General features: G+C 27.1%; 1 protein-coding gene across 1 annotated transcript; it reads right to left on the reverse strand.

The window, feature by feature from the left end:
* Positions 1 to 6,583: 6,583 nt before the first annotated feature.
* LOC113548323 lies at positions 6,584 to 49,740 on the reverse strand. Its single transcript, XM_026949141.1, has 6 exons — positions 49,320 to 49,740; positions 18,437 to 18,648; positions 16,722 to 16,857; positions 15,936 to 16,069; positions 8,551 to 8,794; positions 6,584 to 7,194 (listed from the first exon to the last, which is right to left on the reverse strand). The coding sequence occupies exons 1-6, from the start codon at positions 49,408 to 49,410 to the stop codon at positions 7,094 to 7,096; spliced, it is 918 nt and encodes a 305-aa protein (XP_026804942.1). The 5' UTR covers positions 49,411 to 49,740; the 3' UTR covers positions 6,584 to 7,093.
* Positions 49,741 to 72,089: the final 22,349 nt, after the last annotated feature.

Below are 72,089 nucleotides of genomic sequence, written 5' to 3' on the forward strand. Positions count from 1 at the left end.
TATTTACTGCATTTAAACCTATTTCTTAGTTTTTATTAGATAGATTGTAATTTACATTTTTATTGTAAACTCCGTATCTTTATCGAGAGGATACATTACCTATCGAATAAATAATAAAAAACAAATAAGCACTAATAATAATACAAATAAAAATTATTTACCAAATATTCTATAGTACCATCTTTGAAACTAGTTTGAGACCATAGCACACCAAAATATTAATCAAATTTTATTTTTTGATCATATTGTACGTAAAGCTTAAAGTATTCACCGTGTTTTTTTTATCCATTTTTCTTTGGCATTTAATATTTTTGATTGTGTAATGAATAAATATTTTACATGATAAAAACGATAGTTTTTAATAATTTTTCGATTTCATTACTGTTTGGTATATAATATTACAATATCGAGTGTAGAAACCGAAATTTTTCTTCGTTATCGATTTTGATATTTTATGAGTATAATTTATTATGTGATGACATAATATTATGGTAGTGGTTTATACATGTTGGCTACTACATGATTTATGGCAGCAGTTCTCAACCTTTATTGGGTCACGGACCCTTTTAAGATATAAAACTAACGGACTATCTAAGAAAAACAACCTTTGTTTTTGATTATTATTTAATATTAATAAAAAAGAAATCCAGTGAATTTACTCTGGTGCATAATGGGTTTGAAATGTATCTCTTCACTTAGTAATTGAATAGATAACAATTATATCATTGAGAAATTAATATATACAATTTTGAGAAAAAACGATAAGTTGAACTAAACTTATATTTTTTTTTTTTTACAAAACCATCGAGTAATATACATTTTATTTTTTAGTTGCGTGGGTAACGAAACAAGACGATAATAATTAAATCGAAAAACTTAAATTTTTCTTACATTTTTAATTATTGGAATACATTTCTGTGTGTTTTTACATTTTTGGAAGTCATTTAAAAACAATTAACACAATAATTTGTGTATTAAAAATAATAATAATAATAATAACGGTTATTAAATTTTTCACTAAGTAAATAATATAATTCCTATGCAAATAAATAAACGGGGTTTATACAACCTAAACATTAAACCAAACTACTCTATTTTACATGCATTACAATTTATAATTATTATATAAAAAACCGTTTAATTATTGTTCATTTAATCATGCACCATTACTGTTTGAACAATATTACATTTTTTTTTAATTCAATTGAAAATTATAATTTCTTTGTTTCTATTATTTTATTTTTTCCCGTTAAACTATTGATGAAACAAATATTACATTTTTTTTTGTACCAGACGTATTTATTATAATAATAAATAAATATTTTTACTGAATTTATAATTATAATTAACTATCGAGCATCATAATTAGATTTTTGTTTTTTAGAATTCTACTATTCTCTCGAATTGAAATACATAATATTGTATTAGAATGTGACGAATGCTAAACGGCCTGCGGTGTACGAGTATTATGTTAAAAAATATTATAATGGTTGACATATTATACGTAAGTATAATAATATATTTATACCAAAACATAAAAACGCTTTTTAAAAAGATGGATTATTAAATTGTATTATATTAAACAGCCCTTAAAAACTTCATCATTTAGGTTAACTCTTCTAACACGCTCACCTCACTTTATCATTGATCGTGCAATCATTAAAATTCTGAATTGAAGCATACTTAAAACCAAAATTTTTTAACTTTTATATTTTTTTATGAAATGTAATGAGTGTACCACTATGTAAATTTTTTTTTAATCGAACAAAAAATTCCTTCCATAATTACTGTTTATAATCCACCAGATGATTATGATGTATCTAAATCAACATTTTAATTTCTTAGTTGATTCTAATGATAATAGCTTATGCTAAAAAAACTATAAAAGCTATGATGAATTTTAAAATTAAACTGATAAATAATCTACCTGATAGATTCAACCTGCATTTTATAATTTATATACAAATTATCCATTAGGATGAAGTACTCGATAAATATATTTGAAAATGATTTGATATCTTTTCTAAACCTTTTATCGAGGAAATTACATACGTACTTTTTTAATTTATATTACTAAAGCCACAACAATTTTAACATTGACTGGCACATATCTGTCGGTGACCAAAATTAGTTTAGGGTATTTAGGCTATACTACTTTTGATTGTATATGTTTACATTTATGAAAATATTAATATTTGTTTGATTTTGATAAAATTAATATGTTTAATGTTAAAATTTAGAACCATTGCAGTTGTTTTTAAACAATATTAAATAAGGAATAATTCTTTGGTCGCGTGTGACTATTTCGTACAAAATTTAACAAATATAATATTTTATTTTTACTGGTTTGTACAAGTTTTTCCATACTACTCGTTTTTGTCAAAATTCATAAAATTACATTAACATTTTTACATTCAATATTTATTAATCTTTTAGTTTTTATTTTTTTTTTTATCAACTTGTATTTATTATTTAAATCAAGTTTTTAACTGTATTATTTTTTGAGATATATCATTGTGGTAAAACAATTATTATTTATTTAAAAATATACATAAGCCTGGATAAATTATTACAGCAAATTAGGTGATCAATAATACAGGTAACATGATAGAAATACAATCTTGGTAGCATCACACAAAACACATAAGTATTATGAACAATTTTTCAAAGTATGTGGATATAATGGATATACCATACATATATAAATTTATTATATAACATGATGAAGGAAAACAATCTAAACACGGAGAAGCGTTGAATGAAACAATAGTAACTTATTTGTGTGAAAATGATATGAATGAAGGATGTACAATCGTGCTTCCTGAATGATAATTTGTATACGTCTGTGCCACTAACAGAACAACTTTTGTATCAAAACACCCTTTTGGACGGAACTTTAAGAAAAAATTGACGATTTTTACTAAACATAGCTATAGAAAAAAATATTTGAATAAAGTGAATTTTTGATCTTGAAAATAGTTTTTTGTATACTCGTAATAGTCTCTAGGTTAAAATTTTAAAATTACATTCACCTTACTCTTGAAAGGGTGTCACACTGTGATGTATTCGTGTTACAAGTTTACAGCATAGCAAATCGATCAAATATGATAATATTATGATAGCTATGGTGATTTTAAAACCAAAGTTATTTATAATGTATCATTATTCATTATATGTATTATAAAAATTGTATGACTTATCAGAATTTTCTGAGTATAAAATAAATACTACACTTAAAATAATATTATACTTACACATTTTACACTTATTACGCACAATTTTATAACTCAAAAACTGTTTGTTAAAATTTGTATTTATTTACATCAACGTTTTCAAAAAGAAATGATTTGCTTAATAATTTATCAAAAGAAAAATTAAAAAACAATGGTTTTCATTGAAACAAAAATAATAATTGACCATCGGTGGGTACAACATATTCCTAGCCTAGCCTAACTTGGGCTTAAATTATAAAAATGTATATACAGTGAAACTTCCAATTAACAGTCACCGAAGGGACCATAAATAATGACCGCTATTTAGAGGTAGCGTTCCTATAGAGGTGATAATACATGATACAGTAAAACTTCCGTTAACGGTCACCTCTATGTAACAGTTAGGTTTTTTGGTCCCATCAAGTGTTATATCATGTATTGTCACCTCTATAGGACGGCCACCTCTAAATAGCGGTCATTATTTATTGTCCCTTCGGTGACCGTTAATTGGAAGTTTCACTGTATAACACTTGATGAGACCAAAAACCTAACCGTTACATAGAGATGATCGTCCTATAGATGTGACCGTTTTAAAGTAGGTATACTTTAAAATTTCAAAACTTAGATTTTTAAGAAATGAAATCTTAGAGAAAAATAAGGTGGCGGTATGTTTGGTCAATCACTCACAGCAATATTTTTATACCTTTGAACGTGAGACGTGTAGTATAGGTACTCACCGAAATTCACGTACCTAATGCACTTAGTACTTCACGACGAAATGCGTTTGTTGTAGTGTTAGAGATCAAAAAAGGTGTCATCGTTGGACTATACGTTATATTATACCTACTTACTGGTGGTAATGGGTACGTATAAAATATTTCAGTATTATTGTTAGCGATTTAATCATAATAATAATTGAAAAATGGATGATAACGCAGTAACAAATATTTCATTACGTGTCACACAAAGTTTCAAAATATACTCAACAATATACCTTATAATAAAAAACTTAATATCAAGTAGTGTATTGATAAGGTTATGATAGATTTTTTTATAAAAAAAATAATAAATGGTTTCTGTGGGAAACTTTTGCTTATTTTTAAAACCATGATTTTAATGAAACGTTCTTTTATTTTAACTGTGCAACTTTGTTATCATGGTTCTTAGATTTTTTCGTTAACCAAAGGTTATTCATGTATGTTTGACTATAATAAAAAAAAAATTATTTTTAGCTCTCGTGAGGAGCTGAAATAGCTAAAAAAATGATATGTATATTTGTTAGTTTTTCTACAACAATTAGAAAATAATTATAGTTTTCAATCACAATATTTATAAGGAAATATGCATACTTGAGAAAAAATTACTCTATTTTTTAAGTTAATGAACCGTAAATATTTTTTTATCGTATTAGTCGTAATAAACTCCTAATATTTTATTTTGACAATTGTATGATAAGTATAGAATATTTTAAACTTGTGACTTATAACATTATAATATATGTACCATAATATATTGAGATATTAAGCACAGACAAAAAACGTCTCGTTGAGTTTTAAATCGTACGAAATATATTTAATATACAAAATACGATATTGATTGTCAGAATGGTGTTATTCGTGTCGATATTAGGAATCCATGTCACGGAACAACAAAGAAAAAATCTCAATCATCGGAATAGAAAAAAATGATACTCCCTAATTCGATAACAGACGAATCAAAGACGATCGACAATCAGATATATGGCCACGGCACTCTGCTGCACAGTCCAACATTTGTTCGGCTTTTCAGTGTCACTCGACTGTATGGTGATGTATTGATACTGTATTATGATTTATAAAGCGTTACAATGTCTACTTGAAATATGAATTTTTAAATTGTTCGCATACATATACAAATACGTATTATATAATCAAACACTTTTTATAATATCCATATTAAATCAACACGTAAAGATATGAAAACTATATATGCAATGTGTGTATTTACATGTTAAGATATCCAAAGTGTCCATTGTTATACAAAATATGAGTTCATTTTATGAAAACGTATACACTTGATTTTTTTTCTTTAGCCTTTGTAAAGAACTCGATTTCACTAAGTGGCTACATGCTGTATAAGATAGGTATATAAATAAATTGAATATAACGTACAACGTATAATATAGTATTTTATTATTTTCACCGTTGAACGTAATTGGCAGTGTTTAATAGAATATTTCGCAGAAGATTATTTTATCGTTAACCCGGTGGTATTGCAAGTAGTGTTGAACTTTGAGTTTTAGGAAACTATAATTCTGTGGTTATAAACTTTTATAATATGATTTAAAATTGTCTTGTATTTCCTTATAAATTGCTCGGTTAATCTGGGTCACCTTTTATACTATTATATTATTTATTTAATTTTTTATATAACCCCAACACTTACTTTCCAATAGTTTTTCGCTTGCCGCAACTCGTAAAATTTTCTTGAGCTATTAACACTTATATTAAAGTATTTTTGTAGGGTACGAAAATCTATTCATATTATTTAACTAAAATGTACTAAACACGTCCAGGTTTTGTAACATTTGAGTATTTGACACTTATTGAATATTTTATTCAACTTATTGTGCACATTTCTGATGATTTAAATGCATATTATAATTTAATAAAATCCATAACAAGCGCTACTTTAAATTTATTGTTTTTAGTGATTTATATAAAAATACATTGTAAATAAGTACTTCAGAATGATTATGAATTTAATTATTTTTTTATTGCAAATAAATACATAATTTATATTCTATATTTTTTTTTATCACTGTGGTTATATTTTAAGGTAAGTTTTTTCTTAAAATTATAATGTAAAAGTCAAATATTAATCTAATGTGTAAAATTAACTACTTTTTAGGTATTTTAAGTCAAGTTAATTGTTTTACTATGTAGTGTCAGCCGATAAAGAGTCCTTCAGTATGGTGATGACTAAAGTATTTAATAATATTTAAAATAATTATTATATACCTACAAGAAATTAATTGGTCGATGTTCGATATTAATATGGTACATAGAGTGGATTACTATTCTAAGAAATAGTAAAAAAAACATAAATATTTAAACGCTCTTTATTTGTAATGCCACCATTCTACGTGTTTTCTTCAGTCGAGTTTTACAGTTTATGTACATAACTTACACTACTACTCGTTCATACATGATACATAGGTAACATATAACGATATATAATTCAAAATCATTTAAAAACATCAATTTATTGGTTTTTATTTCAGAAAAAAACTTGAATAAAACACAAACATTAAATAATGTATATAACCGTATATATATTATACTGTTACACAATTAAATGGTTTTTTTGGAAAATACAATATCGCGGTTAAATCCTATATTAAATGTATAAATCTTAATATAGTATAATGTTTTTGCAATCGCGTATTATTATGTTTATATCGTATTATTTTTGGTATAAAGAAATGTAATATGTCGTTTTCGTATTTATTTTTATTGCCGATAATGTATGGGGGTGGGTGGTTGAGGGGTAGCGAAAGCTCGCTATCGCTTCAGCGCTTGGCCTTGCTTTAGTTCAATCGCGCTGTGAAAGAGAAGAAAACATTTTATACAAATAATTAATATGCTTTTGATTGGTACGATTGAATAGAATAAAGTCCAATTCACGAGACCATCAAGGCGTCCACTCCGATACAAACATAATAACATCGCAAACGATCAACCGTGTTCATATATATTACAATCATAATATATAAAATCGTTATTCTTGTAAAATACTTATTAAATACGACGACAATGACAACAGAATATATTTTCCGTTATAACATGATGTAATAATAATAATGTCGGGGTGTTTGGCTATTGTGTGTAAGAATCGCAAAGCTATCTTAATAGAGATGGTGCTATTCGATTGACTACATAGGCGACCAATACAAACACACTTCTGGTAGCGAAACGATCAGCTGAACTGGCCTGTGGTCCACCTAAAAACGTTACACAAGGTGTAAGTACACAAAATAAATAAATATATATTTATATAAATCGATATATGGGCGAAAATGTTAATTAAGTTTTTAATATCGTCAATATTATAGATTAGGTTAGGTAGAAATTGATTTATTATATATTTTATTTAATCAATTTTGATATTATTTTGAATTGAATGTATTATAATATGATTGCATATGCCTATAAAACTTAAATAGTTATTAATAAATAAGAAAAAAGAAAACTAAAGGTTTTTGCGTTTGTTGCTATATTGAAGAATGTTTTAAAACCAAAAGTTTGGGATTGTATGAAAGTCATGAGGTAAAAAAATAGTAGGACATTTATTATGCCATGATGCTTAACGAATGGCATCATAGAAGACTGTACCGGAAGAGGAAGTCTGAAAATGGAATAGATGGAAACAATCATGATAAACACGAATAAAAACAGTTAGATAGATTTTAATTAATTAAGAAACAAAATTGAAACTTGGAAAACTAGTGAATCAATAAAGTTATTGAAGACACATAGAACAAATATGAGACATATTATGAAAGTGGTCTACATAATATGTGAAGACCCACAAATGTATGGCAACACTTTTTTGTCAATTCAAACTTTACCGAATCTAAATTCGCCGACAGTCTACTTCACTGACAAATAAACTGGTTTTATATTATTTTTAAAACATTTCTATTCTAATTTCGAACTTTTATCATCGGTTATCTTTCAGATTGTTTAAAAAAAGTATTATTATTGTTATTACAATATTAAAATATGTAAACAAAATGACAATATCCAAAAAAGAAAAAACAATTAAGTACTCATGTTTAAAAATAAATTACACGAAGAAAGTAATAAGGTAAAGTACATTTTAATGAGGTAACTGTTTATTTTGGATCCAATGATTGCATCAAAATTTAGTGAATTTAGATAAAATACAAAATAACAATTTAGTTTATAGTTAGTAATTATTAAAAATTAAAGGCAAATAAAAACCAGAGTCATCTCAAAAAACTCACGAGGACTCATTTTTGGTACCCTTAGTTGACCCAATGGACCATCGATTATGAACCTCAGTCTCATGGTGATTTAATCCAATAAATACATTTTAAAAATGTATTTGTGCATATCGAGTATTGTTTATGCCATGTATTGAAACTTAAGTATTTAATATCATCCAAATACATTGATAATACAATAATAAAAGTAATGTATTATATTAAATAATGATTTAATTTAGTGTAGCGTATGGAATCGATTTAAAAACTGCACTATGATTTTCCCAACCAATACAGCATACTTTATCGTACCTGTAGTCGGGCGGAGGAAGTAGAACGTATACCACTTACCCGATCTCAGCACTGTAGTGGGACTGATCATTTGGGCCAGTCTGGGCGAGTCATCCATCAGCTCAATAACCGAGTACTTTTTGTACAACAGAAATTGATTGGACTCGCAGCGGACCGTCATCCGACCACCCGGAAAGTATGCGGCGTGGGTCGACAGCTCCAACCGTGATCTGCTGGTTTGTAGCCCGTCGTCTTCGGCTGTAACCCAAGCCGTCGTCTTGGCGTATTTCGTCAAATTCGTCACCTGCGATAAAACCACGATTTAAAATGAAATGTTCTATATATTATTATTTTAATTTAATTTTTCTTTATAATATTATCTCTCGTCGACGTTTGTACTACATTTCACCGCCGTTTAAATATCATGATAATGTATTATGTGGTATAATGTTATATTTTAAAAGCAAAAACGTTAAAATTTTCAACCACTCGTTGTCGTTAAAAAAAAGGCGTTAATCGTTTTATGGCTCTTGAGATGAACTTCATAACAAAACAAAAAATGTCTGTGCACTTATATAACAATATTATACAAAGCGTATAATCAAAATCGGCTACCCTATATACAAGCACAAGCACGGAGGGGAAGAGTTAGTACGAGACAACCATAATTCAAACAGAATAAAAACTAACTCAAACGAAATATTTCGAGTAAAGCATAACTTTGGTAGTTTTGGTTTATGAAATTTCAAAAATTATTGCGCATAACGAAAACCAACGCCAATATTGATTAAAACTAACTCGTAGAAAATAAAATAAAAAATTATTTTAAGAGAAGAAAACAAAAATTACGTAGAGGTAAAAGATACGTAGCATGAGCCATGGTATAAATAAATCAGTTTTTATATAGTGATCCGTATTAGGAAATGGTAGTGGTAAAAGTTTAAAAGTTTAAACGTTATTCATAAAATGTGATGACGGTGCAATATTCCGTTATGGAAGTTTCGAATAAAATTTGTTTACAATATTATAATCACGGGGTTTTTCTTGATATGCACATACATTTCTGTAAATCAAATATTTCGATTATATTAAAAAAAAAAATTATTTTTCTAAATTTTCAGCAGAAGAGAGTGAAAATATGAAATCTTGATTATTTGGAACCCATGCGATTAAAATGAGTGATTTAAGTATCTGGACGTGTACATTCGATAAAAATTGATTGTTTTTATATTTTTTATATGCACAAATTCTTCGTATTTTTAAGTCTTTTTTAAGTTTTTTTTAATGATATTCGTTTTTATTATATTATAAGATACAAATAAATAGTGAACATACGATTAATGAATGAAAATGTGAATTAATTTTGTTGATGTGAGTTTCGAGTAACTAACTCAACTTGCTAGCATTAAGATATAAATTTCTTAAATTTGTGTAATGTCTAACCGTTAGATATAAAATCTAAATTATACTTTGATCCTACCTGTTATATTATCATGTGTATAGATTTACTATATCAATGTAGGTAGTCAGCATTTCTACAAACACAAATTAAATAATTTTGTTGGATATCATTAAATGTTGACTGATATTATATTTTTAAATGTATTTTACATTGGTGTTACACGATTCGATACAGCGATCATTTGAGCGTTTTTAACTTTGATATATTTATTGATTTATAACCTTAATATTTGTTTCAAATGATTCTACAAATTAAATTCATCTATACAAAATGTTTGTAATTATTGGTGATAACACAATTTTAAATATTAAGTAATAGTTAATTAAAAAAAATACATTCATTTTATGGAATGATCTTGTGGCAGTGTTAATAAATTCATGACTAACAATAGTTATACTTCAAATTCCTTATCAAATTATTCTTGTACTTAAAGTAGTTTGCTATCATTATTGCAATAGTTGTTAGAATACATAATTAATTATAAAATATGTATTTTATAAATGATAATTTTAATAAATAAAAATTTAAAATATTGTATTACAGGTCTCAAGTTAGGATTGAACAATTTCAAGAAATGACGAGATGTTTAAAAAAATTCACAGTAATCCATAATTATTTGTTAAGCATTATATTTTTAAAGGTTATATTTGAATTGTATATTTCAATACAAATAGATAAAATAAAATACTTACAATAATAAAATATAATTTGATATACATAATAATATACCTAATATAGGTATAACCTTATAAGTGACAACAAAGAAGATAAGTTGTATTTTTTTTTTTAATAGTTTAATTTTTAAATTATTATAAATGTATATGTAGTAGAAATAAAAATAATGGCTAGATCAATAATAAAACAACAACTGTAACCTCTAGTAAGTTAGTTAAGAAAATAAGATAAGATTTATAACGAACAGACGAAAACAAAATATGTATGATAATATATCATACTCATGTAGATACAATAATAATTCATGTTAATAAAATTTTGTTAGAGCTGTTAAAATAACATAAAAATATACAGCCATGCACTTAAATGACGTTACGGAAATAAACAATGGAATATGTATCATGCGTGTAAACTTGTAAATTTAAGATGGTAATATAAAATATTAAGTTTTAAAACAATAAGACGAGAGACGAAACAAACATTTGTTGTTAATTATTGAAAACTGTTAAATTCTAACAGTCTCATGGTGCTTATCTTTACAGCGTTTTTATTAAAGAATAACAGTTACTATGTGGTTACGCATTGATACTTGATAGAGTATTGTAGTTTGTTATAACAAACAAAAACTCAGTTTAACAATAATAGTTAAATTTTATGAGATTTAAAGATTTAGTGATATATTTATTTTGACATTAAAAACGCTTCTCTATTATTAGAATTTGTAATTAGTTAAAATTATAAACTACCAATAGTAAACAAAAATTAAATAAATAGGTACTTATAAAAATATACATAAATTATATTTTCTATTCCGGAAACGATCCTATTTCCTCGGCCCTCCAGGAACTCCGAGAAAATGTCATCCCTTTAACTGTGTGCAATGATATAATGCGATATACGAATTTCTAGGTTTTTTAATTATAAGTCGTATCTAGTAGTATCAATTATATTTATTTCACAAATTGAATTTGTATTCAAACTTGAATTCATTACTACCCACCTACAAGTATTTATAATTATATATTGTTCTACATAATTATTTCAAAACACCTTTTAATATTCATTTTATGAACTCCAACAATTTTAAACGGAATGTTTAAAACAAAACGTTTCGCTAAAATCCACCCTGATAATGCATTTACACTGCGAGCGCCAAAAGCGGATTGAGACAGATGAGTTCTTTTTATAGTGTATAGTGTATGATGAATATCGAGTTCACGATGTTTGTCGTGCGCGCGTGTATAATGTACATCCCACGGTCAGTTTCAGGATAATTATTACTGTAATATGTGTTGTTCGCGCCAGCATTAGAATAACAATTAGTTCGCGGGTCTAAAAAAAAAAAAAAACCCCGACTCGCGTTATACTATAATATACGCGCGTGGTGTACACGATAATAATAATAAAAAAAAAATATGAATGCGTTTTTCGCACAAAAACGTTTCGTATAATATTTAAGCCCCCATTATTATTATATTATTCGAGAATATTTTTTATGATTCACGATAGGAAGAAAAAAAAAACATAAAAATACTATTATTATGTCCCCATAACCGTGGTATACACGCGTATTATGGGTAATTTATTCCGAAATGTTTTACAATGGTTTGTCCGGGTACCCCGAGCGTTACCCGAGCTTTTTCTCTTTTTAGTGTAATGACTTCCTTCAATTGCGACCACCGTGATATTATATATACATTATACATGTACATATAGTTACCTATAATATTATACATACCTATATAATATATTATGTAAACCGTGCAAAGGTCTTGCGGGCAGTTTTAATCAAAAGTCTATGATTTTTTCATAAGAAAAACACTCGTTTATATTAATGAAGTGCGTAATAAAGTCGCGAGGTGTATAAAAGTACGTGTGTTACGACCGGGCGGTCGAATTTCGAGTCTTTTAAACTGTGCTATAATTGTATGTATTAGATACCTACACAGAATCATAATACATTATTATTGCTAATTAAACGGCACGGAAACGAAAATGAGAAACGACAATAAATGATTTTGACGCAGTCTCACACCGTATAATAACAGTATAACATTACAGCGATAATGGTTTACAGATAATCTATTTTCTAGAAGGTTTATGAATAATAAACAAAATGTCTATTGTACATATTGTATATAATAATTATAATACGCGATCCGTTGAACTGGCTACACTGATTTTTTAGTAAAATTTTGAGAAAACATTTTTAGCAAGTTTAAATACACAGTGTCTAGTACGTATTTATGAAAAAAAAAACATCTTAAATTAACTTCCTTTTTTTATCATAGAGATTTTTATCAGTATTTTTTTTCACTACCTTATTTATATTTTTAATATTCTGTCAGAAACAGAAAATTACTTATCTCAAGACTTAAATAGTTTGATGTATGAATTATTATAGCTAGTTATTGAGTAAATAGTGTTTTATTAATAAGCACATCTTAAAGTTTAGATGAGTAGATCCACAACTTTTGCACGGAATCCATTTACAGGGTCTCCATTTTACTACGCTTGTGTAAACTTTGAATCCTCGAATATTAATAAAACACTGTTTACTTGGTATCCTACATGAGGATACATCAACATGCTTCTAGTTATGAAATTAAAAATATTTAACGTGCCTCACTAAATAAAAGTTGAAATTCCCTGACTAGTGACAATTCACTAGGAAAAAAAAAAATACTTTAAAAACAAAAACAAAACTAAAAACACAGACGTTTAAATAAAAAAAACTATACATAGAGCGTAGCCCGTAGAACGGACTATACTATGACGGTGCGTACAATAAAAAAAGAAACAATATAATATAACATTAATAACATTATCACCTATATTATAATAAACCTGTTTTTATCACGTCATAAATAAACATATAATATTTGTAGGCGTGGGTTGATTTCACGTAATAATAATAATAATAATGTGTAGCGGATACGGATGAGTTGCACCGTTGTTCCGGCGACGGATCGGCGTGTTAAATATTTACTCGCAGGAGCCAGTAAAGTGCAACCAAACGAGAAACGATTTATTAAACGCAACGGGACACCGGAAGCGAACGTTGCGCGTGCATTTTCGCGTGTAAAACGTGTTAAACGGCGATGACGTTAAATATTAAGTATCCCCTTCTACCTATATACCGAGATATCGCAGAGTGGAGCTATTTTGACGAAAAAAAACACAACATTTTTGTTAACGTTTTTTTACCCATACACTCACACACTATACGCGACTTGAAAAGGTAGAAATTCGATGAAAACTCATAAATGCAAATGCATTCAAAATACTTGTAATATTTTATCTAAGCGCAACAGATTGATCGATTAAAACCATTTAACGGTGGTTTTTATATTTATATAAATTATTAAAGCAACAACGAAATCGTTTAGATGTTTTTGTTTTTATAATTTAATTATTTTGTGATATTACGATTTAACATTTCTATCATAAACTCTTCTTCCCCCCAAAAAAAAGAAAAATAATAAAATTTAAGTTTTAATTTAAAATTTTTTTATTTTTATTATCATTATTTTTTAAAGAGGTACTTTACAATTTATAGTAAAAGCACCATAATTAAATTTTATTATTTTATGAGAGAAAATGAATAATATTATACATTTAATTATTTAATTTAAACTAAATAAGTTATTAGGGTTTTCCCACACGTACCCCGTCGCTAATAGTTATAGCACCAACTACACTTATATATTGGTGGGTACAAAAATTTAATGTTGACTACATTTTTATTTAACTGCATAGAATATTATCTCGAATTTCAGTTTTATAATATTTTTCAGAGTTGTTTTTTTCACTTTAAACTGCGATTCTTAAAAAATCAATGATAAACAACAGGTTACGAAAAACTTTTTTTTGTGTGACAAAAAGGGTACAGAATTAATACATAATACTAATTATTTACAGTAATCGTTTTGTTTGTGTTATTTTGGGTTCCAAGAAGGGAACCCAAGTTGTAAATTACTTTCTAGACATATATACGTAAATGTAATCGAGTTGTTGCGCTTTCGTTTCAATAAAAAAAAAAAAAAAAATGTTAATACTGTCTATTTATTAAAAACCGACAGGCGTAGGTACTGAGAGTAGTAACGTTGAATTTGATTAATCGTTTTAATGTTTAACCGTCACATTTGACACGGTCGACTATTACTGGGCAACATGCGTATAGACCTTTAAATTAATATAATTATAATTACAATATCATAATTAATATGCCAAGTTTTTTTTTTTTTTTAATAAAGTTACAAAAGTGTTGGACTGGTTAACGGTCATCTCCAAATTAAGACACTTGTGAATTGGTATCATGATATTCTTTTTTGTTTAGTTTAGTCCGTGAATTTATGATAATTCAATTTATTTTGTAGTATAGGATGGTTTAGGGTTATATTCGCATTTAATATAACGTATTTTTATTCAACGAGCATTACAAATAAAAACAATAAACTAATTTAAATTTAAAGCAACAAAAATAAATGTTTAAAAATTGCCTTTATTCAATATTAAAGTGGATATCGACTGCTAAACAAAATGCATCGAGTGGGTCAACTATTAAATGTGTTAAATTTTAACTAAATGATATTATAATATAATATCTATCTTGTATACGAAAACGATTCTGAGCGCAAACTGCTTATCGGCCAATATTACAAATTATATTTTATTATATATGTATCGTAATTTATATTAAAAATTTGTATTACAATAGGTTAATGTAATTGTTGTAGAGAAAATTGCATTTAAAAGTATTATTCGTATTAAATAATTATGATACTTATTATTAAAAATTAAGAATTTTTTCAGATTTTGAAATGATTTTAGATGGATCTCTGGATGCAAATTAATGTATATTTATAAATTTTTGAAAACAATTTTTTCATGCGTACTCTTGTAAAAAAGTATAAATAACAAAAGTTCTTTACCAGGAAATTAAAGCAATTCGAAATTAATATAACACGTGAATTATCCTACAAAAATGTCAGTTAAGACAGTTAATACAAGCTGCTAAAAAAAAAACAAATTATTGATGTAGTTGATAATTCATGTTAATTTAGTCATACTAATTATAAGAGCGCGAACTTGTGTACATTAAAAACCAACCAAATATTATGCTCTAGGTAATTAGTAATTATACTCAAAAATCCAGAAAATGTACACATATTTTTCACGACGAAACTACTTCCAAATGGTTGTAACTTTGACAATTTTTGTTACAATTCGAAAGTATTATTCTTATACAAATAAATTATGCCAATGTATCTTAAATATTTTTTATAATATAATCCTTTTCACTAACTTTTTTGTCGTTTATGAACCACGTGAGATTGGTGGCTGGGAACGCTGAGTAAGAAGTGCAATTTATTTTTACCGGTTCGTCCTTGATGTACTTGAGCTTACCGGCAAACATGAGTGGTGGTGTCTGTGGTTCTTCTGCAAAGAAAATTATGACATTAAATGAAAAATATTTTTAAAATTTTTGAGTTGTCAGCATGGTATAACACGTTTTAATAAAAAAACATCATCCCAATGGTCTATACTCTGTGTATCATGGTTAGTTATTTTTCTGTTTTGGTTCCATAGTTTAGGTAATTAATAATAATAGCAAATAAGCAATGAAAATATTATCGTTAAATATTAATCGTAAAAGTTACTATTTTAATTCGAATTAAAATTTATGAAAATAAAAACATAAAACATTGTTAATTCATACTAATATTTATTTTTAGAATTAAAATATTTATCATTCAAATAAAATATTTATTGTATATACCTATAATAAAAAAATTATATTTCTCTTTTTATCATAATCAATTATTATTAATTACATTACAATGTTTGTGTAATCAACTAGCAAATGTCGGTGAATTATTCAAATAACAAAATAACAATAACTACACAATAAAAAAAAAAAAAAAAAAAAACATATTATAATATATTAACAGTAGTACTGTTAGAATGTTAAATAGCATTGATAGTTAGTTCTGTTCCGAGATTTTTCAAAATTGTACGGTTCTAACATCATTATTTTCACTGTTAAGGCTCCAATCAGACAATGTATTAATGTAATATGAATAGCACTTACCAATTATAGTTATGTATGACTCTTTGATTTGCGTGTGAAAAAGTGGAGCGTCCGTGGAAACTTCGCATTTATAGTGACCTGACATATCTCGGGGCAGGTTAGTCAGTGTGACTGAGTGGTCGTCCGACTCGGATATCTAAATATGTGTGATTGGAAAACAAAATCAAAAAATACGATATATTATTATAATATCTCAACCGCGAAAAAGAATCGGCTTAGAATTCTACGTTCAAACTAATAGGATCAGCTGCAAGAATAGCAAATTGACATTATTGTTATTATTATTGTCTATACAAGATACTTAATATGACAACAGTATAAAATATTACGATGAACGAATTCAAAATAATTTATCAAAACTATTTTATAATTTTTTTAAGGCACCATATTATAAATACACGTTATTACACCATTACTTAAAATGTTTTAATTAACGAATGCGCGTGTGTAATAATTTTTATTGTAGTCGAATTAAAACCATGATTAGTTTTAGTGAATATATATTTTTTTTTTGATTGATTAATTAGTAAATTTTTGCAATTGCTTTCCCTTTTTCCGCATTTTTGTTTTTTAATATTAATTTGAATAAACAATTTTTTGAGCTCATTAGATCGGCATAATGGTGGACCAGAATTTTTAATTTATACCAGAATTTCTAAACTCAGTTTATACCATGTTTGTTCAGTTGTTATAATACGTATTGGTATTATAATAGATCAACAGGTTTCCATACATATATTACAATTTGATTTTGAAAAAAAAAGATTGGATGTCCGGTCGATGCATTTAATTTAAAACGTCACGAGAAACACAAGCCACGACAGGAATTTTGTCAGTCGTGTTGAAAGATCCATAAGAATAATATCATATAATATTATTATCATGCACGGAAAATAAACCGAAACGGCCATAACTGAAGGTTCACGTATAAATATCCTTGGGGGACTGTATATGAGATGGATAAACTTTGCTGTTATTCGTGTCGAGTCAAACATTCATTCTTCCGAGGGACCAAAGTTTCATTCGTTGTATGATAATATATAATTTACGATTATTATAAATAGTTATTGTGTGTACTTAATTTTTTTTTATATATACTCGTACTACACTCGTATAGTTTTACAGTCGTATAAATTTGTGTGGGCATTGTTATGCTGGCTTGTGCTTATTAATTCGGTTTATCATCCGAAATGTGACCAGTGTTTTTAAAAAGTTGAGTTATGGTAAATAAGGTCGTACAGTAAAGTCCAAACACCGAGACTATTGAAATATAGTGAAATAGTGATGTGCACATCAATTAATTAGTCTTAATCTATGATAACATAAAACCGCGTATATCTGAGTTTATCAGGTAATTATCTACATTGGTCTTACTTTTTAATATCTGACTTGAATATAGGTATAATAATTATTTAAATTAGAATATTTTTCGTTTTCTAAAATATTTAAGTGACTTTCAAATAATCCACTCACCGTCCATATAATAATAGTCTTAGTTTTATATGATCAGTAAGATTGATTTATTTGCTCAACATAAATCAAGTGAGAATTAATATTTTACTAAGAATTTTTTCGTGAGTTATCAGAACTTTTTTTTTACATTATTCCTGTATGATATAATATAACAGTTTCTATATATATGTATACGCATTGATAAGGTGCATAAAATACAAATTTTTTTAGATTATAATCTATAATTATAATATTGTACTTACATCAACCGATGTGGTACCAGATAGCGGGAAAACCCTGGTAGGTGGTGACTCTTTTGGTACAAATCTGTAGAATTCTTGATCGCCAAAGTACCATTTTATCGAGTATAGTGGCACACCTTCAAGGTCATAGTCGCAAGAAAGCCGTAACAGCTCACCTGCTCGGATAGCTTCGGGGTTCCAAATTCGGACGCCCTTCAGACCAAATACCGCGTCTGTAAACGAAAAAAAAACAATGATGAAATATTTATTATCAATTTTACTTTATCACCTTATGCCGATTATTTTGTAATAATTTGTATTATGTAATTTAGCTTAGACATTTATCCATTCAATTATTTACTGAATAAATCGACGACAATCGTAATAACATTTATTTTTACGCATCAAGTGTCTGCCGAAATAAGAAAAACTTATTTATAACTGGTTTGTGAAACGTTGGCATTGCTTAATCTTTGGATCTTGTGTATGCTTACTACATATTTATTTTCTTTGAATAATAGTAACTAAATCCACATTTTTCCAAATGTCTTAAATAATTTTTTCGTGTTGGTACTGAGAAACATTTATAATTTGTTTTTTTCTTTTTGTTTGTAAGCTGCAGACTTAATATTCGAAAAAAACATGATAATTCTACTTCAATAACAATAAACAAAATAACATTTATAAATAATTTCTTTAATACTAATTTAATTAAGTGGTAGTGAATATCGCTATAATATGGCCAAGTCAGTTAAAAATTCACTGAATGTATTGATTTAAAAATAACATTTTTGACCAATAAGATCACACAGATTAAATTTATCTATAACAAATAGACTACTAACATAGTTAAGTTTATAATATTATACTAATGCCTAAATAAACTATTGTTATGTATAAGATGAAAAAAACAGGATTTTCTCAAACGTATTAGATAAATAATTATATTCGGGGAAGGCAATTATTTATCTCGAGTGATCGATAAAAAGTATATAAATTTAAAAAAATATTTTTTTTAAAATTCTAATTTAACGAAAATTGCTTACATTTATTTGAAATACGTAATAAATTACTGTATTTTATATGATACACATATTGTGACTGGAATATGTTTCCGAAAAAAAAAAAAAACAAAAGGTCGACAAAACAAATTCGATATAATATATAATATGCAGTCATGACATATATATCATATGCATATAATATATGTGTACGGTTCACAGTATACTTTTGTGTACCATATATATAAATATTGTTATTGTACACATTGTAATATCAAAACTTTGAAATATTAGTCGGTTGTTTATTATTATATCCATTCCGCATGTATATGATGTTATACATACCACGAGTTACTACAATACATCATACGCTTGATGCAACGGTTTAAGTTTAGTGATTATTTTATCACAAAACTTGTCGATAACCTTTTACAACTTACATTTAGAACCTGACTCGTAGTTTAAATATATTGGATTCACGCGCCTCCGGTGCGCTGTAATAGTATATGTACTATGTATATAAGAGTACAGGCGCCTACCTATTCGGATTAAATTATCATGATAATTCGTTTTTTGTTTATGTAATAAATCAAATGTTGTAGACAGTCGTGTTATGTATTCTTCTGACGTAGATATTTTTTAAAATTCTAAACACATTCATGTACACACATTCTTCCCAATATCTATCATAATTATTATAACGTTCTAAATGAATCGTTTTGTTATTCAAAGTAAAATGTGTGTTAAACATAAATAATGTATGTACGTATTAAATGAAATTATGTTTGTAGTATACGATAATTATTTCTGCAGTTGTTTAAAACTAATATATATATATATATATAAATTTTATTACAACAATAGTCCACTAAACTAAAGGTATAGTTATAAGCGGCTCCAAGTTATTTGATTAAAAAAATTTCAAATTTAAGAAAAAAAAATAAATTTTATAAAATATCATCAACGTTACGGATGTGCTAAACATTAATTTATTTTCAATGGAAAAATATTCAATACCTATTATAAATGCGTATTACTCATAACCTATACACATTTAGAAACACAATATTATAAGTAGTTCAAAAATAAATATAAATATCTCCTTCAGTATTTTAGAGTGAATAATTAAAATTTTTATTTGATCTACACTGTCAGTTATTGCCGGACTTAGTAGTATTGCTATTGAAAATTACAAAAAAATTTCATCAAAAAACATTGTTGCTTTTAGTTGATATATGATGCAGATTAATGTGTAATGTGAAAATTTAATTTGGAAACTACTGCATTCTTTATGATATAGGTACTCTGTTTATTAATTAAACTGTTAATAAGTAAAATTGGAAGTTTGACAGTGATTAACATCGGTATAATATTATAATATTATTAACAAGGATTTTATTATCACATTGATATTCTGGCGAACAATAATAATGCACATATGGTGCGATGAATCATTATTTAATGAAGTCAGGGGATGTTGTGTGTCCACAATAGGGTATATTATAAGAGTCCTGGGAGGACGGGTTTTGTTTTATAGGTCCCTTGTACCTATACATATAGCATGATATTATATTTTACAAATTATTTTACTTTATACACACCCATGGTTTATGTGTATAAGCTGATCACTATTGACTGTCACTTCAAATCTCAATGTTATTAAATAAATGTGTAGGCTAAAATATTATATATATATATATATTATGTACTTTTATATATACTATATATACTATTGCGTTGTTCTGATGAGGGTTTTTTTTTTGCTTAGGGAAGATAAGTAAAAAATAAACACTAAAAATGTCAATATAATTCAATAATATTGGAATATATTTTTCTGTTTCAATGTATTATTATTAAATATATATATATAATATACATTTATTTGTATACAAAGTTGAATAATTCATTAACTTCGTATCTCTGTGGGATATTTTTTCACCTACACGCAAATGTACCGAAATTGCCTATACAAAGTGCCGGTCAATGAATATACACAGAATTACGACCACACGTATAATATCCATTTGTATACGGCAAAAAAAAATGTACTTATTTAGCTAGAAAAATATATAGGTATGCTCATTTAAAAGGTATATTATTCTGTTTAAAGGATAACTGTAACCATATATATTAGAACAAATAGGTACAATAAAAATAAAAAGTGAGATTTTACAGATCGGTAAGAAAATTTAAAATTTAATAATTATTACACGAGCAAAGAATATTATGATAATTGTATAGGCCCATAAATTTACTTACGTGGGTTTATCTAGTTAACGTCTACTGCTTTATCTATTTATCAACATCAAACTTATGTATAAATGGGAAGTAGGGTAGTAGGCATGTGGTTTATTGTGGTCAATATTTTAGACGAAGAATGAGGAATTCAGAAATCGCTTTTGTACAAGCTCGATATGGGAAAATTCAACAGCTGTTAAAAAAAAGTTCCATAGGATTAATGTGTATTCTAAAAAAAATTTAACAAAATAACAGTATATGGCCTTAAGTGAGGCAAAGAATTTGAATTCGTTGTAAAAGCATATTGCGTAGCCAACGATTTTAGAGCTCAACAAAAAAACACTTCAATGTGGCAGTGAAAGTTCAAACCGAGACGAAGGTAATACTTTTAATATTAACTAATTCTAAACTTAAGCTTTTCATATATTATGTATTTGATTGAAGGGTGAAGTCTGGTAAAAGATATACAGTAACAGTTTTGTGTATTAAACATAAATCCGATTAAATTGAGCTATGGTACATATGAATTAAATTCGCTTTGTAGAAATATACTTGTACAGTTAGCTATAAAAAAACCATTAAATTATCAGTTAGTATAAATTATTTTTTATAATATACAGACGTTTTTTTCATTGTTATTCGTGCGTATATTTATCTATTTATAACGAATCTGATGTTTTTATACAAATAATAAAGTATTCGATACCAAAATCGGTTTTGTAAATGAAGTCGAAACATTTTACGAAAAAAAGTACAATTTATAAAAATAATAAACAAACAAAACGCACTAATTATTTCTCAATAATAAATTAAATAGATAAATATGAAAAATATTAAAAAGGTAATAATATTTATAATTTGATATGTGTTTGATGTTTTTTTTTTATAATATATAATTTTTAATTTTTTTTTTTTTTTTACAATATAGGTAGAATATGCAATTATGTATATTTTATGATTGTTTTTAATGATTTTAATTTAATTTTTTTTAATGCAATATAGAATATGAAATATGTAATTTTGTAAAAAACAAAAAATGTGTAATTCTATTTAACGAATTCCTCTATATTACGATTTTTTTTTGTTCCCCATGCGACTGTTATAATATAGAAGTTTCACTGTATTATTAAAAATAACGGATCTAATGATACTGCAAATAAAAATTATTTTAAAAAAGGTGGTTAATTATTTACTCCAAACTAACCTCACGTTTCACATTATATTTGAAAACGTGGATGCAGATTTTTAAATTTAAGTTTAACTATACGTGGTTATACGAGTAATCATAATATGGCATCAATTTGTTAGAATTCTTAAAACTGATTTTTGTTTTCCCGATTTGTATGCCTTTAGATACATGAGTAACACGAAATGTGTTGTAATAAATGTGATTTCAGCTAATAATATCTACTAATCGCGTTATAATGAAATAATTTTTATTATAAACGATATTCGACCGATTAATTCTACTCATAGATAGTGTCCATACATTATACAATACAACATAATACTATTGTGTACACCAGGGGCGGCCAAACTTTTTTTGGCCGCTATCTACTAAAAATATACTTCACCTTTGAGGATCGACTTCCATAAAAAAACCTAACCACCATGATTAATTTTCTTGTGCGTAGCCTAAAAATAAATTCTAACACGATTGACTTTGAAATCGTTTGCGATCGACCGTTTGGCCGCCTCTGGTGTACACAATGTATAGTGTAACATGTACAATATACATATTATATTGACTATATCGTAGCAAGCTTAATAAATTCTAGACACAACATTTACATAATATATTATAATATATTTAGCTGGAGATAAACTTTTCGTGAGTCACGTAAATACAAGAAAGACACAATCCCTATAAAAAGTTTGACTACAAGAAATATGATTTTTAGTTTGTGAATATTGAATAGACGCCTGTGTTCTGACCAAACGCTGACAATTCTTCCATGTAAAACTCTACAATATAATAGACGTTAAGTAAGTATAGTATTTTTTTTTTGCATAAATTATAAAAGAAACATTTTCTATTTGGTAACATAATTTTTGAAACTGTGCAATACGTCAGCTCATAGTCAAAAATCCACAATTATTGGTAAATAAAAGTATGAAAATAACTATAAACATAAATTATATTATTTATTTAATAATAAAAAAATCACTTAATGAAAATTATGAAAAATATAATCATACACTTTATAGATATCAATGATATTATGATGAGTTATTAATATATACTATTTAAAGACTGGCCATATTATTATATATTTTTTTAGGACTTTCGCTTATAGACTTTCGCATCATAGACTTTTTCAAGTGTTATTTTTTCTTAGTATTTCAATAAATTTAATTAGGGGTATTAATGTTATTTAATATAAAAGGTATTGTTGAAAATAAAGTATTCGATTTCTAATAAAATTAGAAAGAAATCGGAAACTAATTATGAAAATTGTTATTCATTATTTTAATTATTGTTTTCCATGGATCATCGCCATAAATTGATATATTATGTTAATTAGTAATAAGACAGAACTATAAATACAAATAAATTAAACAACAGAACCATAAAAATAGATAATGTATATAATATATTATATCAATGACTACGTTTGTGGTCTGTGCACGGTGGTATTGATAGAAATCACACACACACACACACACACACACAAAAATACCATAGAACTGAATTTCATCTATCATAGACCAGCATCAAAAGAACCCGACGAAATTTAATATAAATATATATACGCTTAATGTGTATCCAATAAAAAAAATACATAACGCACTGGCAGCAATCTCACATTCAGTGAATTTCGTAAACGATAATTGTGATCTACGTTTGAACACAGAGAAGAGTCAATACAAGATTTATAATTGGGCTCGAACCCGTTTACCATCGTATATAGAAGAACGTCTTCGTTAAAAACAAATATATACAACGACCCTAATAGAAAACTTCCCGGTACACTTAAAAAACTTTAACGACGCGTTTATTGATTTATGAAATTTAATTAAACTTTTAGAAACGCTAATCAAAGAAGTAAATTTATTTGACAAAATCATTTTAAATAATCGAGTTTTATTTCATTACAAATAAATTAATTAAATAAATAATGCAGGTGTGCATGTGTCCCAAATTCAATATTTATTTTGTATAGTTACGCTTTGGAATTGTCAATTATAATTATATAATGTAAATAATATCTTTGGAGAAACGGTCATATCAAAAGTGTGTTCAGGATTAAAATTTGGAACAAGTTTGACTATAAGATTAATTTGCGTATAACATAATACAATTTTTTTATTGGGATTTATATTATATTTTTTTAAATCCTTTGTACTTTTAAATATAGATTGTAGCTAATAATAATGTATACTAATATTAATAACTATTTATAAATTATTGTTAAATATATATTTTGTAAATTGATTTATTGTATTTTTGATTTTGATGAACTCCTCAAAAATATAAAGATATTGCAATATCTTGCAATGACTCCGAGCTTAATTCGCTTTTGATTTAAGCCGATACTAAATTATAAAGACGTGTAGTAGTCATAGATATCGGTAAATATGCCATGATTCTTTCTATAGTCCAAAAACTTTTTTCTGTCAATATCTTAAATATCGAACTTACTGGTATAACCATATCGCGTTCAATAATCAGTTTAATATCATCAAATAAATATCCTATATCGAATATTTCTTTGTAAAAATCTATAATATATTTATGTCCGCTCTACATATTTTTTGATAATTAACTTAACTCACCACTTTATTAGAAAAATATTCATCATCATTGTAATAATACGTATACGTATTATAATAAAACAAAATAATCACTTAAAGCATTATTTGATGATAGACCAAAGACTTATGTTGTAGTTGAAATACTAGAACAATTATTTTGTTAGAATCACAACATTGACTATATACTTTTGTTTATATTTAACTATTTAAATATTTTTATTTAATTTTAAAATCGATAGAAGTACTTACATAATATTCTAATAATATAATATATAGATAATATATAGGACCGGTTTTAATTTTTATTGTTTTTCATATACCTAATGGGGTTTTTGACTATTCACGGATGCATATTTTTCCTAGAATCACAGAGGGTCGCTGATTAATTGTATGTTCCTCAGTTTTATTTATAGATAATTTTTGTTCACGGTGCAAAATAATATGAATTGTACTCATTACGCACGGGCACGGCCATACGGATACCTATGCATTGTGCCGCTATATTCACATTTAAAATTCAGTGTTCGGCGTGTTTAATGCAAAATATATTGGCAAGTGGGTACGCCTGTGAAGTACATTAAGTGTCGAGTGGGTAACTATTATGGGTGTGTGAAATTTGAATTAAACGATATAATATTATTGTATACGAAAAGTGGAGACGGTCTGTTTGCAACCTACATCACTAAGTATATTTCATTATTTTTTTTTTTTTTATACAACTATTAAAGTAATTTATTTTAAGTCACTTTTAATATCAGGTACAGTAGAATAATGTCATTTTTTCCGAAAATTTTACATTTATTTTATTTTATTACTAGTAGTTAATAATTATAATAATATTATACAAAATGTATATTATATTATATCAACTTATAATTCGAGATTTAATATTATATTTTGTAAATACCGTAAAACGATAAAAAAAAAAAAAGGTTCATAGTATAAATATAATGTAAGTAGCATGTATTTGTATGTTCACAGCATTTTTTGGCACAGAGGTTTTTCAGTTTAATTGGAAATGTACCACTCAAAACCATTTTTTTCCGTGTAACTCAAAATCATAGTGATTTTAAAATGTCATTCTCACATACCCAAATTTAAACTTTAAATGTATATCGAAATAATCATCTTTATCTATATATTTTATAGATTTTATGGTTTTACTATGAAATACTTTCGTTGAATCTTTTATTAATTTTTTAAAACGTAAATGAAAAACAATTTTTTTTTTTATAAATTTCTAACAACAAAAATAGTTTGCAATTTTAAGCAATTTTGCTGAGTTTAAGTTCTAACTTAAAATATATAAAAAAAAATAATTGTTTCTAAGTTTTTTATTATTTTATTTTTATATTTATACAAATATAGAAATAACTTATGTAGGATATTGTATTATATTTTTAAGAATTTTGATCAAGTGATTTTTTATTATGAACATCTATAAAAAAAAAACTAAAACAAATTGAAAAAATCATATGAGTCAAACAATTTTTTTAATTACGCCAGGATAATATGAACATTTTATCAAAACTGAAAGTATCTCTATTTGTTTGTTTTTAAATACCATTATAAAAAAAATAATTTGGGAATAATTGGTTATTATCTGTTTTTATATTCATTTTAAAAATATTGTGACTAACTACTCGTATACATTTCGATATTTTTTAATTGGAAAACGGATTAATTATTGGGAACCTTATATTAAATTTTCAAGCATATTTACCAGTTCATACATTTTCATCGAAATGTATAAAAAAAAAAAATAATTTTCTATAGATAGCTTAAAATAAATCAAAACATTTTTAAAATTATACCATAATATAATAGAAAATGATCACCTATACAAATACTTGGTGAAAGTTTTATGTCTGTAGTTTTTTTTGTTTTTGAATTACAATAAAATAAAGAAATAAATTTAGTCAAAAACTGGCTTAGCATAAACATTTTCATTTTTCCTTAATTTTTGTTTGTTTTTATTCAATTATAAAATATATACAATACCCTCAAAGTTATAGTATTGTGTTTCATTTTAGTTAAAACTGGTTAAGAGCATCATAAACTATAAAGGTATGTTCGATTATTGAGGTGTACAGGTGCATTGCAGTGGATAATGAAATTGTTATGTGGATCTGTCTGGCTTACTAAAGGATGCGTAGGTATAGTTTTCATTGAGTGAGTTTCTATAGTTTTAAAAAGTAAAAATTAACGACGTCGAGAGGCGTTACATATATAAGTTTAATTCTCATATGAGTACACTACTCATTTACCAATCAAAGAACATTTATAAACGACGATATAATATTATACTTTACACGTGTACCGTTTCATAGAGCAACGGTTTTAGTCATATTTTAGGCGTAGTGTATTACATTAAACCTGGCACGTTTTTGAATTGTAATATTTATGCACTGTATAATAATTATATAATTTATACGTCGGTATACTACTCGTGTTCTACAAAACATAGTCCGCTTGCCATATAATATATCTGTGTGTGTGTGTGTGTGTTGTGTGTAAAGGAGCGCTCAGAATTAAAATAAATTATGCATAAATACACGTAAAAACGCTTTTACAACACATTGTAAATTATAAACACAGTATGATCAAAATTTAACTGATTACACACATTTATTTGTTTATTAACGACAATCTATAGTTTTAAATTTGTTATAATAATAAAAGCACTGATATACAATATTTTGACGTGTCATGTATGTATATCAAATAGTGTTTTTATTATTATTGTTTATAAGTATTTTAAATTTACGGTTTAGATGTGCTCACGTAACATTAATACATCAATAATACATTTCTGGTACACACCTGATCACCGCAGATAATACTCTGCTTTTTAATTAGAAAATATTATTATGTTGACATGACAAATAAAATAACCACCACAATGTCTTAGAAAACGAGTGTTGCCCATTTAAATGGGTAACTACTCCGAATAGTATTTTATAAGTATAACTATACACTGAAGAGTTGCAATTATTAAATTATAATATAGGTATACGGCGAACAGCTTGTTATAACAACGTGAGTTAAATTATTATTAGTATTATTATTATTATTCGTCGTGAAATCTAATCGTCTTTGCCGAGCGCCGTGCCTGCAAATCTGTAGTCTTTGAAGTCAACCGAAACTTTTGACTTTGTGTGTGTGTGTGTGTGTGTGTGTGTATAAAAACTGCGAATAACAAAGACGACGATGGAGCGAAATAATAATAAAACTAAATTACGGCGCGCGCGCGTACATACTCGTAATAATAACGTGCGAACGGTACGCGTGCGCATATGCGCATCGACATTGAATTTTACGTTAATACGATTTCGCCATAATTTTCGCGCGTTTGTGTATTCTAAAGTAAAAGTACAAATAACAATATTATAATAATAAACATAATATAATTAGCCTGCAGAGCAAACATTCACCAGGGTTAGGTGGTTAACCAATGCGTGCGTGTGCAGCGAAAGTTTTCAATCATAATTCATAATATTATACAATATAAAGACCCGAAATTTAGGGTAATAGCAAGTTACGTTTACCCCGAGTAAATGGTCGGATGAATAATTAATTTCATCATTGGAATATTGTGATATTATTATTATTATTATTATTATTATCAACAGCATCATTACCCACGTTGTTGTTGCACGTATGTAATCGAAAACTCGACGAATGGGTCCCGTCTCAAGTGAATTATTTGAGACGTGCGTACATTTCGAGATCACTATAAAGAGCTATTACATGTTGCACTTACATTTTTATTGTATGGTATTTGTGTCACGATTATGTAAGTATTGTATAGCTAATAATAGCACGCGATGTTAATAACCCAGTCGACGGAAAGTCAACTTCCGTAGTTTGTAAACGCCGCTACTCTGCAGTGTGTATATTTTAATTTTTATTGTAAAATTAAAATCGAATATCAACACGTTTACCAAAACTTAGATCAAGCATAGAAAGTAATTACTTTTTATCTGAACGAATAATAGTATGAACACCTTTTGCTTGGATAATAATAATTTATCTGATTTTGAATGACATATTTTTAGCGAATTACTTTGAATTATTCGAAAGGTAATAATACATATTGTTTTAACAACATATTATGTCCATGCTAATTGTTACAAGACTGTACTTCCATCGGTGGGAAGGCCAACTACCAAGTCTATAAAAGATTGAATTTTGTATTGGTGTATTGGTAGACAGTGTAGTACTTGGTATTTAGACCTATCTTAAATATATCCTAACGATTTGTCCTAAGCTAATCAAACGTCTAATTGTTGTCTCTATTTATATGTTTGTACTATTTACATAATATAATTTACCTAGTTTAAATAACATATCTACAATGTATAATCACGTATAGTAACGTAAAATGTATTTCAGACAGTGTTCGTTTCTGATTCGAATCGAAACCAACGTTATGCATATAAATTCTATACTCACTGTAGGATGATATTATTACAATATTGGGTCATTATCGTGCAAAGGGTCTATTTCATCGAAAAGCGAAATGTGATTCGTGATTTATAGGTTGTACATTATTGATGTTATTATAATTCAATTATCTGTACAATGATGTATATTATGTGACACGTGAGAAAGGAAATGGGAAATGTAGATAGGAAAAAGTCTATGTATTCAATAATGATCAAATAAATATGGTCAAAGTAGATAATATGAAGTGTTAAAGTTAGTAAACACAAATTCGATTAAATAGAATAGTATTTGATTTTAATGAAAGAAGAAAAAAACAATTATTTTAAGCACATCTCTATAAAATATAATATTATTCTTTTGTATACGCCAGTTGAAAATTATACTGTCTACCGTTACATACAGTTAATTATTATTACATTACAGTAGTTCTTAACGTTTGTCGGTGGTTTTTTGTTTAATAATTACATTATTTGATTAAATTTGCATTGCAAACACGTGATTTTGACTAGAGTATAATAATACTTTGTTTGGGTATTTTCTCACTATTACTCGAGCTTTATATGTAATATTGGCGTTGGAAAATTATCATTTTCGACTCGTTTAAATGAAACGGCCAATGTGAACGGTAACAGGACTTTCAACTTTTTTCGTTGCATATGTATATAACGACGGTTGGTCTATACATGATTGTACTCCTAAAAAGGTTGCTTATAGGTATTGTTTATGTTGTACACATGTTGCAACGTTTAGTTATCCAGATAGTTACAGAGTTATTTTATTTTTTTAATTCTTAAGTCTTTGTCATTGGTTTTAAACAGTTATTTTCTCGAGTTTCATTAGTATGAATCATTTAATATTAGTTTAAAACGTTTAAATAAATAATCGAAAAATAATATTTGTAATCGATAAATTAAAATTTAAGTGTAATTATGTATACAGTTATAAGATATTATTAAACGATTATATAATATACTAATCATTATTATTAAAAAACTATAGTATCTATGCTTACATAGCTGACGCACTGATCATGCGCCAAGTCTGTATTATTCGTTGATCGTACAGGGTTTCACAAGTAACAACACACGTTTTCCGCGAAGATCGTCTCAAAAATAATACAATTTACAATAATAGACTATATTTAAAAAACAAATCAAAATAATAAAAAAAAAATTCCGGGAAATTATATTTACTATTGCTTCGATATTATGTTTTCTTTTTTGCGAAACTGTGGGCAGTAAAATACTAAAAATGTAATTTTTGTGTAAATATATGTATATACTCTATTTATACGAGTTTATTATAAAAATATTTAAACTTTTAACAGAAAAACAAATTTTACGAACAGAAATCATCGGTATATGTTACATTGTCATGAAACATTTATATTATCATCGTAGAAAAATGATAAACATTGTAACTCTATACAAAAAGAAAGTCTTTTTAAATCAGTGCCAGCTATAAATTGCGTATATTCGAAAGAATTGCCGCTATAATAATATACGTTTTTGTATTATAAATGGTTTTTATTTTGTACAAAAGATAAGGTGTAATGAAGTGTCTTTTGTTGTAATTTATATAGTATGTATACCTATATTATACAAATGTATGCTTGCGCTTTTTATTTTATTTCACATTTCATTGCGATTTGCAATAATGAGAATTGTTGATACAGATAAATAGAAATTTAACAAAGCATGCCATTTATATCTGATATTGAAACAAAATAATTGCGAACGTTATGCCTTCTAAATATAGCTATTTCAAATACGGTACTAAAGGTTTGGTATGTGTAATACGTTTTGTAATCTAAACGGTTCAGATAACGAAAAAAGCAACTTTTAATAAATTTTGTTTTTTTTTTTAAATTTTTGAAAATTTAAAACAGCTCTTCTACATGAATGCAATATACTATGTTTGCGGCGTACAACTTTTTACATAATATTATATTGAATATTTTCTTTAGGCTCAGAATATCTTTGAATTACATTATACGTCTTATAAGTCTTCTCAACTGTTATAATATTATGTAATATAAAATAATACTAGTAAAAATAAATTATACAAATTCAAATAGAATGGAAAAGTCACATTAACAAAGAACCATTAGACCCTGTGGTTGACATACCTCGTTAACCGACATAAAATAAATAGGTGAGTATTTCATTTAAAATATTTCATAACTTTTTAATATTAACTTTAGTTAATATTATTTCCAATTTTACTTTCTATTGATTGTAATTTATTGACAATTTATAGTACCCACTACTAAGTGAGACAATAAGTTGTAAAAAATGATGTACATCACATCTTAGCACATTGTGATAATAATTTTTTTTTTATACCTAATATTTGTATAACTATAATATTATTTATATTACTCTTATGACTAAATATTATAATATTGGTCGTTGGTACTTATGGCATACCTACATTTAATAATATTTGATATCATATCATATATTATATCATCTACAACACCGCAATCCACGTGTTGTTTGGAAATGAATATTACCGCCCTAAAAATAATTACAACTGTTGGATACTTCTTTTTAAAATTATTATATAATTAATAGATAAAAGTTTTTTTTTCTATCGCATACACGCGTAGTATTATTATATCATATGATAACGTCGGTAATGATCTAAAAAATAATTTATGAGAGAAGCGTGTATCGTCGTATCGAATCGTATTTTATTCGATTATACGAGGCGCCTAGTCATACAAGCGGTAATGTATTTTCAAACCTGTAATATCGTCATAATTATTGCTGCAGTTGAACATTCACAAGTACATTCGTATTATTATTATTATTATTATTATTATTATTCCGTTTGAGAAAACATAATGTCATTGTACGCGTCACTTAAACGAAATTTCACAAATACACAGATAAACCGATTTGGACACATACTCATATGTTTTTCGACTTGTTTCTAGTGTTTCTATTACTTCACTCGGTGGTGTTCTTGCAAATAGTAACACAGTTACGTAGCACTTAGTACTGGCTTACCCAAAGGTTCACTTCGCTTAAAATAGGGTCATTAATCCATCTTGCGAGCGCGCAGCGTCGAGGAGTGTTACGCAAACGGGAAAATTGACACCCTCGATTGCCGTACGGCACGCGTGAAGCTATATCAAAGGCTGAATCAAATATTCACTGCGCTATTGCATAAAATGTTATTTATTATTAATATTTAATAAACAGCGACTGTAAACGTTGTAAATTTTAATTATTGGCAATTACGATACGACGGGTATACGCAGTTAAGGAATATATATATACATATATATATATATATATATATATTATACTATAATATGTACATATTATATTATTATAAAACAACATATTCGGTCGTGATATACAATACAGTTATAACAGATAAACGTGATCCTTATAAAACCCCAAATTTAAAAACCCGTAGAAGTTACTGTGATCTACAATCGGTATACCGTAACAAGAATATCTCATCATTGAGTAAATCGCTCTACAAAGTAGTTCATCGCTTGGGAAAAAATTGTTTTCTTCACGTTTGAATATTATATCTAATTTTGTTAAAACATGAATGTGGATACACATTACGATTAATTTCTTATTTAAATTCTAGTAACATTTTTTAACCTCCCAACATTTATATATATCAAAGTATTTTCAAATATAAAACCCTTTTAATAGTTAAATGTATGTTTTTCTGCCATTAAAATTATCTTCGAATACAAAAATTAAATTAATATAAAAAAACATATGTATCATAGTAAAACTTTCGTTGGTCCAATCAGAATCTAAACTTGAATATAATACAATGTTATTAATATAAAAATATATCTATCCAAGTGTGTGTTTATACTTTATGTCACACAAATTATAACGGTAGTTCGAATTTTTTATGACTTACGGTGTTTTAATACTATTACATAGAAAAATACATAAAAAAAATATTAAATTTTATAATCTTTAAGCAAACGAATGGACATGCATAGGCATGTAAAGGAGAATGTGTTAAAAATATAGTTTTTCGATGCACTATTGTGACAAAATATACAATTTAAGTATTTATAACAACAATGTATATATTTATACTTAAATTACATAAACATTATAAATTTATATGAAGTCATTAACATCGAGACGTAAAACACACATAGTTAAAATTGGCCACAACCGCATTATAATAATTAAGCTTGTTATAATATAATTATAAAAGGTATGCGTGTATACGAATTAAAAACTAATCAATCATCATGCTTTAATATCATGTTGTTTCAGGTGGAATATTTTATTTATGTCTAATTTAATGTTTGGCTACGGTTTATGTTAATGTATTCTTGGTCGAGGTCTTACCGAACAGTAAACACTACTATTATGCAGTTTTAATTTAATTTAATTGTTTTAATCGTCTGCGGATGTTTAATTCATTTTATAATGTTAAACAATTATTATAATATGTAATATTATTAATTCGTATATGTAATAACATGAGCATAATTACTATAGATTATAATATTATATTTTGTTCTAGGTAGTTTAGGGCGTAAATAATAAAGTAAAAGGAAATTACCGCCGAGGTAGATTTAGGATACCTAGTTAAATGTATATTATTATGTTAAAAGTATACTATTTTCACAATTTTGAAACGAACCCAAAACATTAATAATAATTATAGATAAAACCAGCCATACCATTGTTTTATTTTGTATACTGCACGCTGTTCGAATCCGTAGTGGGTACGAATTATATAGGATATAATATTATGATCAATTTAAAATTTCTTCAACACAACGAATTGATTTTTATAACTTTAAAATTATAACATTCGTTTATTCGTGGAAAGTTTTTTAACGTGATTGATGACTCGTAACGTTTTATACTGTAAGGTTAATAATATTGTATAAATTGTTCGTTAAATTAACTTTGAGCGAGAATATTAAAATTTAAATGAAATTGGCACCGTTCAAGTGGGTACTTGGAAAACAAAAAACTTTTAAATAAAATACAATTGTTTATTCTATCAATGATGATTCGTAATAATATTAACTCACTACAAAATCTACGTAAAGTTCGTTATTCGTTTTTCTTTATTTTCAAGTTATATTATAATAATATAGTCATTAGGTAAATGAAAGTTAATTTTAAAAATATTATGTTTTTTGTTCGTTTAACTTAGGTTATTCTCTTTAATAGATTTTATAAAAGTATGTGCCAGGCTAATAAAATAATTGAATAATTAATTAATCTGAATTTAGCGCACAACATTGCAGCTATTCCGTTTTAGCGAACAATAATACAGCGCACACGACAATTACGCACAAGATAAGACAGTGCATCGTGTTTACTAAAATATACTACTTTGATTTAACATAATAATAAATACAATAAAATACCAAATAAAAATCATATTAAAAATATTATTATTGCTGAATACACAATTTATTATAATATTAATCACAACTGTGCGCAATTCCTTGTAAGTATTCATTGAGTGGTTGGTTTTCGAAATCATCGCGTATTATTGTGTGTATCTTTTTACTCCGATTTTTTTGGTAGTACATCTCCAGCAATACGTTGTTCAATAGCCCTCTTATTAATATTTTCTTATTTTTTTAAAAAATTAATACATTTTCATTTATTAGGATGTGTGGACACTAAAAACCAGAAAACTCATTATGCCAATCTTCAATATCGTTATTGGTTTTTAGAAAATCATTCTTCAAACAAATAAAACAATCATTTATATATATCAACTGCTACTAAGAGAGATATTCATATTCCTCTCTTATCTAAGCTTTCAATCCAAGTACTATGGAAGTATGAAATTAGTGATTCATTCTTTTATAAAAGACCTTCAACGTTTTCTACTGCCTTTTCTATTGAAATGAAGGAAAAGGAAAATAATTTTCTCATTTCTAGAACAAATATTTGGTCATTACAATATTGAGTCGACAAAACCATATTTTTGAATATGTCTCCATATTGCTTGACTTAACTAGGAAAAACAACATTCAAATTTTGTTCGTGGAAATTCGGTTTTAATAGAATTCATTACTGATTTTTCGAAGTCAACCAAAAGTGAAGTTGGATTCAAATCTGGTTTTACTAATTTTAAATCACGGAACATTGTAGCAGAATAAGTGCTTTATTTTTTGTCCCGTTACAAAATATATACAAACGGTATAAGGTATGACATTAGAAAACTCAATTGTATATAAGTACAATATACATAAATAATTGGAAAATTGAATTTGGGCATGATAAAAATGTATCGTCAGAAAACTGGACTCTAGTGTTTGCAATAATTTGTTTATGACCATAATTGTTGTATACTATAATAATATTGTTTTGTTTTTGAATTTTTATACATTGCAAAGAAATTCTCTATTAGATTATGACTTATATTTTATGTACAACCTATAATATAATTCTACATTAAGACGTTGAGCTACAATTAATATTGTACTAAATTATGTTATACTAGTTGTGCACGATTATCTCGATTAATGATTATATAGGTACCAATAGTTGATAACTACTGCAACAGCTGTTGCACCTATTTAATACTGCGGAAATTATTTCGATTAGGTATGAATAGATTTTTAAATTTAATATTTCGACGCTTCCTGGGAGAAAGGTCGTAAACGACATTTTCGTAATTTTACACCAGAGCCGAAATAAAAATACAATACGTTTTTCTGTCCAATTCTATAGGAATATCACTTACAAGTATAATTCGTGTGTAAATCTATTAAATTATCATGTTTCTAGTGTATTCTACTTACAACTATATAATTTACTAATGATTACTGCAGAAATTAGCTTATTAACGACAACATAGGGCTTACGCTAATTATTTCTCAAGTTAATCTCACAACATCATATCGACGGGTTCAAGAAAAAAAAGCGTAAACGACATATTTAATAGTCGTTTACGCCTAATATAACTACACACCTTATAATTAATGGCGTTTACGCAAAATATTTAAAAATCGATAGTAATTCGTAAAAAATCGTATCGATATAATCGTTGGTTCGATCGATAGAGAATCGTGAAGTTTACGCCAAGATTCTATTAACTCATTTTCGGCCAAAATGTCGCTTAAGACCTTTTTCCTGGAAGCGTCGATTTGTTGAGGTAAATCGTCGAGTGCTAAAATTTCATAAACGCGTAATTGTCATGAGCTGTAATTACCACGCCCAATTAATGTTTGATGAAATAACCGCGCAAAATTGATGGTACGCCGATTAATCCAAACATTGTCAAGATTATTTTGTAATAATAGAATTATGTTTATTGCTAACACATTTTTAATCATCATCAAATTGTTTTTTTTTTTTTGTCAAATTACTAATTAATTTTAAAAATTAATTTATTCATAACATACATTGTACGACGTACGTATACCATCTGAGTTCAGTTTTCAATCTATATTATGTACATAATATGTACTATATTTTAAATGTTTGCTAGCCCAAAATATGTTTTCCGAAAAAAAAAACACTTATATATTCACTCGATTCACTATATTATTATCATGATTATTTAAAATATTGTGTACACAGCTTGACATGCACTTAAATCGTGTGTGTGAAGTAAAGAAGCTTTATCATAATATTTAGAGGTTCTTGGAGAGCTAAAGCGCATACCAGAGGTCTAAGCAACCCCTTCACTCATCCCCACCAGACTGTCCATGCGGCAAAAACTAAAATCCCGACTAGCTAGAAAAACGCATTCCAACGAATAAATTTTTTTTTATAATATTATAATACGTAGTCACGTGTATATATATATATATATACTAATAAAATAGCACTATACACACATACGAATATTATATTAATATATATATATATATATATATATATATAATAACGCTGAAAAATGTAAATGGCTATATTGTGTATTTCACGAGTGCTTATGGATAGAAGGAGTTAGCGAGAAAGAGAAAAATGAAGAAGACGGTGGGTTAAAAATCTCTTAAGCGCATCAACCCGCGTTCTTATCATTTCGCGTATCTAGCTGCGGTTAAATGGATTCACATTCATCCCGCTTCCACCCCGCCTCTGTACAGTTCTCTCTTTCCGAGATCCGTTAATCTCCGGTCCGTGATCCAACCTATCCAGCTTCCCTACTCCGCGTGTCCTTTTTATCCTTCTCCACCACCACCAACATTACTACCACTCCACAACCATCCCGTCTTACACTTGCCTTGTACCCATCTCCGCCGTCGCCATAATATCCTCACCCGTACTCCGTTGGGTGTCATTCTTATCTGCCATTTTTAAGACTTAGCCAAACTAAGCCACAGGATACCACCGGCTCCCACACCTTGAGAAAATATTATGTACCACATGCCCGTGGTCGCGGAGAGATGACTAGGTTATATCGTTATCGTCATCATCGTCACCATCACGTTCAGTTACGGCCTAGTAGTGGTGAAATTGGCATAAACAAAACTAATAAAATATACGAACTGACTTGGGTTTTGTTTTGTTCCTCAAATAACCGATGGGAAACAATATGCGATAACCGATTAAACTGTCATCATTATAGGACTTTGCAAATTTGATTATAATTTTAATAAAACAAAATATCTTATTATTATGAATAAATACGTTGTTAAAGTAGTGTAGTTTATTGCGTTTTCATCATACTGTATAATACGAGTAGTACTATACTCATTGAGAGTGTCATACAACAGCAAAACTTTGATTAATACTTAATTATTACAAGACATTTCAATTACATGTTCCTACTCTATAGTTTAAGTTTTTATTGTTTCGTCTATGTATCCAAAGATCATTATGCACCAAGCACAATACAATACACGCATCATATATATTTTGTGCATACAACAATATGAAATATTATGTTATATTTTCATATAAGTCTGTGCATGTCATCAACTGCATATATGTACATTATTTTACTTTATGAACATTCAAATATTTCCAACGAAACTTCTCGTTTTTCCCAGACCGTAAATAAAATGTAATATGCCACATCGATTTCGTTGTAACATCGACAAAAGGATAAAGTAATATATGGAATTTACCTTTGTAACATGAAAAAAAAATGTAAATACTGGAAAATAAAATAAAATAATGAAGTGTATTCGAATTTCCTATAACATAAGAGTTTGTCCTTTGAACTGTGTTCATAATGCATATACAGTGAAACTGCCAGTAATTGTAATTAACTATACAAATAGTAAAATATTTTGTTTATTATACAATAGATTATATTCACTATATATGTTGTGTATGTTATATTTTACGTAAATATATTATGCAGTATAGATGTATGATGGCTTTTTTTTTTTATATACATCAAATAATAATATAAAAATTACGGAATTCTTTTAGTTTAAGTTTTTGTTTACACAAGGGTACTTGTTGTGTTGTAAAAATGTAATAAATAATAATACTTACTCTCAAAACACATAGTTGTTTTGAAATCGCATATTTTATTCGAAAAATAATTTTCAAAGGTGTACACAAATAATATATTACGTATATACATGTTGCATCTATAAAAGGTTATATTTTTATATCGTATTTATGTGTAATGCGTGTTATTTATACGTTTTAAGAATGATTTTTTTTAACATGATCTAAAAAATATTGGATTATTTTTACCGTACTTATATTAGTATTCTATACAAATATGATATTATTTTTTTCGATCATAGTTACTTCGTAAATCGTTTTAATTTCAACGTCATTTCTTCTCCTTCCTCGTGATTTATAATTACTATGAAATATTAAAATAAGATTACATTCAAAATCAACAAAACTTATTACACCATATACAACAGTTTCTGCGAAATATAAAACTTTATTTCACGATCGGTCCAAATCTGATGTTTTATTATTATTATGCAAGACGTAAATTTAAGTCTTATACCGCAATATGTGAATAACTTTTGAAAACCTTCAACACAATATTATTGAACGTGATTATGCGCACGAATTACGCGTTGGGACTGTGTTCCCCGAGACATTATTAATTTAAATTAATATATGAATATATACTATAATAACTAAATATATCATATGGTTATCGCAACAAAGTGAATAATTTCATTAAGCAACAGTGTTTTGAATTAAAGTTAATATATAAACAAAAAATGGAACATTCTGTAAATGTCAGATAGCTTCAGAGCGATTACCGTTCGCATTCGACACTAATATTAAATAAATACGCAAGCACGATTTAATATGTGTATACGCATGTACGGCGTACATAATATATTATATTTTATTACTTTATGCTAATATCCAGTAAATTGAAAAATACACTTCACCTAAGCAAACGTTCATTTATTTAATTTTTTTTTTTTTTTTTAACAATTTCATGACTCGTGTCTGTATCTAAAAATTATGTATAAAATATAATATACAAGCCGAAGTTGTCGAATAACACCCAATAAAATAATGTAAAAACGAAATAATAATAATGTAAACAACATTGTGTAATATTATACGAGTACGGCAAAATGGAAAAAATTACATTAAATTACACATAACAATATAACATAATGCTGCACTCGTCTGTATAAAATAATATATTAAATTTATATTGACAATGTAAGAATATTACGCATATTATTATATATTATATTTTTATCGTTTAAGACATTAATTACGTTGTTCTTACTTGTTAGCCAAATATAATACTATACAATAAATTATTTAAAATCGCAGAATAAGTAACATTTTCGTTTTTGCTTTTTTTTAAATTTTTTTTTTATCATACTCGTATACATCTCTTTGAAGTTTTGGTTCTTTCTGTAAGATTTTTATCTTAAAAAATATGGTGCTTACTTAATAAATAATACAATTTATTTTAAGTAACGCATTTATTTCCATCTACGGTGGGTTTTGGATAATATGAAAAGTTAGTTTTCAAGGTAGTAGTTAGGTAAATTAATTTTCCTTTAAAAAAATTATTTATAACTTAAATCGATTTGTAATAAATTTAAAGGAAACATTTCTTATGTTCTACATAAAACGATAATCGAAACGCCGCAGCGTGATTTGTATGAAGTTATTATTTTTTTTTATGAGTGACATTCATTTCTGTTTCTAAAGAATATGTTAGCATAGCTATGTTTATAATGGTGCTTAATATTTAACGTTTCATTTTTAAAAATCTATAATAAATCGTAAAAAGCTCGTTAAAGGTGTATTTTCAAATACTTTTTTTTAAATTGTTCGTTTCATGTGAATGTGTAAGTTTATCTATACTTACCTATTTCGTAAGTAAAAAAAGCCTGCATTGAAGACGTAAAACACTTAATATTGTATAGAAAAGTTGTGAGTGAAGAATTGACATCGTAGTGATTTTATTTTACTGCAAGGATATAATATAATATTTCAATATTATTACAACGATTTAATGAAATACAAATAATTACATCGTCTATATAATTGATAATAAGCTCAATGGATGTAATGTACATGTAAGTACATGAATGTAATTGAAAGCGTTTGCGCGAATCAAACTAGCAACCGTAAGTTTTTGTTTTATGCGAACGTTCTCCGTTTACATAATAATAATAATATTACTTCTATTTTCGCTAGCTTGCTACAAAACAGATAATTGTTTCTTATTTTGAACGTTGTATTTACATTTTATCGTCTATACATTTTTCCGCTTACTCGTATCGTATTGGTATAAGTGTAATAATGTCTTTGCCATCGAGTAATAGGTACATAATATATTAGTCGAACACTGATCATGATAAGTATTAACATTGATTCTCAACGATCCAAACAAGGTTTATACAATGAACTATATGTAGTTTTCTTCATATATATATATATATATATTTACGTATAAAAAGGCCAATGGAATTCGTTTAATAATAAAGCCCGAAATCGATTACCTGTATTTTACGGTTTTGGCAATGTGCTGCAGATTGGCGTTACTCTGTAGGTTAATTAAATGTTCGAGAGTCGATGTTTGTAAACTACATATATATATATATATATATCGCATAATGTGGCAAGAGTTTGCAGATATTTTGTTTGTGTGTTATATTTACATAAAAAATAAGTTAAATATTCAAGAATAATTGTGATTTTAAAAACCTTATCGCTCAATCTTATTTGCCTGATAGTAAGATCGAGGTGCTAAGGCGATAAATTTGTTTAAATAATTTTATTAATAAATAACAATGATAATAATATTTATTTTTGTTAGGTATATATTAAACATGCAGAATATCAGATGAGAAATAAAAAAGTTTGATACCTATTGGTATTGATTATTCTACAATACTATCTACATTCATAAGCTCAATAAAAATATCAACACCATACCAAAATTATTTTAAATGTATTTTATTAAAACTGAACTAAATATAAATAATATAAATTATGTTAATTTATAATTTTAAGATACAATTTAAATTGTAAGTATTACAATATATAATGGTTATAAGTATTAATGATATTTAAACAATTACAATTTCAAACAGATCTTTATTTAAGCTATATATTATATACAATTTTTTATTCGATTTTATAAATGAATTAGTGTTTAAAAAAAAAATATAAAATACAATACAATTTACTATATTGTTTTTTTTTTGCAATTTATGTATTCTTTAATTGAAAAACTAAATTATTCAATATAAATGAGTTGATGATTACTAATATTAGGTCATTATTTAGATTGAATTTTGTGTACACTGACACATTAATACACTACCTATACATAGTTATATTAAATTTCTATTATAGTAAATAATCTGTTGCTTAAATATTATTGATAGTATAACTGAACTACTGACAAGTGAATAATGCAGATATCGTATTATTTATAATCAACCAAAAAATATTTTTTTTTAATCATAATAACAAAAATGTGTCAATAGTTGGCTGATCGTAATATTAATCAATCCAATATAGAGCATAGACAGTTGTGGAAATAAAAAAAAATTATAAAGTAAAATTAACTCAATTTTTTTATTTTAAAACCACATAAGTACGTTTATACCTATACTAATATTTGTTCTTAAATACCATTATTATAATTAATAATATAATTAATTACTTAACAAATTTTGGAAATACCATTTTGTTTTAATGTGAGTCATGACAACAAAATTAATAGTAATAATGAATGTAGCCGCTTATTCATTTATTTTTTTTTTTTTTTTGGTTCGTTGCATTTGATTACAACAAGATCGAATTTGATGTTCAAAATAAATGATGTGATTTCAAATAGTATGATTGATGAATACGATTAATATCATGCTGATGACGTTTCGTTTTCCGTAACGTATTGTACGCAACAGTAAATAAACATAGTCTAATATGTGTACAAGAAATTACACGGTAAAAACGGTAAAAAACATTTGGAAATGTCGTTCCAAATCAAGTAGATTTTATTATTGCACGGATCGCGCATTATTCAACATTTAAACGGTACATGAGTTATTATTATATTCATGCAGCATATGTAGATATATGTAATATAAGCTGACACTTCGAGTTATTTTAATGTCAACCAAAAACCTATTACCACGAATTCAAGAAACAACAGAAAAGCGTCATAGAAACAGTTGAGAGAATTAAATACGTTTTTCTTTGGAAATAATACATTTTAGACTAGTAGAGTATTAGTTCTCAAACGGAATGAATCCATTTATTTCAGTGGAACTTACATTTATTTTGTAAATATAGTTTAAAAACATGAAATTTACAATAAAATGTGTAGTATAGATTTTTATGTACAGTGCCGTAGGTACTATTTACTATATAATTTGTGTATTGAAACTTATCGAACTACTAATAATAATGAAAAGAAAAACATATGATTGAAAATAAAATAATCACGACACTAACTTATAAAAATCTCACACATGCGGGCAATCGGCCAGTTAGCTTTCACCATCCATACATCGGAGATGATCGTCATACGAAAGTTATACGAGCGTTGTAGCCGTTTTATGTCATGTATAAAAAATTATTCTATTATTTTCTACTTCATACGATTAATAAGATATGAATCAAATTTACAACTAAAAAAGTATAAAATTGAAATAAGTATTATGTTAAATTGTTCTGGATATAAAATTAACACAGAAAAACCTCTGAATAGCAGTCATACTCGGTCACCAATAATTGTGTTTACTATTCAGAGGGGTTACATTTTTGAAATTTATAAAGGGTAAATATTGTAAAGAAAAATATATTCACTTTTTTAAATTTAACTATAGAGTTTATAATATTGATAAATTATTGAAATAAATATATAAACGAATACCTATAACTGTAAACATTTAAAATAAAATACAGTACTAATAACACTGGAAACTGATTCCATTTGAAAAAATTAAAAGATAAAAAGGTGGGCAAGTATCGAGTGGACCGTTATAATAGATTTGTTTAATTTAAATTAATTGTTATATAATTTTATATAAAATTTTGGTAGATAAACCAAAAAAGTATAGTTATAAGGAATTGTATATTCAATTTAGAATTGAAAAAATGTTATCAACACTTAAAGAAAAAATATTGAAAATCCCAAATGTTTATAAATAGCTCAAAAATAAAATGTTTTGAAAATTATTTTATATGTTGCATATGCTTACGTAAATATTTTGTGAACATTTCAAGTATCTAGTCGTTTTTAAATTATATTAAAAAAAGAAAATCGATTTTGTCAAATACTGATTGTACGTAAAAATTCCCGTTACAATAGGCTTTCGCTCTTTGAATGTTTTTACATTGAAAAATAATGAAAATCTACCCACCCTATGAAATAAGATTTTTAGGGGACGTCTCACTGTTTATTATTTTACCTTGTTGTTTTCATTTACTATATATATATATATATTATATAATAATAACAATATCATAGATAAAATATATAAAATATTTTATTATATAATATAAAAATATAAATATTTAAAAACAAAAAATGATTTATATCCAGTATCAGAAAAGACTAAATGTTTATATTTTATACGTATTATTATTAACTCTGCAGCCAAACTTATCCCACAATAGGGAAAGAGAGTAATAGTGATATTGATGTGTGTGGATGTGTGTTGATAAGAGAGAGCAAGAGAGCTGCGATGAAATAATATTAATTTCAACAATTATCCGTGTGCAGTTACAATCACAAAAGGCGAAGAAAAGGGATATTGGATTACTACGATATAAAATATATTATAAAGAAAAACTCATTTGACAATATTTAACAGCCATATAAGGTGTTTAACTGTAATATATCCTCGTGTAAGTACCTACATACCCGCTTATCTAGGATTCGTTTTATAAAAAAACCTCCTTTTATCTATAGTTGTAATCGTGCATAGGTACTCATCATAGGTATTTACTATTTAGTCATTTGACATTTAAAAAATGTACTCTGTACAAATTTGTTCAAATTTTCCGAAAACACGAAAACAGGATAATAATAATATTTCTATCTTTGATTTCAGCCAAAAATAATAATATATTATACATATTTTTAATAACAATTGTGTACCCTAAATGTATAACATAATCCAATTATTTTCCATAAATATTATTACAAACTTTTTTAGCAACACGGATACCACATTGTTACAATAACAAAATAATAATATGATAGTGTAATTATGTGACAATACATTATTTCAGTAACTATACAACAAAACGTATACCACTACTAAGCTGAAATATATTTATTTATTGATTGACTGTTCTGGTTTTTGTTCTAGGTACGAGTAAATTGTGCACGTGTCACAAATCAACCAACAACAGTACTAATACTTATCATCGTTCTATACTAGAAAATTGTATCATTCAATTTGCAATTGAGTAACACATTTTGTATACACGATATACCTAATCTATAATAATGGGATAACATAGTTTTCTATTAAGTACACATTATTATAAACGCAGATAATAATAATAATAATAATCCGTATAATAATAAATTACAATATATATATTGGTTATCGCCGTAATCTGCACTACAGTTTTTTGGGGTTTTTTTTTAGTACTAAAACGTTCAATAATAATATTCATTTTTATATAGGTAGTTATTTGTTTCGGGCGTGTATGTAACGGTTTTCGCATAATATGCAGCGATTCGCATATATAATAACGGTCGTTATGTTTTGAATCGCTCAACTATAGATAGTGCAAAATATATACGTCGTAAAATCGAACACATCAGTGTAAACTAGCTCCTGCTATATACGCAACACAACGACACATGAAATAAGATAACAAAAAATAAAAAAAAATAAAAATAAACTAAGAGTCGTAGTCTAAATAATATCGTATGTATATGGTTGTTTCAATGTGTTTTTTGGTTTTTTTTTTACTTGTAGATTCGCGTTTTCAGTTTACGAATCTATTTTTTCACTTGTGAAAATGCCGTGATCTATAACGAAAGATAGTAATATAATATTACGTTATTATTGAATCATGTTATATTTAACTCCCTCGTCGCACATTAAAATTATTTACTCACCCGATAAACAACCGACGAAGCAGGTATACTAGTCACTCATAATAAATAATAATATTGATAAGATTTTCGCCGATTAAAAGCAGTTTCTACATTGTGGAGAACAATATTATATGAATCTTGTGTTACACGCAAATACTAACATACGGTCATAAGAATGAGATTTTGGTATTTTTGAGTGAAATTTAAAATATGACATCGACTACGAAACTATGATACGTCAACATTTGTGTTATATTATTATATTAAATTGTAACTTTAAACAAAGTCTAAAATTAAGGGAATATAATATTTTAGTCCTAAAAAAATACTGCATGTGGTTATAACGCAACTATAAACTAATGCGCTTAAAGGGAAATAATAATATAATTTTAAAATCCTTGTTAAAATTTACACCACACCCTTTGTACATACTTGAACGAGTTTAGTAAAAATATATACAGAGGGAAAAAATATTGTAATTAAAATATTAGCGAAGAGTTTTTATTTTCATATTATTATGTATTTGAACTACCGGTGATGATCATATTAGATTCTGCAAAGCGGACAAACGGGACTATATATATGAATGTATACCATTATTTTATCATTTTTAAATGATTTTAATTTTTGATAAATAGACTTATTTTCAATCGTTATCCATGAAATCACTAAGTATATCGATGAACAAATGTTAAGTCATAACACTGTGATTTTATTTTTAATACTTGTGATTTAAACATTGAAGTCTTCACTTCACACTTATCTGCAGTCTAGTTATATGTCACGCTCAAGTGCACAACGCACGTTATATATATATATATATATATATGTCTCTTTAGACAATTAATACAAAACGAATCATTTTTAAACCATACCAAAGGAAAAAAATACTGATGACATAATATTATTTTATAATAATAAATATAAAAAACAGAGAAGACAAATATATTTATTTTTAAATTAACTGTGATATCAGTGAATTATAAAATTTACAATATATTTTTACATATTATTATGTTATCATGTTAATTTGTATCTTTCCTATAATTATATTTTAACGCTTAATTTTCATTTTTCGTAGATTTGATTCTAGATATTTATTTTGTATTTATTATGCATATTCAGGGAACCTATTTTCTTTTTTATTTAATTTTAATTTTGAGTGCAACGAGAATTATTCAAAAAAAAAAAAAAAAACTATATAATTCAATAATTAATACAATTTCAACCAGTCTGCGAAGTGTAACGTTTATTTAATAACTGAAAAAAAGAAGAAAAAATAATATAATAACGTTCTAATACTATAATTAAATCATGAAGGAATTAATTTATATATTTTAATTTCTATTAATATGCAACTATTAAATAAAGGTATTTCGTACCAGAAAAAAATAGCTCAATTTTCGTCTATAACAGATTTAATAATAGTAAAAAGATAAAAATGTAGTGGTTATACATAATAGTATAATTTCTTTTCCTCGTATAGTTCAACTGCATATATTACATTATTAACATAAAGTGTTGAAGTGCACACAAAACGATTCAGATTGTCTACGACTACCTATAATATTCATCCCTCAGATGTGTCCACTTGAGCTCGTCTGTAATAAATACCCTTAAAGCACCCACTAGAATCGAGAAGAGCGTACTAATCGTGACGCGCGAAAGTGGAGAATTTATCGCGAAAAGTGGTTATTACGAGCGAAGATGTGCATAATAATATAATAATAATGTGTGATAAAATTATATACGTATAAGCACTGAGTGTGTGTGAGTGTGTCTGTGTGTGTATGTGTATATTTATTATTTATATATGTACTGAATTTAAAGTGTGATTTTCCTGAATTGGCTGATGTCTTCGTCATACGACAAAGTATAAAATCGTGTTTTACTAAAATTATGCATGCGTTTATTCGTGAAATTGTTAAAATACTTAACAAATTTATAGTATGAAGTCAATATAATATATTGTTAATAATTATTATATTATGAGTTTTCGGATACTATAAGCTGTTGAAATCCTTGTAGTCGTCGAAATTATTTCATTATCGTATGGAACTTACCCCGGATACCTGTACACCCACAATTATTATTATGTATACATACTCACACCCACACATTATATACCGTTATGTTATTATACCAGCAGGTAGTTTTTATTTAAAAAATTCTAATTTCGGCTATAACTTAAGGGTGGATTCTGAAAGTCGTTATTTTATTTTTCCCAGATAATAATATAGTTTTTTGTCGGTATTATTCCTTATCGTCATCACACAAGACATCATACTATTATGTACAATTATATATTATAGTTATGTCACACAAACGTACAACGAGTTGGCAATGTAGAAGGTTACTGGGATGATAATCGTATGGTGAAGCCGTTGAGCGGAGTTGATAACTATAATATTATTTCAAGTTATTCAAACTAGGAGTATATTATTGTGAAAAAAAATCGCTGTATATGTATTTGTATAAAATCTAGGTACTTATATTATTATTTAGTGCAAGCGTATTTCAGATTGTCTTAATATTATAGTGAATAAAATGTGATGTCAATGTATAATATTATGACAACCAAAATTACCAGTCATAGGGAAAATTATAAAATAGCTAATTTTTTTTTTTTTTTTTAATATTAAAGATAGGCAATAAGCTTACGTGCACATAAAAAATTGGTTATATTAAAAATTACTTGAATCAGAAGCAAAATTATATTAGTCAAATTTATGAATGCAAACTTGATAACATAATATTATATTAGGTAAAGACAGTAGATATACTCTACACGTTTGGACACCATTTGGATTCTACACAACTGTAATTTGATTATTCGATTAGTTTTTGACGAAAGCCATTATTTTTCTTACTAGATTTATTTTAATCATACTTTTAGGAATTATATTTGCCTTTCTTCGATTTTGATGATTGATAGACTCAATTCGTTCGATACTTAGGGGTAATAGAGGTAAATGAGAATATCAAATAATAACACTCACCCGAAATGAGAGCCAACAACACTGCGATCAGACAAATTAAGGCGACAGCCCGAGGTCTCCTAGCCGTCGGGGTCGTCCGAGGCGGCTCCATCCGAGGCGGCCGGTTTCCGCGCGGCGGACACCGTTCGAGTGTTCGGTCACCGCGACAGACACTGAACGGATGCGTTAACACTATATTATTACGATAACGGACGTGACCAGCATTAACCAGGTATTTGGTTAGCTATGCGTATACGGTGGCGTAAAATATAATCAAAAAACGATGACAAAAAAAAAAAATAAATAAATAAACACAACCAAATCACGAAGATCGTGTGCCGCGTTATCCGGTGTGTGTGGGTGTGTGCATGTGTGCGATGTGCGATCGTATTCAGTTACGTACGGTACAGTCGGTGTTAACGTTTGCGCTTTCAGTACGGTCGCCGACGTGGTACTGACTGAAACAGCAACGGCGGCGGTGGCAATTCGAGCGCCCCTCGTCCGTGCACTCCGCACCGGTCGAACGAGCGGCGAGCGGCAAGTACCGGAGGGAAAACGTCGACGCCGCCGCTGACAGACGGAGACGAGAAAAAACGAGATCGGCGGACCGAGCACACGCGTAGTCACGTCATTATATATAACATCGTCTATATACTCGTAATATATTAAATAGTCGTGCGTTGGTTGTGTCGACGTCAGAAAAACTGCCGGTCGCTCTTTTCCTCTGTTTCATCTCGGCGGGTGACTTTTATAATATGCACGCGTATGCGTTCATCTCAATAATCTGATTTCACCCCGTTTTTCTTCAACCAATGATACAATGGTATTATAGACTTTGCAAGCGTCAATATCAATACGTTTCGCGTTGTACTCATTTACCGGTCGCATAATACACGACAGTGTTGTTACAACTGTCGTGTTATACGCTTATAGTCTTGAAAATTTCAATCGTATACTTTATAATATATAAATAATGTAATGATAGGATTATTGCACTTTTTTTTTTACAATATTATATAACATATATGTGCAAATTTATCGGATGTTCCATATACATGTTGGTATATATAATACCATATAATTGTTGAAAATATAAATAATATGTTACATGAGATCACACCATAACACGTATTTTTCGCATCAATTTGTTATTGTGAATGTTATTGTAAACGCGATCGTTTATTTCTATAACAGGGTCATAAGGTTACTAATATATAAAGGCTACCGAATACACTCTGTGTTCACTGAATTATAAGTATTGCTTATGTGTACGTCATGTATATCACGTAAGCAAACATTGTTAGATGACAATTTACCTTTCATACTTCGTTATATGTGTTTAGTTTATTATTATTGTAACTAATTGTGTTGTTTATAATATTATCTTTTGTCGATCCACATAATAATCCTCATTCAATACATTTTGGGCCCAGATCACTAGATCAGTGATCATTACAGGACAACAAAAGACAAATTTATACATTGGAAATTGCCAGGTTCTAACGGGGAACTAAAATACTAAGGTACATTTGTGCAGTTCATATATTGATAAGGTCATGGAAGATTCGGTCAGGGTGTCGAAGTTGACTAACGCAAAATAATGGCCATTGTAGAAGTTCCAGATGAATATAATAATTAACTCATACGAGTTAGGTAGTTTAGTTACAGAGGATTGGACAAAACCAAGTAACAAAATAACTAAAACTTCGGATAAAGAAACCAATGAAGAGGCGAGAAGCCGATATAAAAAATCAATTAAATACATGGGAAAAAGCTGATAGTAAGTGTCAAAGGATAATAATAACTTCAGTAGAAAATGGTCCAATTCAGTATTTAATTAATTATGAAAATGCTTATCAAATGCGAGAAAAAGCATTTTTACAGTGCATGGGATTTACTGCGATTTGAGAATAAAACGGTTAATAATTTAACAAATCGTTTGTTATTGGAAGAATCTCGTTTATTACAACAAGACAATAATCGCAACATTGATGTAAAAAAATCAATTGCATTTACTGCAAAACCTCAGAATAAATTTGGTTGGAAAAAATTGTAGTCATAAAGAGGGTAAATATAATTTCAGTATTTCAAGTATGTAATACAAAGAAGTTTGGTCCTTGTTTTACTGTGGAAAAGTTGGGCATATCGAGAAGAAATGTTGGAACTATCTGAAAAATCAAGAGGCTATGAATACGAAATCGTCGGATAAAGGCGACAATGCATTTATAAGTGGTTCAAAATTATTATCAATCAAAGATGATGAACAATGGATATTGAACTCAGGTGCATCAGATCATGTATGCAAATTATAAATGGTTTCGAGATTACGAAAAATTAGAAAATCCAACTCAAGTAAAAATTGAAAATGGAACATGTATGTACGCAATTGGTACATAAAAAATATTAATACGGTCATTTGTTAATGGTAATGGGTTTACAAATTATCTATTAAAATGTGTTAAACGTGCCAGAATTAAAATATAATTTATTTTCGTGCGGTTCAGCTTTGGATAAATGACTGAAAATGATTAGCGATAAACATAAATGTGTATTAAAAGAATTAATAATATTGTATGTATAGCTGAACGGAAAGACAAATTATTTCGTTTACAGTTCAAAGTCGAAGTATTGAAAATACTATAAATCAAGCAAATATTGCGATTAAAAACTCACTACAACTATGGCATGAGTGATTAGGAAATCAGAATATATAGTACGTAATAAATTGCTTAGAAAAACATAGTATTACGATTTCCGATAAGAATAAAACATTTTTTTGTGATTCTTGTATGCTGGGTAAACAACATGAATTATCATTTAAATCAAGTACGATCAGTAGTAACAAAGTACAGAAAAAAATACACGCAGGACTTGTGTGGATCAATGCAAAAAACTCAATTGGTGGGTCAAAGTATTTCCTATTCATAAAAGATAAATATACACATGATAGAATGGTGTATTTTCTAAAACATAAAAATGAAGTTAAGAATATAATCGGCACTTTAATAATTAAAGTAAATCAAACAAACTATGTAATCGTGTATATTCTTATGGTAAGTTATGACTTATTGGAGAATTGTCTAGTTACTAAAGAAATTTTGTCATGTGTTTTAATGGTATGTTTTCTTTTTTATACGCATTTAATTTATTCACAAAAAGATTTTTCTAAAACAAAAATATTTTCAAAACTTCATACATCTTTTTTTTAATACTTCAGTGTATCAGAAGTGTATTATTTAGATCAGGGTGGTCCATCCTTTTTGCAGTTGCGGACCAATTTATACATTTATAAATGACAAGGGGACCGCCAAAATATAACAATAATTTTACAAATTTATTTTAGGTATAACAAACATATTAAAATACACAAATTATAACATTATAGAATTTGTATTGTACAAATGTATAACTATGATGATAGTTTACTTAAATTTATTTAGAATTTGACATGTATCTAAAATGTAAAACAAAATATTATACTTATTTATGATTAGTTTTTTTTAGTCATACTCATACACCATTAATATACGATAATACTATAAGAAAATAGAACCATTGATCTTTTTCCTGGACGTAATTTGTATCAATACGACATTGCTTGGTTTATTACTTGTTCATTCATTCTCAACGGGTTTAATATATTATAGGGTATAATTAATAATATACCCTATAACGGATGACTACATCTATCGTCTATATTATTATAATTTATAATATTAATATTTTCCATGTATAATGTAGTTGTATAATGTGCACGGTTGTATATTCATAGAACAAATTTTTGATTATTTTTTAGACGGTTATTACGATAGTGTGTTAAAGAATTATAGCAATCGCTGCACAAAACTTAAATCAAAGTTATTTCGCGGCTAGTGGCGTCTTATACTAGTGTTGTTAACTTAAGCGAACGTCATAAATGTCATCGCGGTTGTAGAACTATAATTATTACTATCATTGTTATTATATTTAATGTGGCGTGTGTCACAGGCGTTAGGCGCGCTCAAATACACTTTTAGACTGACCCAAAAAGTTAAAATCTCATAATATACGACTTCCAAATTATTATTAACATACTACTGAATAAAAAATATATTAAAATCTTGAAAAAAAATAAAAAGTACATTTTTCAAAGAATTTTCAATCACTCAACGAATGTTGTATTACCTGCATTAATATTATAAAGAACCAAAATAATTATTTCTTTAGTTTTCGTTAGCGATTAAGAACAAAATGTAATGTTAAAAAATAATTGCAACTGAAAGAAATATTAAAAATGTATTTTATTTTTGGTTCAGAAAAATTAACTGATTTAATGCTCCGATTTTGTATAAAAAAATGCATTAGATATCTACTAATAATTTTATTTTCGATCAGTCTCATTAAAACAAAAATTCAGGAAATAATTATGAATGTTGAATAGTACATACTGTAAATATGCATTATAGGCACCTACATCATTATTTCAAATTTATCGGTTAAGTTATCATACTTAAAAGTATTCTTAAATACGTCTGAGTTTCAATAGCAAATAATTGTACTCAATACACATTACACAAATTACATTTTAATATACGGTATATTAAATTATGTGCGTTTGAAAATTGAAAATTTCGAGCACTAAAAATAATTATGTAACTGCAAAATGTATTAAACCTAGAATCATATGAAGATATATAACGATACCAACATATAGAACAATTTAATGATTTAAAACCACTTGATTCTTTAAATGTAAAAGCGTCCTTATTCATAAACTCTAGTTGACAATCATTTTTTTTTTTATATTCATTACCCACAGTACAATTTTGAATAAAAATAAAGAGGACTTTTCGGTTTTTCATACTGCGAATTTGATTATAATTGGATTTTATAACTTATAGTAATATTGTACAATGCATTTTAGCTCCAAAATTAAATTTATTTAATTTAACATTTTTTTTATTATTCTATTTAAAGGAATTCAATAACCATACTTGGTGATATTTCTTGAAAATTCTAAAACAAAGTAATTATATTTTTGAAAAGCATATATTTTAAATATTTTGATATTCATTAAAAGATTCTAAAAAAAAAAATCTCAATGTCAATATGTGATGTGTGATAACAATATATTCTATCTTGAAAAATTGAAAATTAACACATTTATACAATTTATCAATTTAAAAATGTATTAATTAAAACTTTATAGCTATTTAACCAATAAATAATAATAGTGCAAAAAATAAGGGCAAAATAAATAAGAAATACACTTTTAAAAGAATAGAACTTAAGATGTATAAAAAAATATGTTCATAATAATGATGGTAATATTTAGTACCTTTATAATTAATTTTATAATACAAAACAATATTCGATTCACTAGTTAGACATAAGTATTTTATTCTCTATAGTTTACATAATATTATTATGCATTTTTTTTTTATAAATACTAAAATTTAATTTATATTTAGCTAACTCATTTTTATAGATATATCTTCAGTAGCACAATAGTGTGCTTATATAATAATATATACTTATTAATACATTGATCTTCAGTGATTTAGTCAATAGAACAAATACAACGATGACACAAATTTGTTCAAATATTAATGTAGAATATGAAATTTATATTTCAATTATAATAAGAGGTAACATGGCGCTATGGATAGGCATTTTAGGTACACCTCCGACATGCGGTTCATTAGAAAGTATTCCATAATAATAACAATGTGATAATGATAATGTTATCGTTATAGAGTGAAGATAAATGTGAAATAACTGTTCCTATAATAATATAGTGTAATATAATATACTTAAAGGACTGAATGCAATTTCTGCAGCTGATGGTAACCGAGAATGTGAAACCATATTGCCAAAATAATGTACAGTCGCATTGTTTTTAACGACAAACCGTAAAATGTAATATATTAATTTATTATTATTATTATTTTATCGTCGTCGTCTCAGTTAAAACGTAGCTTAATCACATTTGATAATTATTATTATTATCATCTGCGTAACTAATGTACAGAGCGATTCGCTATAATATTATGCTCACTCAGTTTTTCCTCGAATATTACAGTTAATCAAAATCTGATTTTTTTTTTTTTTTTAATTTTTCAACATACAAGTACCCTAGCTATATTTATAGTATATTCTATAGATTTTCAAGTATATTTGAATGTTTCAAAAATCAGAATTCGATTAAATCTCTCGTCGATAAGCCAAACATTTGGAAGACCGTCGTGCACGGCGAATCACTATGTAAATAAAACGTGTGTAACCGTGTACGTCGAACGGCCGGCTCAACGAGTGGGGTCTCCTGTTCGAGTGTACCGCGACAAACATTATTATGATGTATAGTACGCTCATTTCTGCACGGCGGCGTATAATACACTAATATATTATTATTATATTAATATGCATTACACCGTTATAGATCGGGTAATAATAACAATACTATAGTGTAGCTACTCCCGGATACGGCGTTGTCGGTGTATATTATATATATATATATATATATAATAGCGCATGCATATTATTATGTAATTAATAATATTATTCAATTGATTTTGTCGGTTATTATTGTAGCGCAGATAGCTCATATTGTGTACGCCGCGATGTCGTGTTTCGGTAATTAACCTTGGAGTTTGTTTCGTGCCATCCCACAATAACAATAGCACTCTTGGAAAATGGAAGACGGAGTTTTGCCAGTGTATTATACCGCGCACAGTGTGGACTGTGCGTAGACCGGACCTATAACCGCGCAGAACGTATAACATAGGTATAGTCTGACCAAGAGAAGTGCACTTGGTATATATAATATAAATATATTGTTATTTCTATCTAAGTATTCCTTCAAAATTCATCCGTCGTATTCGATCTGCGACGATGTTATGACTATACAATAATTGGGTTTTATTTCTATTATTGTTAAATATCGTCATTAGTACTTATTCCATTATCGCGCATTCTGAGTGGTGCAATCAAAAAATTCACAGAACTTTTCAAAATCATTGAAAACAAATAAAGACGATACGGAAATTAGAACGCCAAACGAGATGTCGACTAAATTAAAATTATTTATTTTATTGTAATTCAAAAAATAATAAAATTCTGAAATATGTTATTCAATAACAAACATAAATAGATATTATTTAATTTTAAAAATATTTTCTACTATTAATATATGTTTGACATTGTCATTTCTTTTTAGTATGTTTTCGATTTATGTCTCCAGAATTATAATTCCAATTTTTAAGACAATCTGTCATATATGTATTTCTAAAGATATTTTATTTTACGCTTATATTATTATTAAATATTTATTTTTAAGTTTGTAACAACAAGTAAGTGAGTAGGTTGTGCTAAATTTTGCAGAAATCAGAATATTGTAAAAATGCTGTACAGTAATCATAACAATGTGATTTTAATAGAAATATCAAAAACATATCACGAAGTGTATTTATTCATGGTAAATACCTATAGGTTAACTGTAAATCTCAACTTAGTATTGTTTTTCGTATATAAAGATTAAATATAAATAATTAATAATATTAATAAATTCAAATTTACCACATCAATTACAGTGACTAGTGACCACATTATTCACCTTTTTATATTTTTAATTACGGTCAAATAACTAAAATTATTTTTAGAACATTTGAAAATTATGTATTTTTATTATTTTTAATTGTACTCATTATATTTACTGAATATAATATAATAATAATAATTTATTAAATAATATATACAATTTATTATAATACATATTTATAATTTAAACATATCAAATATTTAATATAAATAAAACATTAATCACTATACGTAATGTTTCTAGGTCAGAGCAACGTCACACATTCAACACACACACATCCTGAGACCTGAGATATTGGTAACCAATGCAAGTCATTCAAAAATCTTACTACTGTCAAACATAACGTAGGTTTACACAATAGCACGCAATGCATATATTAAAGGATTACTAAAATTGTTGAGAGGAATGTTAAAGAAATCCCTTCAAATATAAAAATATTCCTAAAAAGATTTTAATGGTAAAAACAAATACATAAAATACTTTTTATTTTTAAGTGGAATATCTTGATAATGGATAATCTATGAACGCCCTAAGAAATATCCAGCAAAGCAGTCTCGTGTGTATTTGCTCTAGTATTTATATGCACACAATATCGGTAAGTTATATGAAAACAAATAATTTGAGTTGATGTTAATTAATAAGTTAATAGTTAACAAACAATAATATTTGTAATGCGTGTAAATATATATTAGTACGCTATTAGTACGGCGAGCGTATACTCGACGATGATTTTAGGAATCTTAAAATAAAGATTTTTTTATGTAAGCAGATAGGTAATATAACAAATCATAAATAGTAAACGTATGATACCAAATTATTATATTATTCATACAATAAAACCTATATAGAATGTTTCTTATTGGGTTGACCACTCTAACGTAAACACATCATAATAATAATAATTATATTTATTTTTATTAACAATATTATGAAATTTGTCCCCAATGATATTAAATATATATTGTATTTAAAAATACGCCTGACCCGATGACACGCTCGCCGAACCACTATTTATAGTCACTATGATGTGAAATCGAACAATCTGAGCTGTCCACCAGGTGGACGTCTGACGAAAATAGTTCGAACTCCGAAGTGGCGTTTACAACCAGGCGGACAGTAATATTCTCAGTAGTCTAAAAAAAAAAAAAAATAAACGTAAATAAAATGGTTTTGTGTACATTTCAGATTAAATCGGTCGTATAAAAAACGGACGATCGAACAAAAGACATTTGTGTACAAATTTACGAACGTCGCAAATGGTGAAACGACAACAAAAACGTAAACATAAACTACGCGCACGCACATTAGTATAGAACTGGCTGTGTCGCGGAGTGGTGGCAGGGCTCCGAGCATTACGTTTTTTACATCGCGGTTGACGTCAACAAATCTTCTCGGCCAGGTCAAGAATTAAGAAATACTGATATAAGTTTAACCAGTCCAACCAGTCGGTTTGAAAATAAAAATAATTTTTTTAACTCGATTTTGGTTTTTTAACCAAGTGCCTAATTGATGCCCACATATTTTTATAATGACCAACGTATTATCTTCCGTTCCTGTTCGAGCCCTTCGTGCAACAGTAAGATAACTGTATTAATTATGTGATTCCGTTAATGCGTTTTGTATTTTTTTCGCTCGCTCACTTCCTAATTAATTATTTTTCAACCATATCAATGGTTCTCAATACTCAAACTCGACGGAAAATGTTTTATCTACTATCCATTAATAGAAATAAACCCAAGTATATAAATAACCATATTCGCATCACTGTTTGAGATTAATAAAGCACCTATGCAAAAATAGTGAACTAGTCTTGATTTGTCGTCCAACCAGTTTCACGAGAATTTCGAATTCAATGTCAAAGTGAGATACAAAAAGTCACCTCAATATGACTCTGAGTAGGAATATATAACTGAATATATAGTATCTTGTCCCGTTTCCGTTATTTTTAGATTATAATTTTATATACTATTCACAAATTATAATAACATGGATAGTTTTGATAAACGTAAAAGAAATATATATCCTTTAATAATCACGTATAGCGTGCTACAATAATATTATGATATAGTTTCCAATATTTTTAGTACAAAGCTATTATAGTGTATACAATTTAAATATTATGAAACATTATCGTACACTATCGTGGGTCTATTTACTAGCCGATGACACTTATTATGCTCATATCAGTGCAATATACGTATAACGCGTGCGTTATGTGTCCATTGTTTCTGCATCATTTATAGCAAGACGATGCTAATATGAAATTTTTCTGTATAATTTTGGTGTTTATAAAATAATGTTTGAGTATCAGTGACGTGGCAAGCATATTTCAAACCCTAAATAAAATATTTAAAAAATGAGCCACCCACTATCCCATACAACACGATATGTATTATTATTTAAAACTGTATGCTAATTTAGAATTTTTATCATAAGACGTAATTATGTCATAATTCAATATACAAAAAATAAAATGATATCTAATTAATTATACATTCATCTACATACTTTTTAATTTTTAAATTCAAATAGACATTTAAGGATAAGCAATTGCAGCATTAAGCAAACGTCGTTCATCAAACCACTGGGTATGATTGTTGTGCAATAAGTGTGGTCATCACATACAAAAGTCCCCCACCCAAATTATCTTTTACACTCCATTTTAAAAAGATGATAACAATATTTGTGATAATTTTTACTATTATTTTGTTTCACTAATTATTATAAAAATAGTTAGTAAACTAGTGAAACAAGGTATGTTGTTAAATTATTTATTTGTTTGATGTACATGACATCTTATAGCTATCGGCTACATGCTTACATATTATTATATTATAATTAATACGTAGTGCTTATATAATATGGTTTGAACTTTGATTTATTATTGATTATTACAAATTAATTTGACAATTTCGTGATATCAATTGAAAAATTTCTAAAATACTATAAAATATCTAAAAGCATTGAGGTTTTGTCTATTTATTTTATAGTATAGTACGAAATATTATACTTTGTATACTTATGAGTTGAGTTATATGACGAAGAAATTGTCACGTAATATTATTAAAATTATTTTAAACAAACAGTTCCCAAACATTTGCCTGAAAATTTATTATTATTTTTTAAGTAATTTAAGATAGATGCTGGACATGTCCACTATTCGCTTGTCTATTGAACAGTAACATAACAATGTTTAAATAAAATATTTCAACAAATCATTTAAATGTTTTAATTTTGGTAACACTTACAGAATTTTTAACACTTTCTTCTCGAATAAACGTCATACATACAATGAATATGAATTATTAAATATCATGACAAATGGGAAAATATCTACCAACCATTCACATGTACAGTAATTTTGTACTTCATCGTTGATTGAGTTACGATAATTGATGTATTAAATTTGAATTCAATGATATATCCATAGGTATACCCTATACTTCATGTGATTGTATAAACGCAAAACGGTTCTGGCCTTTTTTAACCTTGATTTTAAAACAAATATTTTAATAACAATATTAAATTGTTAACAGATGTTTATCCCCCTTCCCCCGATTTTTTTTTAAAAGTACTGAGAAATATTTACTTTAACTCACTAAAAAACAAACTAGATCCAATTTGTTTGCTACCAGAACTTCCTTTGAAGTTGTAATCAAATTTTTTTTTTTTATTATTATTAGCAAAAATGTCTTCTGACACGAAAATAAGAAAAAAAAATACACATTATTGTAAAATCAATACATTCATCGCTTCGATAAAAATCTAAAATTAAATTACTTATTATTTTCAATATTTACACAGAGTGATATTAAAAATAAAAATGAATTATAGGATATCATCAATAAATTAAACATGGCTCTAAATAACAGGTTATTATGTATATCATGTTTTCAATAAATTACTATTATTATAGGTTATCAGAACACTTTTTTACAAAAATAATGATACCTACTCTATATAATATAACTAAAGCCCATGACGCAAAATTTGAAAGTTGGTTATAAAATTTATTACTAATATACGATTTTTGAATTAATTTTAACGTAAAAAAAAAACTGTACACAACAACCGCTTAGCCATTCAATTTATCTAGACAGACATGATTTTTTGGGAAGCGTTCACACATAAAAATCGCTTGTTTTTTGTATTTTCACAAAATTAAAAAGATTTATGAAGAGGAAAATCATCGCTGTTTGAATAATAGGATTTATGACAAGTTAATACCGTCTTTCTTTTGCTTCTATTATTGTTGCTATCTATTCTCAACATTAATTATTGTTTCCTAGTTCATAACTGCTCGGCGCTGGGTGGAGCTACAAACCACCAGTTTGTAAGACGTCGACTATAAATCTATAACCCCAGAATATAATGGGATTCACGTCATTATGGTCTAGCTTGCAGACTGAAGTGTACAACGATGTCGAATTATGTTTGCAATGATTAGTCAACACTATAAACTTCTCTAAGTAATGGTTAGGTCGGCACGATTAAAGCGATATTAATAAATTGATTGTGTTTGTATGCTAATAAGTGAAGATGAGTTATTGTTTATATTAATGTAATAATATTATCGTGTATTTGACGCGCTGTATACACAAATATATCCTCGTTTTATCGTTAACTATACTATGATGGAAAATTTGTGGACACTGCAAATATTATACCATTTATTATATAAAGTTCAATATATATTATAATAATTTGAAGATCTATTATTGCGAATACCGATCGATTTAAGAAACATAATGGGTTTTCCATATTTAAACGTATAATAGGTGTCGAGTAGAACCTGGTGTTATTGTTTCTATAAAATATTTTCATTGTTTGTCAATTAAGAAGAATATTTTAAGCGTGTAACATTCACATTAAATAAAAATGAAATCATTTAGGCCAAGATCCGATAACTATGCATGATACTAATTGCGTTATAAGATTTTATTACGATTATATAATAGTATATTGTGGTACTACGACTTATGAAACGCATCAATCGACTTATCCGGTCATTTGAGAAAATAATAAAAAGGACTGAAACAAAGTACCATCTAGATAATCTTTATCAGTTAAAAAAAGTACTATTTATAACTGTCAGAGAATTTTCAGACCAAACAAGTAATAACCACGTATAAAAAAGGCCAATGCATTAAGTCTATAATAGAATAAACGCTACGATTAGTACTTAAATTAAAAAAAAAAATTAATATTTTTCATTTTGTTTCTGTTGATTATAATTTGACTATTTATATTAACTACTCATTCAAGTGACATATGGAAAAAAAATTAATTTAATACCGATTAGGTGCTATTATTTGTTCTATAAAACAATAAAAATACATATCTAATAATAACAATAATAGAACTTAACAAACAAACAAACAAATGAGATCATGTTAAGAAAAACGTTTCTACTTTATACGAACAAATTGTTAACATACTTGTTTGGAGTTAGTCCTAACAACATTTTTAAAGATAATTTTTTGAAAATTTATAAAACTATTTCAATGTTAGGATTTGTTTAAAATAATTTTTCAGACTAGGTTCAATATACAATTTATTTGCGCGGATAAACATCTTAATAATAATGAAAAAGTCTTACATGTACATAACTATTTGTGGTTATATTAAAGGGGTAAAGCAAAAATGTAAAAACAATTTATTTTCTTCATGATCAAAATTTGACTATATTTAAACCTTAATATATTAATAATTTGTTTTAGTATTACATGTGTACAAAATATATAATTTTAGGAAATATTCTTTAAAATTAAATTAGACGCGGTTTGGCAATAATTTATTATTTATTATTTTATTAACACGGTAAAATATTCGTATGATTATTCATTTTTTCTTTTATATTTGTATTATTATTGCATGGCTGGCCATTACCTAATTAATATAATTTCAAGCAGAATTGATTTGTATTTATCAACGTAACTTAGTCATAATTTTTTAAAGTATTTTTCTAAATATTAATCAATTTAAACATAAACAGTAAAATGGGACGAAAAACTAATTTAAAATTGTTAATGAAATACATTGCTGAATAAATATAATTATAAATGTATGGCGTACTATTTTATTATACAAAGTATTGACGTATTGTTAATAATAATAAAACATCAATCATTTTTTATATTTTAATATTTGAAAGACATTTTTTTTTATAATAATTATATTTTTGTTTTCGTTTTTATTATACCTAGATTTTTGTTTGTTATTGCGTAACTTAATTTACAAAAATATAATATGTAATTGTTCATAATATTACTTTGATTGATTATTAAGGACGTGTCTATCTTACTCGTTTTAATATTGGTTTTAGTTTCTTATCAATATACACGAAGTATCATGAAGAATCGACAATTTTAATGTATCAGATAATACAATTGTGATACACTCTTATTAGGATAGTATTGGAGACTCAGATCAGTAGAGGTGAACTCAAATAGATTAGCGATAGTGAGCCGAGATAACAAATTATATAGACACAAATTTATTCTAAACATTGTTTTTTAGAGATGAACATTTTAGATAAAATTTATGCACATAAGTGCATTGTATGGAGTTCTTATTTCGATGCACGATTAAGTAAAAATATAATTACAATTATACACAAATACACAAATATATAATAATTATATATATATATATAATGCACAATATGTGGTGGGTCATTCACTCATTATCATAATTCATGGTCATGTCAAGTGTTGACAGTGCGGTCGCGTTTAATAGAACTATACACTCGTTGAACGCAAAACAAAAAACATAACCAAAATATTTCCCGGGTTGAAATTTGACCAAACATTTGATCAGTTTGTGGACAACGTAACATTCACCGAATTTCAACTCGTTTTTCTCTATCAAAGTTTCCACTATAATATAACAATATTAGTTTACGACAACTTTACGTGGCACGTTAAGTACTCGAAATTGTGAATCGATCGAGAGCATCAAAACGCGTACAAACAACAAAGTCGCTAGGTAGATAGGCAAGCGTTATGTCGAGAGGAAACGTAATACGTATAATTGCCGTGGGAACTATATTATAATTTACGTGGGTCGATAGGGGTGGTTAAAGGATGTGATGGGAATGGATATCATCCCTGTTTTTTTTTGTGTCGACGGCGGTATTAAACCGTAAATATTGTAAATCGTGTAATAATTATTGTTATTAATTAATTACGTACAGGTCTATTTTATTGCAGTTCGACGATCGTAGTATTTTTTTTGTTTTTTGAACGATTTCTGTGGGTGTTTTGAACTTTTTTATGACTAATAATACACTATTTATATTTAAAAAAATAATCACGTTTACGCTTACGCAATGCAGTACTTTTATTAGCATAACACTTTACGTTATGGGTAAAACCTCAAATTGTTTACTAAATTGTATAGTGCTGACGGCTAATAGTTTTTAGGTTTGTTAATTAATATTATATTATGTTTTAAAGAGAAACTCTTAGTTCTATAATAGTAGACTAGCTACACGTGCTGAATTTATATTTAGGTTAGGTTATTCTCGTGCAAATAAGGTTTTTACGTTAAAAAATAAATATTATATGTTAAAAATAACTACAGAATAGTATAAAATAACTGGTAATGAGTTCATTACATGGTTTTATAATTGACAGCTCGGCACCGTAAGTTAAAGCGGTATAATACATAGCTAAAGGGGTACATTTTTCAATTGTTTGAGTGACAGCTAGTATTATTATTTAATTTTAATTGCTCAAATATTGAGTTTTCAAAACAAATATTTTATATTAAAACATCACGTATAACTTGTAATAATTTTAAACATGGCTTACTGTTAGGTCAAGTTGATGATGATAAAGTCGGTTCCGAAAACGATGTTATTTATATTGGTACAAACGGTTACCTACCTTAAGTATAGGTCTATAACAACAGTGGATGGAGCCATGGAGGAGTGGCAAAATCGAAATTTCATCGGTTTCGCTCATTAACATATCAAAAACAAACTACTACGGACCGTTTAATTATACGTAGCACATGATGCTGATACGCTATAAATTATAATATAATAGTTGTATGTTATTACATGTATACTATTCCCAGTAAAAAATAATATATTCTGTTACATATAATGATGTCTACTCGTATAACATCTACTGCGAATGAACCAGTTTTATCTTGACCTACGTCACCGTTGCACATAGTGATGCATTTGTTCATATCTTTACAAATGCATGTGGCTTTTAATTCACAAATTCACAAACGAGTAGACATATTGTATATATAATTTAATTGTTATAAGCAGCTAGATGACAATTAATATTATGATTTTATGTTTGCTGCGGAAATAGTACGTAATTAACGGGATCTAATTATTTTATTCGTTAATGGCTATTATAATTTTAGCATTCATTATGTGACATTATTTTTTTTTTTTTTAGTAATTCCAATACGCGTTTAAAATAATTCAAATTTCCTGAAGATTTTCAAAAATATCCCAAAAACCTATATGACGCAAAATTAAATTTTAGAAAGTTGATTGCCGCACGTTTTAAAATACAATAAACATATTCGGTTATTATAGTATACGTTAATATTGATTTCCGTGATCGAATAAAAACAATAATAAAATTTATCCAAGACGGTTGCGTTTAACAGACTGTCCGTATTAAAATAAAATTATTTTCTCATTAAATCAATAAATTTAAATTCTATTTCATGACGTTATTATTTACGCATATTGTACATTCGTAAGTAAATTTTTGGGTTACTAAGTTTTTATTAGTAAAGTTTTTGACAGGCTTAGCTTTCGAGAAAAATCCGTTTAATGATGGTTTTAGATAAAGTTTCATGGTTCTTTTTTCACTCGTTTCCATACACAAATCATAATACTTTAAACTTTTAAGTTTTAACACTTAATACTTTTACTGATTTTTGCTCTAATACTTTCGAGACACTTAAATGTGCATTTATTTATATTTCATATAACCTGAATAACTTTACACTGAACTCCATCCAGAGTTGATTTTATTTCTGTATATTTTAAAAAAAAATGTATACATTTCCGAGAATAATGGATGTGTATGTAGGTCCAATAACTGACCCGGTAAATAATATCTGGCGACAAATTATCCGCGTCATTAGATCGGTAACAACTCGTTTGTGTGCATTAACCTTTTTCATAACTTGTTTGCGCAAAAGACATAACTCGATTGCGCACATATATTTTTGCTACCTGTGACGAAAATCCCTAGCATCAATTTGTTTGCACACACATTTTCCTTCTCACTTTAACAGGCTTAGAACTTTCTTCTTCGAACAGGTGTAATTAAAAATTGTGTGTGTGTGTTTTAATACAGCATCGTTACATTAAGTATCGTCATACAAAAATATATTACATAGTACATAATAATTCTTATAATATGAAGTATCGTCGTAATGATTATTATTTTAAATTCAATTTGTATGATGGAATTTATTTCCAATATTTTTTATAAAAGTTAAGCAATCGATAGTTTCATTTTTATATTTAACCACATTATTGCATTATACGCTGCCTCTTCAAAATGGAATTTGATTAAATTAATTTCATTTCCCGTCTTTTGAAAGCATATATTTTGTTATATTTTGCACATTTGTATGTTTGTACAGCAATAAGTCACAGGTATGTAACTATTTTGAAAAATGTGAATCGTATAAAGTTAAACAAAATGAGTAAGAACAAATGAAAAAAGTACAATTCTCAAAAACGTATTCAGAAAATTTGATTTAGTCCAAGTTATTTTTACACGTAAACATAAATATATTTATATCATATCCGTGAAAACAATATATACTGCATTGGTATTAAATTTCATATTGCTTGTTCATTAGTTGATTTCTTGATTCTTCAATAGATTTGGTAAATTTGTATAGTATTTTCTTTCTGGTTTCATACATTGATCTTCGTAGCAATTTGATATCATTACGTCGTAAGTTTATTACAAATAATTTTCTACACCACGTTTAACGTACTCCGTTAAAAAATGATTTATATTGTCATTGTTTGATTTTTATACTCCTCTTGATTACGAGTGTTGGTTATTATTACTTTTATAACTGTAATTAATTTATTAACAAGAACGTTCAAAGAACATGTTTTATTAATATATCTATAAATTGATTTCAATCTCCATTTTCAAAAATACGATATTCACTAAAATTAATTTCCTTAAATTATTTTCAAAAATAAAAATCCAAAATATGAATTTGTGACAGGAGAATGCTAACAAAATACATGTATTGAAATAATATATTTTATCGATGCCGAGCATCTAGTCACGTTCTGATGCTACATCAGTCGTCAATAATTTTCAGGACTCAAATTTTGTTGTATATATGTGTTTTTTTTTTACTTGTAAAATTTACTAATTTACAAATAAACTCCAAATTATTTGAAGTTGTAAATATTAAATTATATATTTAAAATCAACGTGCGTTTAAAACTTGACTACACAAAAGTATCGCCATTTTTTTGTGTATTTCTATGCACGTAAATGTGTATTGAGGCATTTCACATGAGGGTAAATATTATTAGTATTATACAATTAATGTATATTAAACCACGACTTTCATGATATATATATATTTATATAAAAGATCACGGGCAATACAAATATAAATGGAATGATTTAATTTAAATTATATTACCAGCCAACAGTGTAAATCAAAGGAATAATCGTTCCATATAGTGAAATATATTTGTTGTTATCGTGCTAAACAACGCTCAACAAATTAATTTCTATACATAACGCAATATAAAACAGTATATGCATATAACAAACATCTTTCATCAATGTGAAACATGTTTATGTTGTTTTTAATAATTAATTATAATAAACGTATGTATGATGGTTAGTCTTGAGTTTTTGCCGATGTGATATAATAAATGATTTAAAACAGAGCTTATTAAAATAATATCACTTAATATATAAAATATATATTATATATTATTATTTAATGTATTTCATACACAGTAAAATACACCCGAATACACGTTATATTATTATTATACTACAATATATAATAATAATATGTTATGAAGTATGAATATTATATTATGTACATACCTAAATATATAATTATTGTTATTCACAAGTCACGATGCAAAAACAATCGATCTTGCTTTAATTTTACTCAGCGACGGATTATAGAGTTAAAATATATCAAACTTAATAATAACAAAAAAAATAAAACTGTGAGCATTTAGTAGACCACGTGCTGATTAGTCCAAAATAAAAATTAAATTAACGGGACGAGAGAGAGACATCATTATAATATATTGCTATTCCAAAACCAATAAAATGATCGTATGCCAAACTGTACAAGTAACGAAGATAATATTTTAACGTTATCAGCGTTTATCGAAATCAGTATAGGTACAGCTACTTCGTTATCTACGCCTAAAGTTTCTGGCACGTTTTGAATTGAAACAATCATTGCCAATTAATAGCCTATAACAAAGCCCATATTAACTACTCTGTATAGTATATCATTAATAAGCCTATTACAAGGATGGCGTTTCTCGCAACGTAGAACAACCTTAATATTTCGCCGTACTCAACAATAATAGTATTATACTAAATTAAAAAAACATTTTGTAATTTTTTATTTTTATTTACTTTCTTGATTTGGTTTCTTGTTAATTTCCTATAATTGTAATTGCTCACGTACCACATCACACCACCACTGGGCTACTATTATTATAGCGCATCTGTGGACACATTTAGTAAAAAACATGAATGTTGGTTACAGCAGATATATTTATTGACAGATTATTATTGGCTAAACACAATATTGTAATAGATGTTACCACGAAGAGAGGCAATAACAATACTTCCGTGATTGGTTCGCGAGACGCAAACTGACGGAGATTTAAAATCGCTCATCCATATTATATTAAGACTAATGCCGAAAAATAAATATCATAAATATTATGCTTTTATTTTTTAACTATACGAAAACTGTATACGTTTACGCGTAAAATACGTCTGGGAATTATATATATAATATATTTATTATATATACATATATGTATGTATATGATGCATCTTAGTCCTCGAGGATTTAACATATTTTATTCGCGAGTATTAAACCCACGACATTATAAACGAACAAAATGTATTAAAACTATAATATATAGAATTAAATTACATATTATAATAGCAAACAGAGTGAAAAACATGTACACGATACTAGGTTAACGTACTCGGCATTGTTCTTGAACATTCCAAGTGTTTAAAATACGATAATCGTTTAAAAACACATTTTCACTACTAATTTCCGAGAACCATATTATGACCTTAATAGTTTAATGTTTAACTATGAACAAAAACATTCCTCGACAAAAAAATAAAACTATATAGCTACTCGCATGAATTAAAATAATTATTTTTTAAAACATCTCGTATATAATATAAAATGGAATTTCGAAGGAAACAAGAAAGCTTAATCTCTTTTCTGGAAGACGGTTATATATTTACTGTAACAATGATTTTACTAGAACAATGATTCGCGTTTTAATGAAAAACTATATACTTTCAACGTCTATATTCATACACAACTATTTAAAACATCGCCATAAGCCCGTTGCTCATTAATGTTCATAAATCGGGATTACGAAGTAACACTTAAGCTCGGGGCTATAGATAAAGTACCTACGTATATATATATATATATAAACATAAATATAATTTTCAGAAAAATAGTGCAAAGCAATATTTATTAAAAAAAGTATTAATATACAGTTGATAAAGTTTTCAAATTATTTATTGTTGTTTCGGGAGTGTACTCGAACTCGGGGTCGCAATCCAATCTATTATGAAGTCCTCTTAGCGTGAAAAAAAATTCATATCCGTCACGAGTACCTACTTAATTAATTTCGAGACTAAGTTTACATCTTTATAGTATTATTGTTACAAGTATTATTCAATAATGTGAATATATAAATAATAATGTTGTTATTTCTCGTGGAAATATTTCTAATTGTGACATGCGTATTATCGCTATCCTTGAACTGATTTCTGGAGACTAGTATTTTGGTGTCGTTTGGGATGTTGCGTGGAGTCATTGTTTATCGTAGTATTTTACGATTGTCTGGAAAATATATTGTAACCACGTGGCAAACTTTCTCGTTCCACCCACTATACGTCGTGAAATGTGACACCGCGAGTACCTATCGCATATTATTATTATTTAGTTTAATGAAAATCGTCCTACTTATATAATATATATATATATATACATATTATATTAAACGTATAGGTATAGTACATATATTCCAAAATAATACCTTTTATTACGATGTGATGTATAGAACAGTTGCCTCGGGGTTATTATTTGTTGTCAGAAAGACAGAAGTTTCGAGGATCCTTTGGAATTCCGCTTATTATATCATATTATGAAACTCCAAAGAAGATGGAGCAAAAGAGGGTAAGATAGAGAGAGAGAGAGAGAGCGAGCGAAAAAACACGCATAGTTCAATCGAATAACTATAAACTCCTCTTGTCGTCTTACGAGTCTCGTGTGAACAAAGTTCTAGAGTTTCGTCAGAGAAGAGTGAGTTTTCCATCAGTCTTTGATGATTTTCGTCTAAAGATATGCAAGTGGGTGGTGGTGTCAAATATTTTTACTGTGGTTTCGATGCGATCTCTGTATTTTGTGGACATGCAATAGAACTTCACTAAAAAACGCTAAGTGCCTTATTTTTTCTCGCTTCAAAATAAACGTCATTATGATCATAAATAAATAAAGAATAATATTATGTATATTGTGTAGTGTATATGTCAAGAGTCATGAGACGCCACTAGCAAGAGGAATACTTTCAAATTAAGGAAAAATGAATGCAAATTTTATTTTAGATTAAAATCTGTAATGCCTTATTATTGCAGAATTTAATAATTTATAAATCATCATCGACAAGAGTAATATTATTAAACATGGCTGTAAACTTGATTTTTGTTTCAGAGTACAGAAAACAAGTTAATCGTATATAATACAGTCTATATTTATAATAATTTTTTCACTAAAAATAATTCTGACATATTTATTTCGATAACTATTTACATGATATGTCATGACTTATCATATTACATTGTTTTACTCACGTGCATAATAATAACAATAAACGTGGATCGGAATTAAGGATGAGATATGACTGTTTAAAAAATATTAATTTCACTAAATATTTTACAAAAACATAAAGTAGTGTAATACTCCTTAGAGCTACTGGTGGTGAAGAGCAAATTTATATTATGAGTATTTTTATAATGTTATCCATTGTGTTTGTCTAATACTGTACAATTGTACTCATATATGATGTGTCGGTCTATATTTTATATTTTTATCATCTCGTTAAAAAAAAAAATAAGAAATTTTTATCTTCACAGCATAATATTCCTTATATATACAAATCTTATTTTTGGAATATACAAGGTTAAGTAAAATCCGTGGAAGTAATGCGCAAGCGGTTCCCACGGCGTCATCGGTTCAAACAAGAAAAAAAAGGTTAAGTAAAATAAAAATTCTAAAAATCAGATTTCGATAAATTGCATTATCAAATAATAAAAATCATATAAGCATGCTTGATAAATAATTGTGTTATATAAATATAATGCACGTGCATGCAAAATTTCCCAGTAATTCCAAATGCTGTTCACAACTTTACCCGTGATTTATTGTAGACGAACTTTTGTGACGAGGGGGGGAAGAATAAAAAAAAATAGGTTATATCTTAGAATACGAGTATAAAAATGCTCTTTAAATATTTCTGCAAAAACCATGATGCAGAGCTGCTTATAAGTAATTAGGTATATGACAAAGGTCAATTATTAAATCTATAGACTAATTATAAACTAAAAATATCTAATATTTAAATAAACTTTTTAAAAATTGTATGTGAAAAATGATTATTTGCTTTAAAAAAAGAAATAAGTTTGTGTACCTACAAGACACTCTTTTTTTTTCGTTTTTTTGTAATTAAAATGTTTCAGCACAATGGGTGTTATTACAAGTACAGTAAATTACAAATTACAATTTAGTTTTTTACATTTATACTAGTGATAATATTTAGGTTAATTCTTAGTCTTAAATTTTAAGTTTGATATTATTAGTTGATTATATTCATCTTTCGATAAGAGCTCTTCAGTGACCGTTTGGAAGATGTCTTGGGGCAGTCGGGGTCGCAGATGCCTATTTTT

Source organism: Rhopalosiphum maidis, chromosome 4, assembly GCF_003676215.2.
Source record: "Rhopalosiphum maidis isolate BTI-1 chromosome 4, ASM367621v3, whole genome shotgun sequence".
In the NCBI taxonomy this organism is placed as follows: Eukaryota; Metazoa; Arthropoda; class Insecta; order Hemiptera; family Aphididae; genus Rhopalosiphum; species Rhopalosiphum maidis.

Coding starts and splice junctions, on each gene's coding strand:
- LOC113548323 (XM_026949141.1), bottom strand. CDS start 49,410: ATGGAGCCGCCTCGGACGACCCCGACGGCTAGGAGACCTCGGGCTGTC. Junction 16,858..18,436: donor CTGGTACCACATCGGTTGAT/GTAAGTACAATA, acceptor ACACATATTTAG/ATATCCGAGTCGGACGACCA. Junction 16,070..16,721: donor GTCATACATAACTATAATTG/GTAAGTGCTATT, acceptor TTTTCTTTGCAG/AAGAACCACAGACACCACCA.